Source organism: Euwallacea similis, unplaced genomic scaffold, assembly GCF_039881205.1.
Source record: "Euwallacea similis isolate ESF13 unplaced genomic scaffold, ESF131.1 scaffold_52, whole genome shotgun sequence".
Taxonomy (NCBI): domain Eukaryota; kingdom Metazoa; phylum Arthropoda; class Insecta; order Coleoptera; family Curculionidae; genus Euwallacea; species Euwallacea similis.
In genome coordinates this window covers 7399-79487 of record NW_027098677.1, presented here as the reverse complement: position 1 = coordinate 79487, position 72089 = coordinate 7399, and the positions used below count along the sequence as shown (strand labels likewise).

Below are 72089 nucleotides of genomic sequence, written 5' to 3'. Positions count from 1 at the left end.
ATTCATTTTGAGCTATTAGAATGTTTCGTGCTTCTATATTACCTACTTCCGAACAAATTTTTGTGTTGATCTGGGTAACTAAGGCCTTGAGTTTACATATATAGTCCTGCGTGGTCTCGTTTCGTTTTGATAAGAATATCAGTTGTTGTTGAAGATTTGCCCTTGTTATAGGGTCGCTAAATTTTTGTTTGAGGGCAATTTTAATATCATTCCAATTCTGTAAATCTGGACGAGACAGAAGAAAATCTTTGGCTTGTCCTAAGATTTTTGATTTTATTGCTAATAGAACGTATTCTTGTTGAGACGGATCATTGTTATAATATCTGGTATAAAATGTATCTATTTGCCCGATGAATGATTCTAATTTGGCGGGAGTTCCGTCAAAGGTTTTCAATAAAGTGACCGTGGACCTCAAGGCGTCAGCCATATTTTTACTATCTTGATTACAAGGATTTACTAAACTAGTGCTAAGAGTAGGAGTTACGTTACTATAAAGTTGGTCAATGTGATATTCAATAGAACTATTACTTGCTTCTGAAGTAGTTCTCAGACGCGGATAAGTAATATCACTTAGAATCTGTTTTTTGAATTTTTTCATAAATTAACTTATTATGACTGGTACAATTCGTACAATATGTGTAGAATTAAAGTTGATGACTTACAAGATTTCTTGTCAGTCCGTATTAGTTTCTGCTTGCAGGAAAAATGCTGTTTGCTTATCTGGATTGTAGTGGTCCTAGTGATTGCTTCGTTGTTGGAATGTCCAAAAAGCGATGCTAACCAGGAGTCACCGGGTCCGTGTAATGTTGATCCTTTCTTAACTGTAGAAACAGATGGTGCTGGTGTTTGGAGATCTCGAAAATGTAACGCCTCTTTATTGGGTCGTAAACACTCGAACACTCGTTTTTTTCCGAATTTTTCACTTTTTACCGTTGCACCCGAAAGGATCCTACCGAATGCGCCAGTTAAGTTTTCATTCAAAGAAAACTTCTTTTTAAAAATTATTTATTTCAAAAATTATAATTAAATTTGTACTCGATGTACAAGCAACTAGACTAACGGATGATTATAACAAATAATAATAATCTATGCTAAACACCTGGCTTTATATAATAAAAAGATGCTGAAGGTGCTGAATTCTGGAGTGTGTCATGATTTTTGTTTATGCACGTGGTACATGTTTATGGGTTCCTATGGGAAATGACCATATAATTATATGCGAGAATTTTCTTTCGATTTCGATGGTTTATTTGGAAATTAAAATCATTTTATGGTAGGAAAAATATCTTAGAAATTCGCCATTGAATATTTTTTGTCTAATTCTTTTAAATATCCATTTAAAACGGTAAGTATAGTTAATTAGATTTGTTGTCCGAATATTTTTGTGATCCACCGTATGTTACCTCGTTCATTGGTCCTCGAGGAGCACGGTTGCCAAAAAATTAATAGAACACCTTATTATATGATAAAAATCGTATTTTTTCTGTTAGATGACTTGAAATACAGAGTCTCATAAGTAGACATAAAAAGAGAAATAATTTGGGCGTAAAGGTACGAAACATAAAGCTGATCAATGGAAAAACCCGTATCTAATCCTTGACAGTTTGGTGAATGAAAATTAAATAGTGAATTGAAAAAAAAAAGATGTCAGACTTAAAGGACCGGACCAAAAAGGGATATATCTCAGGAGTAGCAATTATCATGTAGAATATGGCTTCTTTTTAATTATTTATCATAATATTTTTTTATTAATTATTTATATTATCTATAATATATATGTTATATCATAAAAACCCCTTAACCTTGTACACCATGCATCACCGGACCGAGACCTTCTCTAAAAGTTATTTCGCTGAGTACTCAACAACACTGGCGCTTGCAACCTTCCTACAGAAACAAAGCAGCACGTAGTAAACAATTGAGGAACCATATAAACAGATCGAATCGCAATGGAAACATTCATTAGTATAATAATTATTGTTAATCAATTACCTAACATAAGTTTTCACTTTGTGACTCGTCATTCTCATCTACACTGTCAAATAATCAAGAAATAAAGTTAGGTTTCTACATTACAAAGTGAATACCCAGAAGGGCTGTTATAACAAGTGGCGCAGTCGGTAGGATTCCTAAAAACGTTGTTAGAACACGAGTACTCTAACTAGCAGCGGTGGATCCCTATCCTTTGACGGACAGAACCTAAAGAAGACCCCCTGAAGACGCCTCTCTCGACCGGCAACAATTCTACGGAAGGAACACCTGGTGAAACCCCTGGTAGTATCCAGCCATCGAGACAAGACGCTAAAAATGTGGATCTTATTGTAAGTCATAGCGAATCGTCACGTTAATTTTCACTTTATTTTTGAAACTCCAATATTCAGTACGAACTGTTCGATTATCCAATCCCTATAAAAATGACCCAAGAAAAAACTGAAGCAAAAATAGCCGAAATTGAACCCTATTCCTTGAACGAAATCTTCTCAGTTATCCCCGAATTTGAAGGAGACCAAATATTCCTACACACTTTCCTAAATGCTTGCGATTATGCTCTTACTATGGCAGTAGGCGATCAAAAACAGTTATTAGTAATTCACATAAAAAACAAATTGCGAGGTAGAGCCGCACAATTGATAAGCTCAAGAAATCCAAATTCCTATCAGGAAATCAAACAATTACTAACAGCTCACTTCGGAGACACTCGCGACTTATCATCGTTAATACAGGATTTACAAAAAACCAAACAGTTACCTAGCGAAAATCCGTTAACCTTTTTAAATAGAGTCCAAGTTTTACTTGCTAAGATGTATGCCAGCATCAATAAATCCCCTCTATCCATCGTAGAAAAACAAGCTCAAATAATACTAATAGAAACAATGGCCCTAAACACATTATTGATTGGTCTTGATCCTCGAATTGGTCAAATAATTCGAGCTTCGAACCCACGATCAATTTTGGAAGCTCAGGTCAGAATTAGACGCGAACTACAATTATCTTATTACGAAAATCAGAGACCCTTCAAACAAACACAACAACCACATTTATCCAGGAAACCCAACTCACAACCATCAAAATGTAACTATTGCGGACGTCTGGGACATACGATCAACGAATGTCGCAGCCACCCAAATCACACCATATCCACAAATAATAACTTCCCCAATCATTCCCGACCAAATAACTTCCAAAAATCGAACTTCCATCGACAATCTTCCTTTTCTAGACCCAATGGACAAAATCTACCATCTCACACTAATCATCCCAACTCCAACCAATATCCTAGACCCAATGGACAAAGCTTTCAGAATTCAAATTTTAATCGACCTTCAGTAGTTCAAAGAAATCCAAATTTTTCTAACGGACACAGAGCCCATTTTGTACAATACAATGACCCTTCTTATTCAAATAATTCCTATTCAACACCAAAATGCAATGAAACACTACAAAACTTCACGAATTATGACAATGCGAATTCTAACCAACAGGATTTTACCGTGTACCCCGACCAAAATCATCCACCTATAATGTCCAACAAGAATGTCCCAAAAAACCTATCAATCCAAGACCCAACTTTGAACAACCCGAACACTTTTTCAGACCAGAATTTCCTGTAAACCCATTTTTTTCAATTCCTTCAAAAAATCTTTATTATATAAAAGATGCATCCAACACATTCAGACTACTAATAGATACAGGCGCAGGAATATCAATATTCAAAAATAATACTGTAAGAAATTTCAAGCAGCGATTCCCCGAAAAGACAACTATTCAAGGAATAACTGACCAAAAAATCATCATTAACGAATCAACTCTAATCCCTTTTAACCCAAAAGACCCTATGAAAGTATTTATTCATGACCTTAACATCGAATTTGATGGCATTCTCGGACTAGATTTTCTAGATCATTACCAATGTACTATAGATTTAAATAACAGACAATTAATAACAAACTTTAAAACCATACCATTGTTTAAAGCCGACGAAGGTTGTTTAGACAAACATGACGAGTATTGTGTAGACAAACACGATGAGTTTAATAATAATGAAGTCAATATTGATGCCAGGACGGAACAAATATGTAAACTTAAATGTGAATTAAGAAATACAAACGCGATTTTATCAAGACAAGAAATTGAAAAGGTCCATATCCCTAATGCCCTAGTATACGTAAATGATAATGGTGAATTTCTAACTTCAGTACTTAATGCGAACGCAATCCCCAAAACGGTAAATTTTTCCAATGTTCAAATCGAGCATTTTGATCTGCACGCAATATTAAAATATGATACTACTAATGAATACGAAAATGTAGCGCAATCGCCCAGGAAAGATACTTCTAGAATTCAAATAATTAAATCTCAACTTCGCACAGAACATTTAAACGACGAAGAAAAAGAAATGATCACAAATCTTTGTCTCGAACACGAGGATATTTTCTTCCTTGAAGGTGACTCTTTGACCTTCACTAGTAAAATCAAACATGAAATAAAGACAGGTCAAACTAAACCAATTTTTACGAAATCATACAGATACCCACAAGTTCACAAAGAAGAAGTCAAATCCCAAGTAAATAAGATGCTCAAAGAAAACATTATAAGACCATCCACGTCCCCTTGGTCTTCCCCGGTATGGGTCGTCCCTAAAAAACTAGATTCTACTAACAAACAAAAATGGAGAGTAGTAATAGACTATAGAAAATTAAATGAATACACTGTCGATGATAGATACCCCTTGCCTAACATCTCTGACATATTAGACCAGCTAGGAAAATGCCAGTATTTTACCACCCTCGATTTGGCATCTGGATTCCACCAGATCGAAATTGAACCCCTAGATATACCTAAAACTGCATTTTCCGTTGACCACGGTCACTACGAATTCATTCGAATGCCCTTTGGCCTTAAAAACGCCCCGTCCACATTCCAAAGAGTCATGGACAATATTCTTTGCGGCATATTGAATGAAAGATGTTTAGTCTATATGGACGACATCATCGTCTATTCTGCAACTATTCACGAGCATATTTCCCGACTCACTGATGTCTTTAAAAAACTAAGAGATGCAAATTTAAAAATCCAACCTGATAAGTGCGAATTTCTCAGAAAAGAAGTCGCCTACCTAGGACATCTAATCACCCCTGACGGAGTAAAACCGAACCCCGCAAAAATTGAATGCATCCAAAATTTCCCTCAACCTAAGAATCCAAAAGACATCAAATCATTTTTTGGACTAGCCGGTTATTATCGTCGATTCATCGACAATTTCGCAAAAAAATCTAAACCTCTCACTAGACTCTTACAAAAGGACGTACAATTCGAATTTAATACTGACTGTGAAGAAGCTTTCGAAACACTAAAAAACGCGTTAATTTCAGACCCAATTCTAATATATCCAAATTTCGAAGAACCATTCCTTTTAACTACGGATGCTAGTGCCTTCGCAATCGGAGCCGTACTTTCACAAGGTCCAACTGGAAAAGACTTACCAGTTGCATATGCTTCAAGAACTCTCTGTAGTGCGGAAACGAAGTATTCCACTATTGAAAGAGAACTTTTGGCTATTGTATGGGCAGTCAAACATTTCAGACCTTACTTATTCGGTAGACAATTTACTTTAATAACGGATCATCGTCCGCTTACTTGGCTTTTTTCTATTAAAGACCCAGGTAGTAGGTTAGCTAGATGGCGCCTCAAACTTGAGGAGTATAATTATAGAATAATTCATAAATCCGGTAAAGCTAACAAAAACGCAGATGCGTTATCTAGAATAAAAATTAATCATTTTAAAGATTGCTCGAACTTTCATACTAAAATGCTTGCATCCAACGAAACCGATGAGTCAAGCGCAACCCATGAGGTACTAGGTCAACAAATTGATGACGAAGCTTTAACAAACGAATATAATAAATTCACTGACCTCTATGCGTCTACATCCTTAATTGACTATTCAAAAATTAAAACTTCTAATGATCAGCTTTTGAACAAAAATCATAAAGACATAATAAGTTTCCTTTGGCAAAATAAGTTAGAAAATTTACATCACACCATTTTAGACGATATATTGGAAGAAGGTGTAGAATTCTCCCTAACCAAAATAAACGTCTTTCTTAGTAAATCCATAAAAAACCGGAAATATTTTATCATACCTCTTCCATTCGATCCAGAAACGGTCGTCCAGCACTTGTTTTATATCCTGTACAAAGGACGAGAAACTCTCGATCTTTCAAAAATGTATTACGTAGAAAACAAACTCGATCTGCCAATCCTAGAACTATTTTCTTTTATTTTTGCCGACCTAGATATAAAGTTATGCATCTGTCAAAACGCAGTAACTACCCCTAGCCAAAATGAAATACCCCTAATTCTCGAACAATATCACCTTGGTAAAACCCATCTCCACCGTGGAGTAAACGAAACAATTCGTCGAATTAGAGAACGATACTATTGGTCAGGTCTATCGAAAGACGTAGACAAATTCATAAAATCGTGCGAAATCTGTCAGAAGAATAAGGTGTGCCGGAAAAAATTAAGTCAACCCCTAGTAATTACAGAAACTTCCAAAACACCGTTTGAACGAATAAATATCGATATTTTTGAGTATCCCCCGAGAAATTATGCCCTAACTATAAGAGACGAACTTACAAAATTCACTCAGGCATACTCCTTAAAAGACAAATCCGCAAAATCTGTAGTAAATTCGTTACTATTAGGTTGTTCGGAAAGTAATTTCGTTTTTTCCCGACAGAGGATTTAATGGTATTTTTTTGCACTTAACCTCACACTTAAGCCATATAATTTTTATATGCTTTGAGAGCTCATATAACAAGGCTTGTGTGTGAAACATTTCAATTAATTCTACGCAGTAGTTTTTGGTTGGTGCCCTTTTAAATATGGAGAGCGATAAGCAGCATTTTCGACATATCCTACTGTTTTACTACAGAAAGGGTAAAAATGCTGTTCAAGCCAGAAAGAAATTGACCGATGTGTATGGAGAAGGTGTGTTGACAGTACGCCAGTGTCAGAACTGGTTCTCTAAATTTCGATCTGGCAATTTTGATGTCGAAGATGCACCACGTTCGGGAAGGCCGGTTGAAGCTGATAAAGACGCCATAAAGGCATTAGTTGATGCGAACCGTCGAATAACAACACGTGAGATCGGATTGAAGTTAAATTTATCGAATTCAACAGTTTATGACCACTTGAAAGGCCTGGGATTATCCTCGAAGCTCGATATATGGGTTCCCCATGTTCTCACAGAGAGAAATCTGTGTCGCCGCATTGACGTCTGCGATTCGCTTCTCAAACGTGACAAAAATGATCCGTTTTTGAAGCGCATCATTACTGGGGACGAAAAATGGGTTGTATACAACAACGTCAAACGCAAGAGGTCATGGAGCAAAAAAGATGAATCGACTCAAACCATTTCCAAAGCCGATATTCACCAAAAAAAGGTGATGCTGTCTGTTTGGTGGGATTTTAAAGGAATCGTTTTTTTTGAGCTTTTACCGGATAACACAACGATTAATTCGGAAGTCTACTGCCAGCAGCTGGACAAACTGAAGGATGCACTTCAACAGAAAAGACCCGAACTAATCAACAGAAAAGGTGTAGTGTTTCACCAAGACAACGCGAGACCTCACACAAGTTTGGTCACTCGCCAAAAGCTTTTACAGCTTGAATGGGACACAATGCCACACCCACCATATTCTCCAGACCTGGCACCATCGGATTATTATTTGTTCCGGTCACTCCAAAATTTTTTAGACGGTAAAACTTTCATCTCAAATGATGAGGTCAAAAACCACCTCGATCAGTTTTTTGCCAGCAAAGACAAAAAATTTTATGAGCGTGGAATTATGCTACTACCAGAAAGATGGCAAAAGGTGTTGGACCAGACCATAGAGGACACTCTTATAAAAAACGATAAGGTTTTAAACCACCTCTTGGAAATGATAAATAAAACTAGTCCTAGAATGATGGCATTTAAATCAATGATTCAAACTCACGTAAGCCTCCTCGGACAAATATCCCGGGCAGCACATAGCAAATACAACGAAATACTAGCTGACTCAAAAAATTACTCTCGTAGAAGAAAACGCGGAATTTTCAACGGTCTGGGCACTGTTTGGAAAGCCATATCCGGAAATCTAGACTCCACAGACGGAGAGTATTTTGATGATTGTATCGAGAAACTCAACCAAGATGAAAACCATTTAGAAAATTTATTAAAGAATCAGATATCCATTATGACCTCGGTAATACGAGATTTCAATGATACTGTTTATCAAATCCAACTCGAAGGAGTAACCCTTAATGAAAACATAGAAGAAATTCGAAAGTCTGTAATGGATATTTCTGATGATTTCAAATGGTATTCGTCGCAATTGGCAATTTTTAATTTGTGTGAATTGCTAATGGAAAGTTACACCTTTCTCGAAAATTCGCTTGATAACATAGAAATTTCAATAAGCTTCGCGCGTCTAAACCTCCTCCACAGCTCGATAATCACACCATATGACTTGCTTGACTCCTTAAAACATATTTCGCAATCCTTACAAAAAAACATCCTTCCACTCCCAATCTTCGCATCTAACATTGCCCAATATTTGGACATAATTGAACTCCAGGCCTATCAGTCAGATCGAAGAATTATCTTCGTCCTGAATATTCCCCTAACCGACTCTGACAAATATATTGTCTATCGGGCTTACCCCATCCCAATAACGGACAATCGAACAGGGTTTCATCATATTTTATCGGTAACTCATAAATATGTGGCGCGAAATGACGATTCCCTATTGTACGTTACTATCAAAGACCTAAACTCCTGCAAGAACCTGGATCTGAAGACGAAAATTTGTTACAACATCCTGCCATACCCCATTGATAATGAAGCCGTATGCGAAGCTCAACTATTAAAACCCCAGCTACACCTCCCGAAGACTTGTCAGGCTTCGATAATACTTGCCCAGGACTATAACATACAGCCACTTAAGTGGAACCGTTGGTTGATAACCGTCGCCAGCCACGTATCCATTACGATCAAATGCGAAGCCCAGGATCCCGTCACACTTACCATTTCTGTCAACTCGATACTCGAACTTCAACCCCTATGCAGAGCTGATATAAGAAAAACGAGAATTCAGACCCAAAACCTTATCGAAGTTAGCAATAATACAAACTACGGTACTCACCCTGTAGAAATACACTACGATTGTTGCAACCATCTACCCCTACAAGTGCATGTCCCCAATCTAAAGCCTCTGAAGTTGGACAAGATTGACACTGACGATCTTAACATAGCCAACCACAAACTCGACGAGTACGCAGAGGAACTCGACAAATTAATAAGAGAACCATACATCAGTACGCGTATGAGCTGGATGACAATAGTCACTATCATCACAGTAGTAGTACTCGTTATCCTATACGCTTGCTGCAAATACGCGGCGATAGCTCGGAAAAGGAAAAATGGAACTACCAGTAGTAACGACTCTCCCGGACCACTCGAAGACCCTCCTGGAACCCCGCTTCTCAAGCAATGCAAGAGGACTGTCCCAAAGCGACGACCAGGTCCTCATCCAGGAGAGCAAATCGAAGAAGCAGTAGAGCTAAACCCAATCGGATATCTTCCATGAAAGTTGTTCCCACGTAACAACTTTCTTCTGAAAAGGGGAGTTGTTATATCATAAAAACCCCTTAACCTTGTACACCATGCATCACCGGACCGAGACCTTCTCTAAAAGTTATTTCGCTGAGTACTCAACAACACTGGCGCTTGCAACCTTCCTACAGAAACAAAGCAGCACGTAGTAAACAATTGAGGAACCATATAAACAGATCGAATCGCAATGGAAACATTCATTAGTATAATAATTATTGTTAATCAATTACCTAACATAAGTTTTCACTTTGTGACTCGTCGTTCTCATCTACACTGTCAAATAATCAAGAAATAAAGTTAGGTTTCTACATTACAAAGTGAATACCCAGAAGGGCTGTTATAACATATATATTATCTCTTTTTTAATTTCTTTCTCACAGATTTATTTCCTAATTTTATAAGTCTTTTGAATTAAACTAAGATCACTGATCCTTTTATTCTGATCACAGGTAAACGATATGGTGATGGCGAATATCTGCCCTTCAGTAACTTTTTTCCAAGGAAAACAAATTTTATAAGAAAATATACGTGGTTAAGTACCTTTTCAACAAAATGAGGATTTTCCGGCTCGGAAGTGAACATTGACACTCGCCCTTTCCGCAGCTCCACAGTTACATTTGCCATACACAGCCTGAGGACTGTCCAAGTAAATATTCCCTCCGGGATATCTTTACTGTAGTCGTTGAGGTAAAGTAGCGATATGTAGCGAAAAGATTCATATGTATGCTGAGAAAAATTGACATTTCACATGCTTTTATTATATAGTCTTCCTAATTAACCAGTACCTTATCTACATGAACGTACCAATATTCATCATAAATGCTCATATCAGCTTTTGCTGTGAGCCTTGAGAAAAACATCGTACATGCCAGGAAAAGTTTAGTCGCATGCAATCCAAACGATTCTGCAATGACTTTTTGGACTTTTTCCCTAAAATGTTCAAGTATGAAATATGTGGGTAGCTTCAATTAGAAGGTCTTTACCGGACGGATCTGTAAATTTTCAAATCAGTGGAGGTGATAAAGTTCGTTTTCATGCTTTTGTAAAAATTAATGAAGTTTTCCCCATGAGATAATGCCCCAGAATGTAGATCCATAATTGTTGTTCCTTCATTGGAACCACCCAAAGATATACCTATTAATTTGTAAATGTGACATTATGATTTGCAAATTTTTTAAAGACGATGTCATATTCTAAATATCAAGATGGCGTCTAAGTAAACCGTCGCCATCTTACGACAACTTTAAGCAAAATTGTATTGAAGATAATCCATGTGGAGCTGCATGTGGAGCTGGATTCTAATATTATACCTTTTTTTGCTAACCACAGTAAAATATCTGTCTCATATTCTGTGATTATTCAATCACTAACAAAGCGACCACATTTCCTTGGAATGCAGCCAGTGTACTGTTTTACTTCATCCATCTAGGATTTGTCACACTCAACGTGATGTCCTCGCCCATCATATGTGTAATCAAATGTTTTTTAGTTTATTCTGTGATAATAATAAATAATGAAAATATACCTAAAATTGTCTCTTTCCCACCTTTTGAGTAGTACCATACATAAATTAAGGCCCCAATGATTATGATGATTCTACTAAATATTCTTTGCCCGCTAAACTTTGGTAAGAGGCCATATTTACTGTAGGAATGTGTTAAGAAAAAGGTAATAGGAGGTAATGCATAGGTGATAAGGAGTAATTGAAACTTACTAAGGGACACCTTTTCTCTTCAACTCGTCTTGTGCAGTTTCTTTGGAATGAAGCTTCGACGTCTCCTTAGCTCTTTCCTGCCTTTTGCACACCTTCAATTCAGTGCTCATTGTCCTTTATGTATGTTAGGGAAAAGTGGAAAAATAACTCCCTTTTTTAAAAATATTTAATCTCTATAAAACTGTGTTTATGGAGTAAGAGAATGCCTGCTGTTTACACGACGCCACCAAAGCAAGTGCCCTTGTTCTCTTTTTCAAAATTCCCTTTTTTTTTATCTAAAACGCCAAAAGTGCCCGACATCGTCTGTTCTCTGTCTCCCTGACAGCTCACAAATTTTAGCATTCCAAAATGAAGGTGTAGCCTCAGCTCATAAATTAGATAAGTTCGACATGCCTACAATAACAAATTACACAAAACAGAACATTATCATTAATATCTAATTCTGAGAAAAGGGGCCATTGTCCTTGTCGCCGAGTACGGTGTCGAAATATGAAGAGAATGCTCACACGTATAATACTTTAGCTATAACTATAGAGCTTTTGGGCTTTCAAGAGGGACCAAGAAAATCAATATGTTTGACTGAGGGGAAATGATCAAAATTCGATTAAATGGGGACTTCATTACGATAATGGATAGAGGTGTTATATTTAATTGAGAAACAATTTTAATTTAAACTTTAGCTGAAAGCAAAATTATCAATAAACTTCAAGGTTATGAAAAGGGTACAGCAAGATAAGCATGGCGAATCGGCCTATAGAAGGGATTTCAATTTTTTTGTGTAAAATACATGTATTTGCTTATAAAAACAATATTCCCTTTGATTTAGAGTCGATTGTTCAAAGTGACCTTGAAATATGTCAAAAAGATCGCCTAAATACTTGTCGGGGTAACTTTAGAAATATTCTCCATTTTTTTGTATTTGGTATATCGCTTTTTTTATTAACAGGGAAAAGAAAGATAGAAGAAACAAACAAACCAGTTCACTATTCCACGACCGCTCTTATTCCCATCAATTTATTAACTGCCTGTTTTTTGTCCCTGTTGTCTTAACTTTCCCAGTTCTGGTGAATCCCTCAGAACCGTGGGAAAAGTTCCTGCTAGTCCCTATTACAAAGGGACCAATAGTTTAGTGTTACCCAAATAATTAGCACACATGGTCATTTAAGCGCGTCGTGGCAATAGTGACTTCGTTGGACAGTGCTTTGTCTTCAGGTGGCCCTGTCAGTCTGCCCTTCATTTTATTGTCTATCCTAATACTACTTTTACAAATCTTAAAGACTAATAAATCTCCGATATACTTTTATTACTTTAAATTCAAATATCTCAGGAACTAAAAGAGATACAATAATGAATCAAAAACGAGTTTGTAACTGAGATTCTGAAGAATTTTTATGTTTTTTTTTTAATAATTTTTAAAGGGTCGCAATATTTTCAAAAACTTAAAAAAAACTTTTAAGTGCTATTTTTTTATTTTGGTTTTTGAGTGACATTCACAAATTTAATATATGTTATAATATGGTCCAAATTCCATTTCCTGTAAAAATTTCAAATTTTCAAAATTGTCGCAACACATGCAAATAAATAAAAAATGAAAAACGTGTCACCAATTATTTATTCTTTTTAATGTTATGAATATAAAATATAAACTAATAATAACTTATACAAATACAAATAAAAAAACGAATAAAAATACAAATAATAAATAATAAATTATAATTAATAACTAATACAAGATATTATTTTATTCTACAATTTAATCAACTATGGACAATTAGCCTTCATCACTACCTTCATTAATAACCACCGGAGTCTTAGTTTTTTAAAAAATTGAAGATAAAATTGCGGTTGGTCTGAAAATACAAGATAGATATCGTCCATAAGACAAATAGTAAATAATAGCCGGCACATGGGAACAACATCCTACAGTACGGTTGCCATTAGGACAATCACAGCAATAACGTCTTATACTTTCATAGTATGTTCCATCTGGTACATAATCAATGTAAATACGATACATTTTTCTATTTATGTGTTATGATTTAACTTCTGCTTTTAATATGTTAGGTGTTTCTTTTACGTAGCTTGTTGATAAATTATCATTATCTATCAACTTGGTCAAATAAGAAACAACTACAGTAAATTGAAATGAGCCAGTAAAAAACACTTTTAACTGGTTTTCACTTAAACGAGGAAAATCAAGAAGGTCATTTGTATTGAGCTGTTTAAGTTTAGGTTCTCTACGATTCCATTTTTCTACTGAATCTTTTTGACTCAATGTATTAGGCATGTTTAATCTGTTATCTATAGTATATTGCACTATAATGTCATTCAATTCACCGTCTGAACCTAATCTTTTATTATACAGTGAGTGACATTAATATTTGAACAACACAAAATATGTTTTTCAAAGGCCTATATCTTGATAATTATTTGATACATTGTATGATTTTAATTATTAAATTAGAAAGATAATATATAAGTCTAAATCCTCAAAATGTGAGCAAAATCAATTCTTTGAATTCGAATTTATTGAAAATTATGTAAAATTGCAGTAAAATGATACGTTACATTAATCTGTGAACACGCTCACAAGGCTAGAGCTCACAAGTAAGCCATTCAATTCTACGTGTCATAACTTGTTTCTGCTGATACAACTAGAAAGATTTAGTCGGGAATCATTAAAATTTTTATCAAAATTCAGAAAGGTTTTAATACAAGTTCAGTGATGTCGCGTAAAGGCCAACATACCTCCCTTGCGGTACGTAAACTTGTAATTTCTAAATACAATGAAGGTTTATCGGGTGGTCAAATATCAAAATTATTAAATGTTAGACGAACAACCGTTTATGCAATCATACGTCGCTTCAAAACGGAAAATCGCATCAAATCAATTCCTCAGAAAGGTCAACCGAAAAAATTGACTGAAGTCGATAAACGTTGGATGAAAAGGGAAATAGAAGAAAATCCGAAAATAAATGCACCCAAATTAACTACAGAGTTATCACAAAGAAAAGGAGTGACAATTTCAACCGCAACTATTCGTAGAGCGATAAAAGAGATGGGGTACTTTTCGCGTACTGCTCGAAGGAAATCCTACATTAGTGCAGTGAATAAAGAAAAGCGGCTAAACTTTGCAATAAAACATCAGTTTGAGTCGGAAACTTTCTGGCATGATGTGATTTTTACTGATGAGTCGAAGTTTAACCTGTTTGGAAGTGATGGGAAAGTAAAAGTATGGCGCAAACCCAATACAGCCCTAGACAGTAAAAACTTGACTGCATCAGTAAAACATGGTGGTGGTAACATTAAGGTTTGGGGATGTTTCGCCGCAACTGGCGTAGGAACATTGCACTTTATTACAGGGAATATGGATGCTGCAATGTACATTGATATTTTGAAAAAGAATCTACGACCCAGTGCAGAAAAATCGGGGATCCTGGACAGATTTCGATTCTACCAGGATAATGATCCCAAGCATAAAGCCTACCGTACGCCAGAATGGCTCTTATACAACTGCCCAAAAGTTATCGAGACATCGCCCCAGTCCCCAAACCTTAATCCCATTGAGCACTTGTGGGATTATTTGGACAAAAAAGTTCGTGAGAGGCCGGTTTCAAACTTGAAAGAACTGCAAGAGCATCTAAAAAAGGAATGGGAAAAAATATCGCTTAGTTACTTAGAACAATTGGTTTCATCTATGCCACGAAGATTAAGAGCAGTTATAGACGCCAAAGGTGGTCACACCAAATATTAAATTAAGAATTATTAAGTAACCAAAAGGATATTTACCATAATTTCGGAAGTGTTCAAAGATTAATGTAACATGTTATGTTTGTATGTTTTGAGTTTTTGCTAAACAAGACTGTTTTTAAGTTATTTATTCTTGGTTTTTGTGTTATATTTATGTTGATAAGATTCTTAGTTTTAATTAAAAAATAATACATCTATAATAAATCTTCTTTTTCTCTTCTTTCTCGGTGTATTTCTGCTACAAACGTAAGTGTTCAAAGATTAATGTCACTCACTGTATTTATTATTTTGAAAATCAACAATTATGCATAATCTTTCCATTTTAGGCAAAAGTGCACTGTGAACTTGATGATGTAGAAGTTTATATTGTTAACAAATAATACTATGCACAGCTTCGATTACCTATCTGACTTTAATGATTTTACGTGACATATTAGCTTCTTCCGTTGTTAGTTGAGTTCAGTTACCTTTCATTGCTATAAACACCTTTTCGAGTTAAATTCTCTATGACATCCAGAAATCCACGATCAGCAATAAATATATTATCTGGTAACAGAATGGAATTTATACCTGCTGGATCTTCTAAAACCAGTTTCATTATTGAAGCATCGTTTTCAGTAGCATAGAATGATCCAGCGAAATTCACTATTAAACCGTTTGTTGCGTAGTGTACAGTTATATGTCCATTTACCCCCAGAAATATTGCATTACTTATGTGATATGCACAATGTACGTGACGATAGACAGAACATGAAACCAAGAATAGAATCAGCATTATTTTATTATGTTGAGTCTGAGAGCTTAACAAATATAAAGCTTTAATGGATACAAATGCTACAATACAAAAATACACTAAATACTAAACAACACTACATTGCACTAGAACTCTTTCACTGTTTTTCACTATGTTTTGTCTCGATGTACGCTACTGAATAATACTCCCTCTGTGCCGCGTCACGACGACCTTTTATATCTCTCGGCAGTCCTTCTAGAAAGGTACGTTCCAGACTTCGCCGGAGAACGCTAGAAGGTCTAGACGGTGGTAGAGAAAGAGACCGTCCGAGTGGCGAGTGTACCGTGAACGAGAGAGCGCGAGATCAACGCTCAGTAATAGTCCCAACATATTATAAAAGCTAGGAGTACATAAATGTAGTTAGTTAATAAGTTCACTTTGATATAGATGCTTAAACTTTGTAATCGTTCTCAAAATATATTTTTTTAAAACTAAAAATCTCAAGTTCGAGAGGAAACTGTACCCATCGAATGCTATTAGTAATGCAATGTTCTTAGAATAAGCTAAATCAGTTATTAATATTTTTCCATCCAGATATATTTATCTTTTCAACGAAAAGGGACCATTAATATAAGCAAACTCAACCTTTAGCTCAATAATAAAGCAATTAAGACAAACCCAAGGTTAGCTTGGAAAAATTCAACAATAATTAAGATATTAACACAAAACAACTCTCCTAGTTGGTAACTTTAGATATAAATATAGGCTAAGTCAGTTATAGGACACTTCCAATATAGAATTAAGACCTTCAAAACGCTGATTATAGTAGTACCAAAACCAAAGGACGTTTTCATTATTTTTCCTGTATCGAGGTACATTACATTGTAATACGTGATTCTTTGCAAAAAATTGCGGATTTTTTTCTTTTCTTTTTTTTTTCATTATTTTTCGATATAAGCATTTGCAAGCTTTCGGGACAGTGGAGTGAATTGAGGTGCTGGGGAGGATAGTATAAATCAAAAACAGTTGCAGAATAAGTAAATCATGTAATGAAACTAATCTAATTTAACCGTAACCAAATTCGCCAAACCTTAAACTAACCCAACCAAATCATTCTTTCACAAATGAAAACAATAAAAAATAAAAAAATAATTTTTAATCATCATTCAATATTCAATAATTATTTATACTTATGGCACATGTTCCTTAAGTTTATTATAGTCTATTTCAAAACGTGTGGCAGAACAGAACACCAATAAACACGAATTTATGCTATTTGGTTGAGTTAGTTTGTATCAAGTGTGTATCACTTGTTGTTGCACGTTCTCGGAGTGAACAGCTATCGAGTGAGTAATGTACATTTAATAAAGTAATACACATTTACTACATGACAGTAACTTCACGGTATTACAGTTTCCTTACGAAATCAAGAATGGAATTTTTGGTCATGCTACGAGTACCAAATTTCATTTGGCACCGAACCACTGAACTCTCTTAACCTGATACGAATGTTTATTATGCAGAAAAAAAACAGGTAAAAGAAAAAATCACAATGGATTGTACGTATAAGTTTAATCTGTTTTTATACTACTAAGTGTAAAATATTTTATTTTCAGTCAAGAACGTGGTATATATGTGGAAGGTTTATCAATATTTTAAGTTAATAATGGCAAACAGTTACCCGTGCACAGTAACATTTTCATACGACAGAAATATTTTCCATGGTAATTTATCGTTTTTTGGAGCAGAAAGAGAATGGCGAACAGAAATTCGTAGTCATTCCTTAGTGAACACTATATTCCTACATGAAATATCAGGGAGTACCCCAGAGGGGTCAACAATACGTTTTACCTTGTTCAAAGAGAGGTTTTTATTAATTCAGTTTCCAAACGAAGAAATATAAAGAATAGTACACCATGAATATGAAATTTTTGAAAGGTAACCAGCGAAAGTTTTGCAGTTTGTTGTATACTAATTATTTAAGTTTGTTTCAGAGAAGAGTATAGTGTGACACCACCATCCAGCAATGAAAGTGATTAGTAGAAGTATAGTAGCCAATGTACTATCGGCCACAAAAGTGGTCGACCATGCTAAGGTTCAAAATCGCTTGACGCGTATTCCGAGCGAAGGTACCTTATCAGTTCACAAAAAATGACCCACAGACCCAACAGACACGTTGTGTTGAGCGAATAAATTTAGAATTTTACATCGAATACCAAGTTTGTTAGAATATTTTCAGGACGATAATTTCAAATAAATCAATTTGGCTAATAATTTCCTACCTTTCACTTAACAATCAAGTGATTTCTATGTTGCAAAAGTTCTTTAGACAAAAGATGACATAAACAGCGTTTTTCGTATTGCGTACGTTAAAAGGGAAAATTTCAAGACACATTTTTTTCGGAAATATAGTACGATCGAGAGAAAATAAACTTAAAATTTATATAAATAACAAAATTAAAAATAAACAATTCTAATAGCGGGTTACTCCCCCATTGGCGTCGATGACGTCTTGTAGCCTCCGGCCCATTGAACCTACAAGGTTTTGATACAAGGGTGAACCTCTAACCGCATTCCAGATTTGATTGCAATGTGCCATCAAATCTTCGGTAGTACATTCATTATTATTATACCCCCTTTGAACCATTAGGCCCCATAAATTTTCTATAGAATTTAGGTCTGGTGAATATGCAGGCCAGGGAAGATTATTTATGTCTGAATGCTCGTGATACCGGTCCCTCACGATGTTTGCGCGATATACCCTACAGTTGTCATCAACATAATTGATGACAGGCATTTCTGACACAGGATACAAAGTACGAACAGAAAGAAACATAACTTCGTTGAGCATCCGAACATACTCAATAGAATTCGCCCTTGTTTCAAAACTTACCAGTTCGCCGGGACCATCAGCAGAAATCCACCCATAGAAGTTAACCCGTATTCGGCCGGACCTTCTGTTCGATACAATATAGCGTTCATCGTACTGAGTATTATGAGGTCTCCATAAATATAGCCTACCGTTTTCGCTTGACAAAAAAGTTTTTTCGTCAGCAAAAATAGCATTTGTCCAATCAAAATTTAAATACTCTTGGGCAAATGCTAAGCGGGCCTGTTTATGTTTGTTGAAACTATGATGCGACACTGCTTGTAGTTTGAATGTTTTGTTTCTGCTTGCCTTTTGTTCATGTTGCAAGAATCTAGCGATTTTCTGGGTTCTTTCTAAGGGCCGTATGCGAACTCATCTGGCAATCCGTAATTTATGATGTCAGACTGGAGTAGTCCTTGGTGAAAGTTCTTTCTTGTTGCTTGAACATGTGTTTTGTCTAATTTCTAAGAACCTTAGTTAGCAGGTCAATTGTATTGGCCTGACTTTTAGTAAGTTAGTTCATTTTTTTCACTCGTACCATAAAGATCAACTCAATAAAATTCTCACTACTCTGTAGAAGTGTATGTTTCTCGTTCACTACGGAGACTCAAAATACCTCAACAATGTTGCTCTGTCAGGGTAAGTTTCGTTGCTGGTCGTCGATTATGAAGAGTTCTTTGGATGATCTCCATACTTACATCCCAACGTACAGCGTACTGAGATGTTCATCGAAAACCACATTTCCGAAAATCGGCGATCCTGTTCCTGCCACTGGTCGGCCGATAACTTGGGGGTCTACCAGGCCTGGGTCGCTGGTCTACGTGACTCTCGACCCCATGACGGGTGATCCAGCGACGGACGGTCTTCCTCTGAAACGAGATTAAAACTGCATGGGCACAAAAAATTTTAAAAACCTCTGAAATTTGAGTTTCTTAACAGCAATTCTTCCTATACATGTATGTAGGTTTTTCTATAGTTGTCTAGGGTTTTTTTATTTTAAAAAATAAGGTTTATTAAATAATAACGGATTCAAACGTAGGATAACAGTTCTGATGAGCCACTCGAAAAGAAAGAGAACCCTCTCGATTCGGGGCGCTCTTAAATACTCAACTAAAGGGAATTAAAACAGTGTCGTACCCTGGCTAGACAGCAATTACTGACTTACGACACCACCTGAGTCGTTACCATGGTACTGATAACGCTTTGTCGGTACATTTTCCGAAATGCCGACAAAGCGCGGCCGCGCGTCTCATCCACGCCGACAAAGGGCGGCTATCCTTTCCCACGAGTACCGACACAGGGTGGCTAGACGTTAGTCATAAAACAGCCGAATTGCATGAAGATAATGCTAGCGAAACCCTCTTAATTCACGAAAATACTCCTAACCAGGTTGCGACATACATAGGCGTCCTATAGGGGCAACATCAGCCCCTTCACAATTCTTTCATCTTAAATTAAGACCTAACCTAATTACAAGTATTAGAGTACTATCACTATTTACAATTCAACGACTTCCGATTGTGCCTCGACTTAAGAATCCTACATGTAGGTTTTTCTAACGTTGTCTAGGGTTTAAATAATAGGATTTATTGATATTAACCTAATACACTTTGAATTCTGCTTGCAGATAATAGTTCTGATGAGCCACTCGAAAGAAAGAGGATTCTCTAGATTCGGGGCGCTCTTAAATACTAAAACGAAGGGCAATTAAACAGTGTCGTACCCTGACTGGAAAGCAATTACCGACTTATGACATCACCTGCGACGTTACCGTGGTACTGATAACACTTGGTCGGTACATTTTCATAGATACCGACAAAGCACGGCTATCCTTTTCCACAATTACCGACAAAGGGTGGTTAGATGTTAATCATAAAATATCAGAATTGCATGGAGATAACGAGTGCGAAACCCTCTTAATTGACGAAAATACTTCTAATTAGGTTGCGACATACATAGGCGTCCTATAGGGGCACATCAGCCTCCTCACCTTCTCTTTCATGTTAAACTAACAAGCCTAACTTAATTAACAATATTAGCATTATCACTATATACAACTCAAAGATTTCCTGATCGTGCCTCCATTTTATCGTAAAAATAGAGAAGTTTTTACATACATATATACAAAAGGGTTAGATCTATTTGACCTAAGAATCCCACATACATATAACACAGCCGATGTCTCATAGATTTTTCGCTCAACTCGAGATGAAATTCTTGCCAGAAGTAACAATATAAACAAAAAATCGTCCCCAAACTTAAGCCAGTGATAAAGTTACCTTAACTGAAAAAAAAAACAATGTGATTACGTACCGTAATATTCAACTCACGACTAATTTCGGTAACATTGCATCATCGTTTGTACAAAAGCACTATATTATTTTTAATGTTATTGCTCAGATTTGGAGGCATTGCAGTTGAACGATGAACTGAGAAAATACCAAAAAATAAAATTGTCTCATTGAATTAGGCCAGCAATACATGTTCGTGTGCAAAATACTGATGAATATACACAAAAAGAAGGATCCAACAAAAAGTAATTTAGGTAAAGTGTGACAAAAAAAGTTATCCGACCTATAGTACCGCAAGCGATTTTGATTTGAAACTGGTCGACCACTTTTGTGGTCGATAGTACATTTAACAATTACTGATTATAATAAAATAATTTACTGAATTAAATAATTATTACTGACTTTGCTTAAAATTTTTTCTGATGGTTCGGTTAAGATGAAAGGATTAGTGTTGTGGGTTTTAGGTGGATTATTGGTGCTAGGTAAGTACTAGGAGATTTAGTTAGTTAAATTAAACTCTTAAAAGTAGCAAGCATGATTCGATGATGTTGCTGTGTTTTTGAATTGAGATTTTCATAATTTTGAGATGCCAAAACAGAATTTATTTTAACAAATGCGGTTAAGACATTAATGCTTAACAATTCACTATGTTTTGTAGGTATGACTACCTTATTTTACGGTGTGTCAGTAATTCTAAAGCATTTACAATTTTTTGCTTCTAATATATCGATAGATGTTGTTGGCACCATTTCATAGATCACATACTTCTTAAAAGCTTTCTTACCCTTTATTTTATATCGAAAACCCGATTAAGAATTGTGGTTTTCTTTAGTACCAAAAAGGAATCATGAAGAAGTGGAAGAAGAAGCAATGAAAAAGGCGAGACTTGTAAATGGAAACGCTCAGGTCATCACTAAACCATTTCCTGAAGCTGAGAAAGTTGAAGAAACTTCTAATGCATCACAGTTACTAGATGAACAAAATATCACAAAAACAAATTTATCACAGCAAGTTGAAGAGAAATATGAAATTTCTCTTTCAGTATTTGAACAACACATCCCTTATACAAGCTCCATCCAGGCTTCAGGTGGCCTACATAAAAAATTAGTAGTTTATGTGATACATATTAATCCAATTTCAAAATCATTCGTTCTAATCTAACATTTTCGATAACATACAATCATTTGGAGGAATATAAATATCACTTAAATTTACAGAATCTTGCTGTCTCACAAAAATTTCACAATAGGGTTGCACTTTATTTGCCTATTACTTCATTATAAGGGATTACTATGAACAAGGATCAAGTGAACATCACGGTTACTATGGAGATGTTTTTATTTATTGACGTGACGTTAACAAGTTTATCAATTGTGAAAAAGTTAGTTGTTAGTTAAATTTTTAACAAAAATGGGCAAGGGAAAGACAATTGATGAAAAAATTCAATCAATCATTAACAATTTACACAATTCAAGAAAATCAAACAGTCAAATCGGTTTTTTGATTGGTTTATTTAGATAGTCTTGGAAATATTGTAAGATTGTATGTATCAAAAAGTTCAGCTGCTTAAAAGCCCCAATATGTGAAACAATCCAAAATAACAGATGCTAATAGAAGAACTTTAGTAAGGATTGTGAGGAATAATAGGCGCGCAAATTATGGGGAATTGAGCCTACTCTGGAGTGAGTAAAAGTCTTAATAGGGTACATAATATTTTAACCTGTTTTTAATTTTTAATATACAGAACAACTCACTTAATATGAGAACCCCACAGGCCGGAAAATTTACTCCCTATAATTGATAGCTCATTGTATCAGGTTCATTGTATTTCCAATTTACATATATGTATGTATGTATGTAGGTACATATGTATATTGAATAGAGCACATTTTGAACGATTTTTCTTGGTTGCAATAAAATGATAGACCACACTTAACTTTTAATAAAATATTAAGGAAAAAAATAGTTAAAAGTTTTTACTCAAGACTTTTAGCAGGCATGATATCAATAAGTCACAATTACAATATTCCTCTGTGTGAACACTTCAAATATAAATTGAAAAATGAAACTGAAAACTAAATGCAATTGTAGGGTTTGCCAAATTCTTAAAAACCAACAATGTAAGTTTAATGTCAGTGAATTTTTTTTTGCTTACCAAACTTATTCGTTATCTAAACTGTACTTAGTTATAAACAAATACATGTATTTATATGGAACTTTTGAGGGGGCTTCATAAATTGGATGTATTATAACTAGTTCTTATAATTAAGTGTATGTATCCCTTATTGTTTTGAGATTGACCCACCTCTGTATTAAATTAGAATAAATCATATGTTGTAAAAGATAAAGAGTCTGTTTATCATCTTGGCTGGAACATAAAATGCAGAAAACGATTCACCTATCAGTTCGTTCTAATATAAGTGTGAAGAGAATGATTGAGGGTTGTGAGCGTGGGAAGAATGTGGAATGGTATGTGTTAATTATCTTAAAAATGAACAGATGCACTCTGGGGTAATCCTGATGCATTTTTAGTATGGTGGGATATATTCGACTCCGAGAAAGGACTGAATAAAGTTGTTAAGGGAGACGTGCGTGAGTTTGATTTTCGCCAAGGGAAAACCTTTACTAACAGACGTTATAACCGTGATCTAGTATTAAACGAGTTCTATTGTAGTTACTTTTACTTTACAAGCACCTGTGTAAATAGTCGAAATGAAAACTTAATATGTGTCATTGATGTTTAGTTGTAGTTTTGTTTGCTAAATATAGTGGCTAGATACTCTTAATAATTTTTTTTAATGCAACCTGTGTTTTGCAGTTTATATTGTGTTATATAATGAATGATTGTATTTTTTTAAAGTGAAGAAACCACAACCGATTTATCGGGATCCCTAAATGCAGAATCGACGTCCAATGCCAGTTAAAAATATTCGGAAATCTAATTCCGAAGCAGTTCGATTAAACCAAAATTATAGGTGCGTATGTAGTGGTTACAATTAAGTCAATCGGGGTTATCCCGTTGTTTATAACAAACCTCAACAGATCTATTTAAATTTGTTTATGTAGTTATTATTAGAATTAATCCACTTATGACCGTCAACTTAAATGAAGTTCATGAATCCCTAAAACCTAAACTAATAACGTTAAATTTGAAGCTGATGAGAACAACATGAATTCTGTTTGACTTATCATTGATCTTAGTTATTTGTACTCGATCTATTGTTGTTAAACAAGAATTCCCAGGAAAAGAAAATATTTAAATCTCAGACTGAATTTATATATAAACTTTTATGTTGTTGTTCCATGCTTTCCTTAATTTTGATTTCCATTTTTGGTTTCTATTAAAAAAAAAAAGGAGATAACCTCGAAAAGACCTTCTAAATGACAGTTTTTCGGAGAAAAAATTATGTCAAAAGAAGTGCTCCTTTACCCCAAACAAACTTTATTTGAAAATTTTTTAAATTAAATTTTTGGTTTTCAAGAAAACTGCATGTGCATGATAAATTGAACACCCTGTATATAATATATATATATAAATCTGTTTAAAGAATAACGAAAACATACAATATTTTAATTGACTTCTAAAAAAAGTTGTAATACCTCTAAAACTAAAAAAATAACATAAATTAATACAAAAATAGAATATAGGCTACATAAAAATAACAAAAAAATAGAAAAATCTAAGGTCATTTGGTTTTTGTTAGACAACTCTTCAAATACTGGTCCCACAGTCTTTACATAATTTTGCCCCATGCAAAACAGTTTACGGCAAAAAAACACACAATTTGTTTTTCTATCTTTACTTCTTTCACAAACCACATCTAACTCGTTTAGTCAATATAGCTGCATTTTTTGGATTTCTGTGTTGTCGATTCCTAAAATATCTTTAATTTTGGAACGAACTGATCTTCGCAGTGTGGAAATTTGTAATTGTTGTTTTAGATATGGTTCTATAAAAGTTATTCCAAGATCTTTTAGAAATACCCTCCTATTATGATTTTTTGTTCTTTCTATGCTGGATTAGACAGTGAAAAAAGAACCATTCTATTTATGTCACTGCCATCCAGCATGTTAAACCACATTCTTAGGGGCCAATGTCTAGTTTTCCGATTAGTTGTATAGGAATGGCAAAATTAATCAAAACTATCAGTGTCCCCCTTTGTTTCATTATAAGTATGAATGATTATTGGTTTTCCTGTGGTGTTATTTACTCTATTGTCACGGTGTATTGTTGGCAAAAGAATTACGTTTTTATTTTTTTTTTGGAGTGTAGGAAACTAGCGTTATATTTTTATCAAAGACAAATAACGTAGTCTCCACTTCTTTTTTTCGTAAAAATTCTGCCGGAATTTTTTTTTTTTTGTAAAATCTCCACAAGTGTTAACTGATAAGTCTTTAATAAATCTTCGGTAAGAGGTATTGATGTGAACCAATTGTCAACAGTGATATTATGTTTGGTATTGTAGATTGGTTCTAAAAGCTTTCCAGCATAGTAAGCAGGAACAGATTCTTATTTTCACAAGTTACTTTTCCAATATAGGAAATGGCATTAACCATATAAAAGGTTTTAGAATCGTTTAACATCATCATCTTTATACCATATTTATCTAGTTTACTTGACAAATAAATACGAAATTTGCAGTTACCACAAAAATTTACTAAGTGTTCGTCTATCGTACAGTATTCATAAAGTGTATAATACTGCTTACAATTATTGATAATATGTCCCATATTTCTCTAATTGGAACAAAGGCATCTAAACTTTTTCGTTGCTCTCTATCATTTTTGTCATCAAATCGCAAACATTTGGATAGAAGAAACTGAAACCTTATTGTTGTACGATAAATACCATTTCCAAATATTGGTGACAAGTCATCTAGATTACCATTAGATGTTCGTAAAACACCCGATATATACAGCAGTCTAATGAATGTTTCAAATTCCACTCTAGATATTGGTCGAATGTAACTCTGACATACAACATTAGCAGATTGTCGAACAATTTCTTCATTTATATGACGTATAATTATTTCTATAATAGTAACTAAATAACAAACTCCATGCTTCCTTTACAGATCTTATATTTCACGCTGCCCCTTTAGGACCCGGTAAATGAAGTACTAAATTCTCATGTCTTACACGGCCTCGCCTGAAAGATACAACTGTTTCCCATCTGTCACCATTTTTTCCCTACAAATTAGCAGGATTTCTTATTCTTTCTAGAACACTGCTAAGGGACATCTCATCATGGCTATTCTCGTTGACACTTTCTTCAGTACCACTAGCACATTGCTGTTCCAAACTATCTTGTTCTTGGTCGAAACTTTCCTCAAAAAAGTCTACCTGGATGTCAGAACTATTTTAATGGATATTGAAGTCCTCATCGTCTCACAGTCGTAGGGCTTCCTCTTGTAATTGTTCATCTTTATACTTTAATGTTGCCATTGTAAACACACGATAAAAATATAGGGCGTCTTTATTGACACAAAAATCTTAACCGAAAGAATGATAATCATATTTTAGGTGGCAGGAATTGCTCCGACAATAACCATTACTATCGGTTTCTCCCTTTCTATTACAATCATAGCTGATGCACGAATTGTTCACAACGAACCAAATAATGCCATAACAGAATATTAATTAAACCTTATTTATATAAGATAATAATTATTAGAAGTACAAGTTAAGTACAAAAATATTGTAATGGAACTCGCGAAACAAAACTCGGGAACACTTCGGTAAATTTTTATTCCGCTAGTTATGATACACACAACCCTTAATCGTTTACAAAACTAAAGATCTCGGGATTAAACTGACATTTCAATAGAGAGAACCAAGAGTAAAAATGAGGGAAGTGACAAAAATCCGGGAGCGTCGAGTTATATTATTATAATGATTATGGTCAAAATAGTTATGGTCCTTTTACAAGCTTCGGGGTATCTTAAGTACCAAATCTGGGGGTCAGTACCCATAGGCGTACTTCGGTTTTAGGCAATTGACAAGACAATCCACAGATGGTAACTTTCTAAATCCTTAACCCGTAACGTTAAGATAATAGTAAGAAAAGATGATTTACGGGGGTGTTGCAACTGTGGTGCGATTTTAGCAAAATGTGGATATTTTAAACTTTTGTCCTGACGAGGAAAAGGAGTGAAAATTTTTATGAAGGGTAACCCTTATTGGAAGATAATGGGTTCCCAACATATGGCCATCCTAGACATACCATTAAATTGGTGGAAATTCATAGGCATAGCCTAAGGGTACATTACACTGGCCAAAAACTAATTGATATAAATCGCAGTGTCACAAGGAGTATTGTTGTGATGCAACACCCACATGTTTTTAATGGTTGGTCTCACACGCATGACTCTTTTTCCAAGTTTCTCGAGAACTTTGTCGGTAAAAATGTTGATTACCCATTTGACTTTGAGGCACAAATTCTTTGTGAATGATTCCTTGGCTATCGAAAAAGTATATCAGCATGCATTAGATTTTTGACTTGTTCATTCTTACTTTTTTTGGCCTTGGAGAGGTTGAAGTGTGCCACTCCATGCTCTGGCGTTTGGTTTCCAGGTCATACGCAAACACCCAAGACTCATCATTTATAATAACAGGTTCTAGAAAATGGGGGTCGTTTTAGTTGTTCCCAAAAAGTTAATGCACTTTTTCTTTCTGATGTCTATTTACTCTTGTAAAAAATTTTTCGGAACAAGTTTTGCACAGATTTTTCTCATCTTCAATTCATTGATTCAAATTTGATGAACAGTTTTGTGAGACAAGTTTAACTCTTCATCGATTATTTGGACTGCCAAACGACGATCTGAATGCACGAGTACGTGGATTCTGCCATAATTTTCATTGGTTCTTGAAGATGACGGCCTTTCATTGCGAGGTTCGTCTTCAATTGATTCTCTTCCTTTTAAAAATGCGTTAAACCATTTAAAAACCTGGGCTCTCAATAAAACACTGTCTTAATAAATTTGACGCAGTTTTTCAAATGTTTCTGTTACACTTTGCCTAAATCTGAAGCAGAAGTTGATAGCACAACGTTGTTCGAAATTGATGTCATTCATTTTTAGAACGCACTAAAAAAAACTTTCTCATAAAAATTTTTTTTCGGACAGCGCATCAACTCTAGTGAGTTCAAACTTGTATTGGACCAGTATCAGATGTTTACCTGTCAACCCTCTACGTGTCGCGTTTCCAGTGTTACCAGATCGAACACTGGAAAGTTAGTCTTTGTTCAGACCTTAGTAATAAACTCATATATTAAGATTTTTTTTATTGATTAATTTGTCACCATCAAGTCTATGATTTAGTCTGGCGGTGATAAGAGAACCTTTAAGTGTGAGCATTTTGTGTCCGACCCTACGTTTTGAATTTATCTTTTATTTAGTCTAGGTAATCACACAACTCTTATATTCCAGCGTGGGTATGAATAATTTAATTTATGTTTCTATGTGGAATGTAGGTTGGAACTTAGATGAACTTTGAGAAGGCAGTTAGGTTTGAGACACCACGCGAATGGTCTCGAACTCATCCGCTAACTCAAATTTATTCATTTGTTAATAGTAACTCTTTCTTTAATATTAAGCAGAAGAACACAATAAATATCAAGTAAAAAGTGAGAGTTATTGTATCTCGAAAGCAGTTTCTCTGAGACTGTAAACATCAGAGTGGTCCTTTAAGAAAATCCAATCAACCATCGACTTCACACTAGAGGAATAAAGTTTGATCTTCGAGTCGCGGAATACAACTGTTTTGTGAATTTCGAATCAAACAAGCTTCCTCCATTGGACCCAATCAGCCCCCTCCCCAGATTCCTCAAGTTCGTCATCAGTGGAGTCACATTTCGGGTGTTTTCTTTTTTTGTTATTTGCACTCCTCCAAAATGTATTTTACAGATATTTTATGTGACCACATACTGGATTACTCACTCGCTAGTGGAACTAGAATCCTCAATGGAATTCTTGGATTGTGTTGGTGGTTTTCCATAAAGAAACTTGGATACTTTGCGATCCAATTTCGACCCGAATATTTGGTTTTTGCACACCTTAGAGGCGTTCACTCTCATGTTTTGCCATTCTGAATTCCTTCTCATTGCCAAAACATCTGTTTGCTCTAATGTCAGGAAACCTTAGTAAAGAAAATCAAATCCGAATACCAAACTGACCTGCAGTGGTTCGCAACACTACCCCAATTGATTCGAACTTGACTGTTGGCGAATTTAGCCTCACCATGGCCTTTCACTGCTTTAAATAAAATTTTCTTTTCTTCTAGGGACCATTGTATGCGACTTTTTAAAAATAAAAACAGAAATTGTTGTCATTTGATAAAAGGCAATTAGGAATACTCATTTCTTGATGGTTAATGGTAAGACTGATTAGGTGAGCTGTGTGGTTTTGGACGCATTATTGCAGTCACAACTTTTGACTAAAAGGAATTGATTGGAATAAATGTTGTATATTACCTCAAGAAATCAAGATCTGATTAGATAGATTTTACACTTACTGATAAGCCAGAACAATTATTCAAAGATGCTGATGAACCAAAACAGGTGACACACAGGTGTGAGGGTAATTGGGCTGAAGGAACTGAATTTAACCTTAATTTCTTCTTATTGGTCTTGTTTTTGAAAATATCTTCTCCCTACAATCCATTAGACTATAACTAATATGTCATTAGAATGTAACTAATTAGTTTCAATTATAAGGAATGATTGTAATGTGTTAATGTGTTGGGTATTTACCTTTAAGCTCATCAGAAAGTCCCAAGAAGGAGAAAAAAATTAGATAATCTTACTTCACCAAATACCACTTTATTATACAAATACCACAGCCCTAGTACTCTAATTTTAGTAGTTACTTTAGTGCTTAAATGCCTTCTAGTGAACAAAAATCACAGAAAAGATTATATCATTACTTACCTTGAAATGGTCTTCACAAACTTTAAAATCTTTCTTGTGATGGGTGCATACTGCACTGAGCCATTTTGCCCGTGCATGGGGTTCTGCTGGAAAATCAAAATACTCTTTTAAGCATCTCCCACCCTCAGTGGAAGTGTTGCCACAATTAGACACGCAGCATATTTTGTTGAACCAGTAATATTTCATTGTTCAAATTATTGAAACACGATTTTACTGTATGAACCAAATACAAATCAAAGAATAGTAAATGTGTATTGGATAAGTAGCTCTATTGTCATATTGCAAAATTTAGAAGATTGGAAAAAATAATTTGACGTTAAAGTTAAGAGGACATCAATAATCGGCCCCTCACAGTATTTTTTGCAAGCAAAATTTTGCCACAACGTCTCTGAATGCATTGTAGGTTAAGGTCTGGGTGGAAACCTACAATTATTTTATCAAATAATTTTGATTTATCGTATCTTCAAGGCTCTACGGTATTTTCCCTTAGATCTTTGGGACACACATAAATTGATGCAAACCCTTTTTTATAACTGATGATATTTAACTGATTTACCCCAGTTGCGGTTATTGAGCATATGTATATCGCTAAGTACGTCTAAGTGCATACTAAACCGAAATATTTATTTCTTACTTCCAAAGAGCAAACTGAAGAATTAAAGACTGGAACTTCAAAATTAATCACTTTGAAAATTCGTGAATTAAGTCAATGAAAATGACTTATAGTTTGTAATTTGGTTCTTTGCACGTCCACCGAATTAGTTAGCACGTACGTATGACTAATGTGTAGGGGGAACGTAATATTCAAAAAAACAAAGACAGACAAAAATATGTGTGTCGTCTATTAACTAGACTAACGGGTGAAAACTAATAATGGCATTACGTACGGGTTGAATAAAGATGGTGTATGAGCGCATGTCTTCGCGTTGCTCAATTGTATTGATCGGTACGCGATCAGCGGCGTCACAAAATTTTACACATATACAGGTATTATCAGATCAAGTTTGAATATAGAGATTGTGCATGAGAACAGAACTGTTTTTAGTACATTTTTCTCGTGGATGTGAAGACATCAGCAGCTCTTAATTTGAATTTGAATACACATAATATACATTAATTTATTTCAATTCAATGACATAAAATTTTTGGGACGCCACTGGTCACATTTTATGGTGACCATCAATTGATTTAATACATACGCTTGAAATTTGTGACGTGCGTGCAAAGAACCAAACTACAAACTATATTTTGATTTTCTATATTGTTGTTTATCACTCATTAGTTAATTACAGTAAAAATATTAATACTCTTGTTCGTTAACGCTCTTTTAATTGTTGTTAAAAGATTTGAAGAGGAATAAATAATAATTTACAGGGGAAAGGTTTGTGGTGCATTATACACTCGAGAGTAGTTCACACCGAGAACCTGCACCGACAAGTGACACTCACAGGAGTGACAGTTGACGAGTAGCAGGGGCGGAAATAGCGAAAGGGTTGGTTTGCTATAAAAACCCAAAAGGACCCTTAAAAGCTCTCTTACACACTTAGTCTCTCATACTCTTAAGCTCTTATACTTTGACACTCACTCTTAGCTCTCTCGAGATAACGTGCCACAATTATCACCCTCCGTATAATACATACAGACTGTGATAATAAACGTAGCAATAGTTTTGTGTAAATAAAGATAGTCGAGCAGTATCAGCGCGTATTTTGTATCTATGACTAGTATCTTTGCCGGGTTAGAATACTGGTCCCTTCAGCGTGTTCAACTTGTAACGGAAGAATAGATCACCCCGTTAGCACCAACCACACGCCGCGTTACTCCGAATCCCATCGGTAAACGCAAACACCTATAAACCCGACAGGTTCTAGTTACAGTTGACAGATGGTGACGTTGCAGCTTCCAACGTCAGAGTGGCGACAGTTGGCAAACTCAGTACCAAAAGAGCACAAAATTTGGGTCCTATCGAGCAAATTGAACCATTGCGTCCATATTTCCTAAAGGTAAATTCATTATTATTGACTTACTCCTCAGAAGCACTTCAAAGAAACAATTAAATTCTAGAGGAGCACAAAAATGCCTAACACACTTTTGATACTCGAGGTGTAAAATCTATCGATTCCATATTAATGATTGAAGAAAATTGTTGGTTTGATTGGTATGCAACCAATATTACACTCTATTTTATTTTCATGTCGGCTATTCTGTCTGTCCCGTTGTCGAGGTATGGAATCACTAGGCGTTTTCCTTTAGGTGTCAGAAATAGGATTGCCACACAGAACTCGTAAAACAGGAACTTTTGTGTTTTATTACTAAACTTAGAATAAACTTATTTCTACTATGTACAGAGTATGATTGTTACCAGTTGGAGTACATGTGGAGGGTGCGAGGCCCGAAAGAGAAAAAAGACCGTTGGTGGTGTGGCCAACGGTTTTATATGGTTTTGATCGAACTATCCAGAATGTATTCCCGGAAACCGTTATGGAAAATGTTTTCCCGCCGTTGTTTTAGTTCTCTACAGAACCGAGATGTTCTGGCTCGCCGTGCACTGTCACTGTCATTGTAGACGGGTGATACTGCACGCGCTACTGGCTCCGCCACATGTCTGCAATCTGGCACATCTGTCACCATCAGCTGTTCTAAATTTTATATCCTGAAATCGTGAGCTATTTTTTGTAATTTAAACTTGTGCCATACCAAAGAATATTCGAAAAAATCAATTAAAATGGTAAATTCCCAAATTATTTTAATTGTTTAACTACAACAAATAATGTATTGTATTTTCAGTCAGATGTTGTTCAGGAGTTCTTAAAAAACTTGGATGAAAAAGAAGTGTTATAAACTTGTGGCATGAACTGGAGCAAAAAAACTATGAGAATAAACTCCTAAAAAAAGAAGCCAAACTTCTAAAAAAAGAAGCCGAATTCCAGAAAAGAGAAGCAGAATTACTCTTAAAAAACAAAGAGTACCAATATGACACATTAATTATTCAAAATAAACTAGTAAATTAATGTGATTTTGATCTAAATTAATTTAATTAACAGTACATTAAAAAACAAGTTTCATAAAACGGTTTTTAAAGCACGAATTCAAATTTAAAAAACAAGTAACTATGAAACGTATTTTTTATACTATCTCTTGTAATTTGTCCTTTTTGAGTAAAAAATGCTTTACCGTTTTTGTGATAGTCTGATAATTGATAAAACTTTCATTGAAAAATAAAAATTTATTTAGTTGCCTCTTATTTTATTCAAACTCTATCACATAAATTGTTTTGCATCACTGTAAAGCTGTAAAGCTATAAACGCAACCAAATCTGTGATGTCAAATTACAAAAAATAAATTGTCATTGTTATATTTTAAGCCACTGCCAATTGGGAAAATATAAAAAATGAGAATTTTTTAGACATAAGAAGTTTCATTGATTTTTTCGATAGAAAATTTTTAGATGGAACAATTACAGAACAAGCGGCTCTTTTTCTCACGTTTGTCAAAATGAATTCCAAAAAACTCCAAGAATTGAGCTTAGATGTTGATAATTTTAATCACATTTTTACATATCTTTACAGGAAGCTATGTACAGCGGCTCACAATTTTTTTAACATTAAAGGATGCTTAATAATTGAGAAAAACCATTTGCAAAGTATGGAATTACGGGTAATCGGATTGCTGTGGGATATATTTCCGCTGCCAGCGGAGAAATTGTTATTAAAATGATCCCATAATGATTTAGTACTAATTTTTGATTTGAAGAAAAATTAAATTGTATTTTAGTAAAAATTTGAAATAAATTAAATTATAAAGAAGTGTATTTTTAATAAAATCTTCTATTGATGGTTTTCCTGAATTTTTAATAACGTGAACTGGTAAAACTCCATTCGTCGGACCTCATCACCGGGTTTAAAGGCCTGTACGTTTTGGAACGAGTAGAGGTGTATATGGTACTTTTTCAAAATTCGTCTGACAGACGAAGCAGATATTCCCAAATCTATTTCTGCAGATGGTGTTGAGCTTTGTGGTGATGCGTGGAAATAAGCCAATGTATTTATTACATTTTCCTTGTCATTGCTCACCGGTTTTGAGGAAAAAACGTAGTTTATTAGGTCCTCTGTGAACCCCAGAACACCAATTCCAAAATTTTCAGCGGTTAGCGCACAATACCGATTTCCGTGAGATCTTGCAGCTGTCAAAATTTTCAAATTTTCCCCAATAATTCGGAAACGGTAAATTTTAGACATAAGACACTTTATACCATGAGATTATTTAAATTTCATATCTAGTCGGCTGTGAAGTTTGTTGAAAAAAAGAACGTATGTCGATAATTGTTTGTGAATATTTGATTACCTAAGTAACTTCCATCATTTGCTAATTTTTCACGATCAAGCTACGACCTACTTTTTATCTTTCGTTTTTCTTGTGTAAAATCCCACAGCTGGCTAGATATGAAATTTAAATGATCTCACTGTATAAACTGGCGTTGAAATTTAATGATAAATCTGAAAATGACAAAAAAATTAGGGGGTTCCGTTTAAAATAACGAAGTTGGTAGCCACTTCCGATATGACCGGAAGTGCCGCCGTTTTGACAATATTTTACTTGAATTCGAAATAGTTAATTCTAGCCTGAAACCAAATTTCATTGGGCAACAATAGTAGGAAGTCAAAAATTTTCTAATTAACGGGTTACGTGGCTAACCCTGTATTCGAATACTTCTCTACATTATAATTATACAATTCTTCAACTTTAAACTCAATATTAAATTTTTGGTTATTATTCATTTTATTACAATGTGCAATGTAAATTGACGAAACAAACACTGAAACTGAAACAGAAAAATAGAACGCGATCTATTTCCTGAAACATGTTTCAATAAGATTTCAAGCTGTAAAAATATTTCGTGCATATGAGTCCCACTCGTTCTTTAAATGGGCAGATTTCTATTTGTTTTTATCCATTCTATTTTTATGTTTCATGTTTCATGTTTTACATTTCATATTTCTTTGATGTGCGGCCTGCCTAAGACTTCTTGAGAAATTCCGGAGGGTTTTATTTGTAAACCGTACTACCGACATCCGTTGAATATCGTATCAGGATGGTCACACGGGTTTATTGGTCACCTGGATTTACGACACCCTTTTTCGCATACTTTTTTACCGAAATTCGAAATTCCCAAAAAATTTAAACTATTTTCAGATAATACTTAACAATTAATGAGGGAATGGTTGTTAAATCATGTCCCCCATCAATTAAAAACACCTCCTCAATCCCAAGATCTCAATCCCATTGAAAATTTGTGACAACATCTGAACAAGCGAATCAGGAAGCATGACATTCAAAATAAGAATCAACTTTAAGCAATTCTAAAAAAAGGATGGCAAAATATTTCATCAAACATTACCGAGAACCTTATAAAATTCAATGTTCCTCGCTTATAAGCTGTTGTTGATACAAAAGGATTTTCTACAAAAAATATTGAAGCTTACAAAATCCTTTAAAAATACTATTAATAATTCAATGTACGAATATTTTCAGATTCAGATTTCAGATATTTTCTATTTAATTTTGGGATAAATTGTTAATAAATATTTTTTTTGCATATTGCTGCAATAAAGCCCTTCACGATACCCTATTACATTTTTGTCTGTTGTCAAACTTATTCAAGATATCTTGTCAATTATACTAAATTAAGAGGTGTACGAACATTTTTTTAACCTACTGTAGACTCGAATTTGTTACATCCCATATAGCGCAAGGACTGGTAAAAACGTTGCTGGAAAAACTTTCACGCTGATGATTTACAGTCGATAAAAATGAAACTCGTACACCAAGGTTTTTTCATCAAATTTCCAGTTTAAATAAAAACTAACAATAAAAATATACTCATAATGTAACACTACATATTATAATTAAAATTTTTTTTAAATCCACACTTCCCCAAAAAATTAACACACCACCAAAAAGTAACCAAAAGTTTCAAATAATATAATCTTTTTTCAAAACTCTTGTCCGATTTGAACGATTTTTTTTTAATTGACAGGTTGTCTCTTCAAGAACGTTGGTGTATTAACTGTATTCGCATAGAAACCTCTTTTTTATAAATACCGGCTATACCAATTATAGCCTGTTTTTGTCATAAAATTTGCAGCACCTTATAGAGCTTAGCAGTTACATTATCAACTTAGAATTGAAATTACACTTTAGAGTTATGTTTTTGTAACATTTTCTTTTTTGCTTTACTCCATTATTTTTCCTATTACACGAGAAAAACCATTTTATAAATATGACATGATTTTATTCAATATACATATACAGGGTGTCCGGAAATTAGAGGTAAATATTTTAAGTGATGATTGTATGACCAAAAATATGTAGAAAACCTCATATAAACATAGGTAGGCAAATGAACCCTAAGAGAGCTAGACCCTTTTAAAAGGTGAAGCCTGAAGATGGTTTTTTATCGATATATTCATAACAGTTTGAAGTAAAGTTATGAAATTTTGACTGTTAACTCAAATTTTTATGATAAATTAAAAAACTTAAACGAAATTTAAAAATCTTGTTTAGATGTGTGTTAAACAGGACTAAAACAAAACTAATATCCAAAAAGATGTTTTATAATTAATAGGATTTTGAAGGTTGACTTACGATCATGATTTTCGGTAGCTATAGCTGTAGCTATCACTCGGCAGATGCGAATATATAGCTGCCAACAAAGTGCGGCATTGAGGTAACTAAACTGCGGCGCAAATTACAAAGGTAATATAATATTGTATTGTATACAGCTTGTCCATTATTCGAGTCTTAAAGGAATTCATTATTAATTTTAAATGCTCGGAATGGTAGGTAAAGCAGATTCAAATACCAGGTATTTTTTTGGAAACAGCTTCTTTTATGTTAATAGAATTTAAGGGTCGGTTGCAACAATCTCTACTATACGCGATGTGGTAATTACATAATAAAGGCACATGAAGCAATGGCGTTTTTTTATTAAATATAAAACAGCATAGCTGTACACGGAGTTTCCAGCATAAATATTTAGTTATTGATGGAAACCAGTTTAATTGAAATTTAGGTACTAATGTACGCTGATGGAATATGATAGGAATGTTGGCAAATGCTGCAGTAAAACGACAATTTCATTTGCAACAAAAACTAAAACTTTCCCGAGTAATTTATGCATTTTACCTTTACTTCAATTTATGCGCTTGCATAATGTGGGTTTCTTCTCGGAGAAAAGACCCTCACTCAGAGGGCGCCTCCAACTGGCGCCTACCTACCGGACTGTGCATGGAGTAATTGAAAAGGTATGGCATAAAATCAAACAAAGACTACATAACAACTCACAAAAAACTATTCTGTAATTAATAACGAAAATCACCGAAATATGGGAAAATTTTGCTCCGGACTTATGTCGCGAACTAGTTAGATTAATACCTGTCAGAATTCAAGCAGTTCTTAAAGCCAAAGGAGAATTGACATTTTATTAACCTATTTTTTAAAAATCATTTAGAATATTTTGTTATCATCTTTTTTCCACAATTCTTCATTATTTTGTTATTGTTGTTGTAGTATTTCTTTGAATTCGATACTGGCATTGTACGGAATACCTATTTTAACGAACAAATTGTGCTATTAAATTAATTATAGATGTTTCCGTATTAATAGAAAAAGGTTATTATTGTTTTTCAAATAATTTTTATTTTTCCAAATATTTAGTTGTTAGGGCTCGTATTATGTTTGACCTATTGTAATCTACTATACGGCTTGTCGAAGCTGTACAGTCCCACAGCAAATGGCTTTCGCTCTCCAAAATAGGCTTCAGTGCGTATTCATAGTCAGGAATTCTGCCCGATCGAAGGAGCCCCAGCTTACTAGCCAGTTCCTGATGCAATGTGTGCAAATCGTGTCCCTCCTTATACTCCATCTCTGTAAACTCTTGACAGCCTTCGGTGATGTGTTGAATGGTTTCAGGTATGTTACATCTATATCTGCATTCATCGTTCGTCACTGTTGCGTTCCGAATGACCTGATTCAGATAATTCCGTGTTGGCACAACTTGATTTTGTCTTACCGTCAAGTGTCTTTCAATTTCATGGAAGAGTTGAGTCTCGAATTGCCATCAGAGTCCCGAAGTCGGCCAATAAATAAGCAAATTAAATTATAAAATATGTGAATACAAATATCAGAAAGACTTCTTTATCAATAATGAAAACCAGTTCTTGCAATGCGGTTAAACTAATAGTAATTATAGACTAAAGTTATAATACAGTCATGAAATAGTAACTAGACATTTAAATACCAACGTAATTGGTATATAATTATACATATGTAAGTATTAAAATGTATCTAAATAAGAGGACAATACTACAATATATCATCGTCAGATTATTATACAGTATGTCTCAAATAACTGTTGCCACACCAATAAATAAATTTCCCAAGTTCCGAAATTTTTAGAAGGACACGAATCCGATAAGAAATCGTTAAGTGCCTAACCTAAGATACTGAGTCATCTCTTGCGAAGAACATTAGGGTGGATGGATTTATTTAATTTCAAGTAATTTTGCCAAAAAGTTGAAAAAAAAACAATAGATTAATAAAATGTCAATTCTCCTTTGGCTTTAAGAACTGCTTGAATTCTGACAGGTATTAATCTAACTAGTTCGCGACATAAGTCCGGAGCAAAATTTTCCCATATTTCGGTGATTTTCGTTATTAATTACAGAATAGTTTTTTGTGAGTTGTTATGTAGTCTTTGTTTGATTTTATGCCATACCTTTTCAATTACTCCATGCACAGTCCGGTAGGTAGGCGCCAGTTGGAGGCGCCCTCTGAGTGAGGGTCTTTTCTCCGAGAAGAAACCCACATTATGCAAGCGCATAAATTGAAGTAAAGGTAAAATGCATAAATTACTCGGGAAAGTTTTAGTTTTTGTTGCAAATGAAATTGTCGTTTTACTGCAGCATTTGCCAACATTCCTATCATATTCCATCAGCGTACATTAGTACCTAAATTTCAATTAAACTGGTTTCCATCAATAACTAAATATTTATGCTGGAAACTCCGTGTACAGCTATGCTGTTTTATATTTAATAAAAAAACGCCATTGCTTCATGTGCCTTTATTATGTAATTACCACATCGCGTATAGTAGAGATTGTTGCAACCGACCCTTAAATTCTATTAACATAAAAGAAGCTGTTTCCAAAAAAATACCTGGTATTTGAATCTGCTTTACCTACCATTCCGAGCATTTAAAATTAATAATGAATTCCTTTAAGACTCGAATAATGGACAAGCTGTATACAATACAATATTATATTACCTTTGTAATTTGCGCCGCAGTTTAGTTACCTCAATGCCGCACTTTGTTGGCAGCTATATATTCGCATCTGCCGAGTGATAGCTACAGCTATAGCTACCGAAAATCATGATCGTAAGTCAACCTTCAAAATCCTATTAATTATAAAACATCTTTTTGGATATTAGTTCCCTATTTTAAAGACTTTTTCTAGATACACCCCAAATGCGAAAACTTGAGAATAGCCCTAAAAGGGTGCTTTATGTTGGGGATTTTGCCGTCGGAGTTCATGTTTCCAGAAAATAAGAAGATGCGAAGCGCTTATGACGTCTATTCCAACATAATACTTGTTTATTGGGCCGTATTCATAGTCACGGCATACATAGAATTATACTTGATCCTGAACGAAAATCCCATTAAAAAAGATTTGATGTCTTTGAATCTATGTGTTACCTTGTTACACACCGTTATTTTCTGTAGGCGATTGATAATACGAATAAGTCCCAGCTTCACGAAAATGATCAAGACAATTATTGAAGATGAAATGAAGGGAGACCTTATTGATGATGAATTGGTAGAGTTAGCAATGGTTTAGTTTTTATAATATAATATTCCAAAATTCAAGATTCAAAAACTCGATAGAGAGAATATTGAAAACACCAATTGGAAATGTGAAATCTACATTTACCTCTTGACTATCGTGAGTTTGATGTATTTCATGAAAGCTATTATAGTTGGACCCGTTGAAAAAACATATGGTAATTCGACCAAGATTTTAAGAGAATTGCCTTTATCCTCTTGGTTTCCTTTTGATGTACAAGAGCACTATAAGGTCTATTAAGTTACATGCCCTATGAACAAATCAAATATTATCAGTTTTAGATGGCGTATACTTTTCAGTGTATAGGTGGTATAGTGGGAGCTAATTCTGTAATAGTCATCGATAACCTCGTGATCAGTTTAATTCTTTATCCTTGCAGGCAGCTAAAAAAGCTAGACCATTTGCTCAGGAATTTTCAGGATTTTAAACGGAAATATCAAACTTTGAATGCCATTGAGGACGAGAAAACGGCTGCTTTCTTATTTTTTAAATACCTCATTGTCAGACACGAGAATGTTATTCAGTGAGTCACAAACACGTGCTATAACTCACTTTTAGGCTATTTCCACATTTTCAGATATGTTAACATCTATAACAAGAACATGGCCTATCCTATGGTGTTGGATTTTATTCAGGGCTCAATTCAAATTGCCACGTCTTTAACGCGAGTCTCAGGGGTTGGTAACTTTTCTTCTAGTCGAAATATTCTTTAACTTTATCTTTTAATTAGAACGAAATCACATTAGTGTTAATAGCATCTGTAACTATGTTCTCGATAAGCATGTTGCTAAGGCTTTGTTTGTATTATTACTATGCCGATGAACTCTTGATTCTCGTAAGTACCTGTTATCAGGGATTCACAAAAGCCTTCGTTCTTATTCGATTTTAGAATCAGAAATTGACCCATTCAATTTGGGAAAGTAATTGGCCAGACGAGACTCCTAAAATCAAATTCATGATTTTGATTTTTATCATGAGAGTTCAGAAACCTCTTGCCTTTACGATTGGTCCATTTGGTGTGATGTCGATACAGTCCTTTATCTCTGTAAGTTTGCATCTACTGATCTCATTGATGTAACTACAGTCCCCATGAAACTCGCTAATTTTTAGATACTTAAGAGTACATATTCATACGTGATGCTCATTATGACATAATAAATAAGGCAGTAGAGGTAGGTATCTGTTGAGACAGGACAGATCATCTCTAATACATGATAAATACGTTATTTATATGAATTTTCAAATCAAAAATAAATGTATGCGTACCATGCATTAGATGTCACTCAATTGTAATAGTGTTAATAGATGAACTATCAAAGGATAATAAATGAGCACGAAGGTCAGCAGAAGTTGACTTTACTCTAAGCGTCAACAAAATACCTTATACCTCCCTATGTAATTTAAAAATAAGATGAGAAAAACGTAAAATAGATTGTAGCCATGTAAGTAAAATAACTTATTTTACAGGGTGTTTCAAAACTGTTACATACAAATAATAACCAATGGTTATGCGAAAACTCCCCAGTTGTATGCTGGACGTTTAGGCGTTCCACGGCTGTGTTCAGGAATATTCGAGTGCCTTAGATATTGAGGCCTGGAATTATATAGGGTGTTAGTGAAATAACTTTCGTAAATTTAACCAGTGATTAAGAACATCATTTTGAACAGAAAAGTTACTTAAAACAGAGGTGGTAATTACAACCATTTCCCCGGAAAATCAGAAAAACATTTTGTAAGAATTGACAACGTCGCCTCGTATTTATTTTATTTTCACACTTACCTAACCTAAGTAGTTGTATGAAGTGAGTTTGCTTTTTTACACGTTTTTTTCGGGTCTGGTAGATTTTACAGTATATAATTAACAAAATGCACTAACTTCAAGGAATTTAAAAATGATGTGATTCTTATTTTATTATTTTGAAAAGCCATTTACCTTAAAATTATTATTATCATCTTTAATTAGCTTAACATGACACGTTACACATTTTACACCACTCACATCACACTCAAAAATACAAATTTATGATTGTTTTTGGTACATTAAATGTTCTAAATGTTCACCATTTGAGTCCATGCATGCTCTACTCGGGGTACTCCTTGTTGAACTCTTTTGAAAAAGGTTTAAAATTTGTTCTTTGGCTTCAGAACCAACTTCTCTTTGTCGACCTCGTGTCCTTGATATGTAGGAATAACACTCCCTGTATCCAGAAAATTGTGGGAAACTTGTACAAATGTTTGTCGAGCTGGAAGTTTTCTGTTTAGATAACGATTACCGTAAATGCGCCTAACTTTTTCAGAATTTTGTAACGCCTCTCCATAAATGAAAAGCATGTCATGATACTCGCGTACAGAATACATTGTCACTTAGGTACTATTAATAAGTTGGAATAAAATCACTTAAAGCTCGTCCAAATTAACCTTGAGGATAATCTGTTGCGTGTACCGACAGAAGATGCATTCGGCGAGATCGAAATCACACTAAAATATTAAAAGTATGGAAAGACATTTAGTCCATGAAAAATTTGAAAAATAAGGGTGGTTTTTGTCTTGTCCCTTTTCGATGGTCCCTAATGGGCTCCACATATCCGTGGCGCCAGGCGTCTTTACCCAGGATCATATGTCACATAAAATGGGATAAAGTACAAATGACCATAGCATAACATAGATAGTTACATAACTCGTGTACTATTTAGGTACTAAGTCAATCTGTCTACTGCGCATTTCAATGTCTTATCACTTTACCCGCAAAAGGGGTGAATGACCCTCTTAAGGATCATAAAAAACAACCATAACAAAAACAAACTTCTCTTCCTCGGTCACATTCAGTGCGGCGTTGCCGCTTACGTTTTTTTTACCGCTTAAGTCATTAATTAAGTTTTCAATTGTTTTTAGCAATGTTATTGTTGAATAATTTTAAGTTTTTTTTGTTACATGTCAAATAACCTGCATGTGTTAAGTACATTTTTCTACATTTTATTAAAATTTTAAACCTTATTATAGCTTTTCGGTTACAAACTTTAACGTTTTTTTTTTAACTATTAGGTTTTCGACCCCTGGACTCGTTGTAAGAAACTTTTTTGTTCAAAATGATGTTCTTAATCACTGGTTAAATTTACGAAAGTTATTTCACTAACACCTTGTATATTATAAATACATGCGGGAATCAAAACGCGGTCGTTATTGAGTAAGAAGTTATCTTGTACCCGGTGTCTCATTAACAGAAGACGCCGGTTGTATCTCTGAAACTATTGGAGATGAAGCCTTGAAACAAAAAATGTTATAACAAATGTTACCGAGAGGAAATGCTGAAATTTTTTTTTTATTCCTAACTCCACTGCTAGGTGGCGTATTTCATATAGTGGACGTAAATATATTAAATAACTGTAGAAAATGGAATAAAAAGGTGTACTGAAAATGTCACAGTTTTATTCGTGGAAAGTTTTTGCATAATTTTTGTATATGAATTTTTTTTAATACATTTGCAAGTTTTCTGTAGAGGACGCTGCGAATGTTGTCAGGTAAGAATTTGACTATTTCGGGAACGGATCATAGGATTTAAACAAGTAGTAAATCGTTAGAAAAAGCTTTTTTCGCTCTATTAAAAGATGTGTCAGACAATCCATTTCATTTAATGAAAATACCCTTAGAGGGCAATTTATTATTGAGTCTAAAATTTTTGTAAATTTCTTACAAGTATCAAATGGAAAAATATGTGTTTGGCATTTTTGTTAGCGAGAGCATGAAATTTTACTTATATTCTGAAAATTTCATCTCGATATCTCCATTCATTTAGAAAATATGCCGGTTTTTTCCAGAATCTATGGTAATTAACCTTTATGGTATTCGCCATCTGCTGACGAACTTCGGCACTGAAACGATCTTTGAAGTTAACAAAAGAATAAGCTTAGTGTTCTTGTTTAAGTTTCAAATTGATTGTAGATGACGCTGCATTCATTTCAATGAAACATTCGCGTTTATAATCTTTTGTTTGTGGTTTTTGTTATTTATTTTTAATGACGTCCCAAATGTTCGAACTGACTCCCGTCGTTATGAATACACATGCGCAATTGCTCACCGGTTGAGGAAACAGCAGATTTTATCTGATTCTATTTTTGGCACGGAGATGTCACGTATGCAATTTTTTATTCTTTGGATCATGTCTTCCTTTGTTATTGGATTATTGGCATAAACTAGCTGATTTAATCTTTCCCATAAATAAAAGTCTGAAAAGATTAAGTCGGGGAACCTTTAAAAACAAATTAACGTTGATAAAATAAATAATTTGCGTTATTGAATATAGTACTTAAGTGGCTATGGGAATAAACTGCCTCTTCCTATCCACCGGTTGGGAAATGTTACATCCAAAAATTGCCGAATATTATGAGAAAATTGGGCTTGACATCCATCTTGTTGGAAAAACATATTTTGCCGAATTTCCAACAGTATTTTTTCTAATAATAGAGGTAGAGAATTCTGAAGAAAATCTAAATATCTGACTACATTCAATGCTTCATCGAAAATAAAGGGGCCAATAATTTGTCCACCCAAAATACCGCACCATACATTGACACTCCATTTACCTTCTTTCTAGTTCTGCACTTCTTCTAACCAACGATGATTGGTATGAGATCAGTAATGAGTGTTTGGTCCAAATATGACGCGTTTACGTGGTTGTGGTCGATTCACTCTTTTCGATACGATAACCGTGAACTACGAAGATCGTGGACTGGATTGATAGTTTATGAAGGGCACCCTGAGTTCGCAGTTCCAGAGACACTGTTTTTCGCGTAAATAAGAGAAACCAAACCCCTTAACTTCACTAAGGTTTCTTGGTAACATTAACAGTTTTGACTATAGACAATATCGAAAAATACGAGATAATATTAGGTCAAACGAGTATCGCGTCACTTGTAGAGGTCAATGGTTTCGTTAAGTCTTCGAGAGTAATCCCTGATTTAAAGTGGTAACTTGAGAATAGTGCGTGATACGAGCGAGAAGAATCTAGTACTCTCAAGTCCGTGAAGAGATAAAAGAGACCCACTTCCGTTTCGCATCCTCCTTAAGTACTAAGACGGAGGTTCAACACCCATAGACGTACCCCCGATAAAGCCCCATTCACGGCTTCTAGACTACCTTGTCGTGTTAAAGCGTAGCACTTGGAGGCATAGTCGATAGGCTTTTATTGGAGCACAGCCGTTATATTCACTAAGTGGTAATTTGAATTGGAACAAAATTTAAGTCCGCCAAAGATAATTGCTGAAAATCCTACTCATAAACTAACTCCCATCTGCAGAAGATGGGTATTAAGCGCGGGAATTTCCAATCAAAATACCAACTGGCTGGGGTTATCCATGGGCGTAATATAGGTTTGTTAAACTTACTCTAGATATTTAAATTAATAAATAACGTGCTAACCTATTCTAACAATATGACGCATAACAATGAGTATTGTGCAAATGTATTTGACCGTCACTATGAAATATTGCTTCGTCTGTCCATAATATATGGAATAAAAACCTTGGATTTAGTGCTATCATGTTGAGTATCCAATAACAATGATCCAACCGTCGGTCAAAGTCTTGAAAATTTAACATTTGATGGCGAATCATATGATAAAGGTGCAGCCTGAATACAAAATATAAATAAAGAATATACGTAAGTTTCATTATATCATCGATGATATTACTAATAATCTTTTAAAATTCTATGGACAATAGTTCGAGGAACGATAAATTATTCGTATATTGACTTGAGGTTCAAATTCGATATAAGCCAATACATTTATAATATTTTCATCACTTCTGCTTCTGCGATATCGATGATATATGAAAGGATTAATCGTACCGGTGGTTTTCCAACGATACGCCAAGTGTATAAAAGCACGTTTGTTGTAATGGTGTCAATGAGGGTATCGTATCGTATACAGGGTGCCCCAGATAAGGAGGGCCACTATAGGGATCTTCGAAACGGTAAGAGATACAGATTTGGTTAAAAGGGAGAAAAATTGCGTAATCAAGGGCCTAAAAAAATGAAGTTTAGAAATCCCTGAAATATTTTTTGGTTTTTGAATTATTTGGAAAAAATTGGATTTTCCGATTTTACATATTATTTTTTTCTGGCGGTAATATTAAATCTAGACCAAAATTGATGGCACTTCTCTACAGCAACTTTTAATACGCTTTATTGTGGCATTGTCAGTTTTTTAATCCAACGTTTCGTCATTGCGGAACCATAATCAACTTTTTTTTTTGTTTACGAGGAGGGGGAAATCTTTTAAAGACACCCTGCCTGGTCGTCAGCCGGATAGTGTGAGATTTTACTGCAACTGGTGAGCCCACCTACCCACTAAAACCGTCTTCCCTCTTCCGCCCCAGAACCGCTTCTCGGCATTACATCGAGGACTTCTGCTCACCCGGCCTAGGTATGGTCATGATTCCGCACCCCACTCTTTTTCTTTTCGTTCTCCCTGGCAATCTTTGCTCTCAGAATATTTTCAATCAGTCTCTCAAATAACCCTCACTTCTCCCTACTCTCCACCAATTCGTTCCCTATCGTGCTTTGGTTCTGGTCGAGTCCCCCCTCCCTCGCCTCCGCACGATAGTTTTCCCATGCCGGACATCCCCAGAGCGTATCCTCCTGTTTTTCACAAAACCAGCACTCCGTACTCTTCTTAGCTCCGATCCGTCTCAGGAATTTCCCGAACACGCTATGCCCCGTAAACACCTAAGACAGCATGTATCCGCTCTTTGTCCATTCACATTCGTATCACACTCCAATCTTGGGTACGAAGGTCTTCACCCAACCTTTGTACCCCTCCCACTCCCTTTCCCATTCTTTCAGTACCCGCCTTCGCACCTCCCCCCTGCGCTTCCTCCCCATTTCACACATCATATACCTCTCTTTCACTTATTCGCACCGGCGGTATCTTGGGCTAGGGCCAGCATCGCCGCGGTCGGAACCGTCCTATAAGTACTGGCCACCCGGCTGGCGAGCGATTCGCCCTCTCTAGGATGGCGTCGTACTTTTTGTACTTCAGCTCCGCCTGTCAGACGGGAGCCGCATACAGTAGGGCCGACGATGCCGCCATCACCATCAGCCGCCTCCTTTCGTACCCTAATCTATTCACCCACGACAGTATGCCCTCGTGCTTACGGATCACCTGCACCACCTTGTCGGCCGTCCTTCGGGTGTGCTCGCCGAAGCGAACGTTCGTACCGAACCGTACTCCCAAATATTTTACGCACTTCTTCGTTTCATACGTTTCTCCGTCTACTTTCAGACTCATACTTCGCAATTTCCTCCGTCCTTGCAGGAGCACCATCTTCGTCTTGTCCGTCGCCATGCTGAGGCCTTTCGCACGGAACGTATCGATGACCAGTTTCATGGCCTCTCTAGTCCTCGTTTGCAGGATTTTCCTGTTCCCGCCGGTCACCACCAACGCCAAGTCGTTCGCGTATGCCACCGAAGTGACGCCCTTTGGATAACCCACCGTCAGCAACTCGCTGTAGTACAGGTTCCACAACTCTGGTTCTAGGACGGACCCCTGAGGAACCTCACATAACAGCTCACGAGCCTCCCCGTTAAGCAATGTCAAAATTCTATCGTGCAGGTACGACTACACGACGTCAGTTAGGTATTTGCTCGCGTGAGATCTCCTGAGCACCTCTACTATTTGGTGCAAGGGTGCGGAATTGAACGCATTCTTAACATCAATGGTTACCATAACGCACAAGCCCGCGCGCTTGTAATCCGTTCTCCTGATCTTCTCTACGATACTCATCACACTCAGCATGGCGTCCATGGTGCTCTTGCCCTTCATGAACCCATACTGCCTTTCACTAATCATGCCATGCGCTTTCACCTCTTCCATCAGTTTGGTCTTGATCACCTTCTCCGTTACCTTTCCGAGTCCATCGATTAAACAGATAGGCCGGTGCGAGGCCTCCGCATTCGATTCCCGCTTCGATTTCTCCAGCATCACCAATCGGGCCCTCTTTCAGACCTTTGAAAAAACCCCCGAGGTTAAAATGCGTGAAACACAGTCAGCCATACCCTGGGGCACTGCCCCAAGATATAGCTTCAATACCTCGTTCGGTATTTCATCTAGGCCTGGAGCCTTGCGGCTCTTGAGACTCTCAACCGCCTGCCGAATCTCCTCCACTGAGACCCGAACCATGTGTTCGGTCCTCGGTTCCCTTGGCACCCAGCCAATCTTCTCCTTCCTCGGAAAGAGTTCGTCCACCTGCCGTAACATTTCTGATTCCGGCAAGTGGCTCGTCCTGAGATGACCAAGTTTCCCATCCACAATTTTGTAGCCGAGACCTCAGACACCTGTTTCCAGATCATCGCACAACCTCTTCCATGATTTCCTCTTAGCGTTCCGTATGGACACTTTGAGGGCCTTACGCGCTTCCTTGTATTCCCTTTCCGCGCTCAACTCCCTTTCCCTCGCTCGCTCTCTTGTCCAACGCCTTCTCATTCTAATGCACTCTCTCCTTTCCTCCACAATCTTATCATTCCATCAATACGTCGCCTTCTTTCCTCGCCTGTTCCCCTCGTCCCGCTTCCTAAAACAATCGTCGCAGACGCCGCTTATTTCCCGAACTATTTCATCGAGGATTTCGGCGACGCTCAGACCTTCCTGCACCTTCACGTACCTCATTCTCTCCATTACTTTCTGGTTCACTATCCATCCCGCTTTTCCCACACTTCCGTTACCACTGCCACTAGGTACACCTCCTCTCCGTGCTAGCCGGTAGGAAATGTACCTGTGATAGCTTTCACTCTCCATTGCCACTTCCACTTTCCATTCTCTCACCCATCTTGACACACACACACACACACCCGCCATGGTTACATCGATCAGCGACCTGCCGTTTCGATTGCCGGAAGCCCACTCGTCTTCGGTGTTGATGGGGACGAGTTCTGTCGCGTCTAGGAACTCCTCCAGGACCCGGCCGTAGGCATTCGTCACCGCGGAGCCGAACCGCCCACTTTTCGCGTTCAGATCCCCCGCTAAGAAGACCCTTCTGTTGTCTCGCCCCCTGACGTACGCCTACAGCCGACCAAGCCACGCCTTGAATTCGGCCATGCTCTTGTTCGGGGAGAAGTACGCAAAGATGAGAGTGATACCGTCCAGCTCTGCCGCAACGAACCCCATCCCGGTGGATCGACCGCGCTCTCACACCCGGCGCTAACCATATAAATGCGTCATCGATCCTGTTCCGTATGAAACCCTCGTCTACTTTATACGGTTCTTGCCCTAGTCCATGTCAACACCCCGCTCCCTGACCACCTGGAGCATGAGGTTTATGGCGAGACGACCCGTGTCCAGATTGATCTGTAGGCACCGCAGTTCTTTGCCCGACGACGCCATGACCCTTTCAACCTCACTCATTCACACTCTCATTCGTTCCTACTCACCCGCTTCTTCCATCTAGTTCATCCAGGATTGTTCCCGGTCGTTCGTTCTATCAACTTCTCTCCCGTTCTCCGACCAACGACCTAAGGTCGTGGGAAAGCCTTCTACCTTCTCATTTTCCTCCTACTCCTCACTGTCGGGCATCAAGTCTATAGGTTGATCTTCTCCTGAGTCCTTCCTCTCTTCCATCTCCTCAGACCTAGACTTCCCACGCCTCGTTTTTGGCCTGCCGTTCCTGGCCACCCTATTGCCCTTTGCCATGACGGGCTGCTCCCCGGTCCCCTTGGCGAAGGTTTTGCACCCTGGTTCCCCTGCGCTATGTCCACCTACGTTGCATAAGAGGCAGTACCGTTTCTCTCTACAGGCCGCTACCTTGTGCCCCCCCCCTCCCGAATCTGTGGGGCCAGCGTCGGCCACCGGGCCTTTCATCCGGTCGGAACCGACGGCGGGACTGTCACCCGCCTGGAGTACCAGTTTTAGTAATTCATTCATCATGGTCCCATTTTTGTTTTTGGGATAGTTGGGAAAATTGTAGGATACTCCGTAGAGTAGAAGTTGGTAGGGATTTAAGGTAAGTCACGCACTTTGGAAATTAAGTACAATTTCAGCTAAGGTATCCGCGAGCTCGCCAGGCCCGTATTCACAGTGTGAATCCCTGTGCAACCCTTCAGCGCGCACCCCACCAATTGGGAAGTGTTCATGGTGGCTTCATCATGCGATCCCTACAGATCCCCGCTCATCCGATTCATCTTGACGATTACGACATCCCTGCCGCACTCGTAGAGATGCACCAAATGTCTACGGTATGTCAAGCTGGTCCACGGCAGAAGTTTTCGTTCCGGACGTGCAGTTTTTAACCTGCAGCCTTCCCTTATCACTTCCACTAACCAGCGCCCCGCATGGAAGCACTGGCCGTTCCCCTATTCGCCACCTGTGGACGCGCCCGATAGATTGCTTAATCCATGGAAACCATCATCAAGTTAATTTTTTTAAATACGGTCTGAATGTTCTGATATCAGATTCTGAAAGCCGTTTTTATTCTAAATTCAACTATGTATAATACTTTGCAGTTTAATTGCGTTTTAGTCTTTTTTTCTTCGAACCTAAACAAAAAAAAATTATTGCGCACTTGTACATAGTTTTTTAATTTAAAAAAATAAATAATTAGCTATATCAATTAACAGCGTTTATGTTATTTAGGTGTTTAACGATAATCTTTATTAATAATCATTGAATATCTTTCAATGAGATTTCCAGAGAAAGTGATTAATGGCCATTCGAAAACAGCATGGCCAGCACGTTCACCTGATCTAACTCCGCTTGATTTTTTCGTATGGATGTGTGTTAAGAATTATGTTTATTAGCAAAATTTTGCTACAGAACAGGAACTGAGGGAGTTAGTTCCGGAAGCATTTTCCAGTATTACTCAGCAAACGTTGATTAGGGTGTTAGAATCAACAATTCCAAGGTGCTCTTTGTGCTTGGAAAGTAATGGAAATCTTTTACACCATATGCTTTAAAGTTAGTTGTTTTGTTTGTATTTCTTTGTTGTTGTTTTTTTTAATTTTTAGGTTGTCTTTTAATAAAATTTTATTTGTACTTTGTTAATTCTATTAAATTAGTGCATTAATTCAGCCATCAGATTATTATTTATTTTTAAAAATGAAAAAACTATGTACACGTACATAATAAATTTTTTTTGTTTAGAGCCAAAAAAAAACTAAAACGCAATTAAACTGCAAAGTGTCACACATCGTTGAATTCAGAATAAAAAGGACTTTTAGAATCTGATATCAGAACATTCGGACCGCATTTAAAAAAAATGAAGTTGATGATGGTTCCGCAATGACGAAATGTTCGATTAAAAAACTGACAATGCCACATTAAAGCACATTAAAAGTTGCTGTAGAGAAGTGTCATAAGCTTTGGTCTAGGTTTAATATTACCGTCACAAAAAAATAATATGTAAAATCAAAAAATCCAATTTTTCCCAAATATCTCAAAAACCAAAAAATATTTCGGCGATTTCTAAACGCCATTTGTTTAGGCCCTTGATTACGCAACTTTTTTCTCATTGAACTAAATCTGTGTCTCTTACCGCTTCGAAAATCCCCACAGTGGCCCTCCTTATCTTAGACACCCTGTATATTCTTGCAGATATGGTCGCATTTTCCATACATTCGAAATATACTCGCAACATGTTGACAGAGTCTTCGTTTAAAATGTACATTTTGAGAATTAACAATTAACAAAAAGAGCAAACAAAAGACTATACACGCGATTGCTTTCATTCAAATGAATGCAGCGTCATCTACAATCAATTTGAAATTTAGACAAAAACACTAAACTGATTCTTTTGTTAACTTCAAAGATCGTTTCAGTGCCGAAGTTCGTCAGCAGATGGCGAGTACCATAAAGGTTAATTACCATAGATTCTGGGAAAAACCGGCATATTTTCTAAATGAATGGAGATGTCGAGTTGAAATTTTCAGAATATAAGTAAAATTTCATGCTCTTGCTAACAAAAATGCCAAACACATATCTTTTCATTTAATATTTACAAGAAATTTATAAAAATTTAAGACTTAATAATAAATTGCCCTCTAAGGGCATTTTCATTAACTAAAATGAGTTGTCTGGCACATTGTTGAATAGAGCAAAAAAAGCTCTTTCTAATGAATCACCACTTGTTTAAATCCTATAATCCGTTCCCGAGATATTTAAGTTTTTATCTGACAACATTCGCAGAGCCTTCTACAGAAGATTTGCAAATGTATTAAAAAAAATTCATATACAAAAATTATGCAGAAACTTTCCACGAGTAAAACTGTTACATTTTCAATACACCTTTTTATTCCATTTTCTTCAGTTGTTTGATATATTTACGCCCACTATATGAAATACACCACCTAGCGGTGGAGTTAGGAATTAAAAAAAAATTCAGCATTTTCTCTGGGTCACTTTTGTTATATCATTTTTTGTTTCAAGGCTTCATCTCCAATAGTTTTAAAGATAAAGTTGGCGTCCTCTGTTAACGAGACACCCGGTACACATCTGTAAATACTCTTCTTAAGAATAAACTGTGCTTCCTGTGGCCTTCCTCTATTGCAACCCCCTTATTCGGACACAAGAAAAACGTGTGTCCGGAAATCAAGGACTTGATTTCTTGGCTATTTATAAGAAAAAAGTTCCAATAAACATGAGTTCATAAACACATCGTTTTCAAGATACAGGCTGTTAAAAATAAAGTATTCTCGGTCTCCCGAGGATTACATCCCTCGATTTTTATTTGTGGAGAATGGTGAGAAACAAGGCCAAAAAATCGAGATGAATTTTGCGTCAGAATAAGGCAAGCTTGTCAAGATACAAGCATCCTGGAACTTAGACGAGTCGCTAAATAAAATCGTAAAAAAATTAAAAAATGCATTCGAATAGATGGAGGACTAGTTAAAAGAGATCACATTTGAAAGTTAATTGTTTACATTATCAAAATTATTGTTATAATTTTTCCCTAAATTTAATCAATTACCAAAAATTGTTTTTCCATAAGAACAAAATAATTATTCCTTTATAAGTACTATTTATTTTACTGAAATATTTTATTATAAAATTGTCAACGTATAAAATTATCACTTTCCATGGTGCTCTCATTATTAAATTAAAAAATAAACTTGTAATAATTTTGTAAATGACCAAAACGATGAAAAAATTAAAAAAGCGAATTTTGTCATGAAAAGGTATATGGGATTAAAATAATATTCTGAACGATTTTTTTTAATAATTTTTTTCATATATTTAAGACGGAGCAAAATATCAAGAATTAATCCTGTTTCTAAATTTGTAGTAAGCTGAGTTTACAATTCAGATGCTACATGAGTATCTTAAAAAATGTGACTCACCAAGCTGTAAGACTGTGAAAAAATTCAAATCTGTATTCCTTCAAATAGCAAAAATATATGGGTGTCTTTATCTTGAATGCGACACACTGTAGAAAAACAAAAGGTAAGCAATTTTTATAGATTTTGATTTTTTTAATGACAGTTCGGAACTTTTCAAAAGTTAATCTACTTTTAAGTGAACCTTCTGTTAATACAGAAGTTGATTTTTTACTATGGAAATTGAGTTGTTGCCTAGAAGAAATATCAAATCAAAAAGTTTAACTTAAAGATGAAAGAAATTATGTTTTACAAAGTTTGCCAAAATATGCCGACATGCCGAATAAACTTCAATGCGGTACAATAAATAAAGTTAAGAAAACATTTGATGTTACGCGTGTAACCATTTTAAAAATATGGCAAAAAGCAAAATAGCAATATTTTGACGGTAAAATCTCCGCAAACCTTTCATAATATAAAAAGAGTTGTGATCGAAAATTTTTCGGAAAACATGAAAAAAATCGAAACTATTTGAATCAGAGAAACACTTTTCTTAGTTTAATATCCGCAATAAAAGTAATAAGATCAACTTTATTCCCATGATTTAAAGAGCATAAAGATTTCAAACGTATATCATACGCAGTCAAACCTTTCTTGATTGATCGAAATAAAATTGCCCACTTAGAACATTCCATTTAGATGGTTAAACCCAATGGATATTTTAAAGACTTTTTTTACTATGTTCATATAGACGAAAAATGGTTTTATATCCAAGAAAAACGTTATTATTACGTCAACGTGGATGAAAAATTACCTGAAAGAACTTGTAAAAGTAAGCGATTCATAACAAAAGTAATGTTTATAATTGCAGTATCAAGATGTCGATACGATGTCTGTACAAAAAATATTTTGACGGTAAATTGGGAATTTAGCCGTGAGTTTTCACTAAAGGAACAAAACGAAATAGTAAAAAAGCAGTCTCTTTACTAAAAATATTGAAAACGTTAATACTGCAAAATGCAAAAAAAATGGTTTTGAAAAATTTTAAAGCATTGAAGACTTGATTGCGTGCAAATGGCATTCGATGGATTAAAAAAAGATAAACTGAAAAATATTTTTTTAACTTTACATAGTTGTATGAAATAAATTATGACGGTTGGAGGTGGAAACAATTATTCAATTCCACACATGAGCAAAGCCAACTTCGCCGTAAAGTAAAACTTCCTGTATTATTACACTGCGCTAATAACGATTTAGCAAATACCCAAAATATTTCCATTAATGTTTTTAATTAGGTTAGTTAAAACTGCCCTGAAAGTTTTGGCTGATTTTTGTGGTTTTTGATGCGTTGAATCCAAATCTGTCAATTGTATTACTCTATCACGTACAGATTTTTCGTTACTTAGAGTTAGCAGACTCTACAGAGTTAAAAATACTAAGTTTGTTTAAAAAAAAGGTGACTTTATTTTTATTGGAAAATACTTATTTATTCATAAATATCTATTTTGTCCCCTTCAAAGTAATTCCCTTGAAATATATACAGGATGTTTGGTTGATGTGGGACTTAATTTTAAGAGGTGATAATAGAGCTTATTTGTAACGGTTCTGACCCATAATGTCTTATCCTTAAATCTGTGGTTTTCGAGTTATTCGCAATTTAGTGATATTGTGGTGGGATCCGACATGACCGTAAAAATATGGTATGTTAAAGATTTTCTCTTATTTATTTTGCGACAAAACCATTTTTGGCTATTTTCCAAGATTCTAGCGCACCACCTAAAACAATAGTTTTCATAATACTTCTTTAAATAGAAATTCTGCAGAAATTCAAGGTTTTGGAACAGCAAAATCGGTTAAACCACTTTCAAATTCATACATGAATTTTGCAAAATATTCTCCCCAAAACCCAAAAGTAAATTAATAGAAAAACTCCATTTTGTTCTTTATAATCTGTGATCCAATTTTTTTTATACAAAACCATTTTTTTAGTATGTTTTATTAAAAAACAATCTGAACCCCACAGTTTGTTTCATGTATTTTTTACTGCTTCGCCTACGTCATAATTTAGACTGTGTGAATTGCGCTTTTGAAGCTGAAGGGGGAAAAAAAGTAGAATTGCTTTTATTTTCCTTAAACTTAAAGGCTCATATGTAAACATATTTAATTATATTTTCACTTTTTTGAACAATAAACACTATTTAAAACAGCACTTTATGAACAACAAAGAACAACAAACATATGTACGTAACTAACATTTTAAAAACTTTACAATGAATTCTCAAATTGAAGTCCCCCGTTCTGGATGCAGGCTGTCAATCGCCTCCTAAGTCCTGTTACCGTAATATTGTTTGAAAAACTATTTTTTATCATTTCTGCTGCTTCATTAATTCTCTGCAACAACTCTGCACGAGAATCTATCCTTCTTTTATAAACAAGACCTTTCATATGATCCCAAACGTAATAATCGAGAGGGGTCAAATCCGGACTCCTTGCGGGCCATGGTATCGGGCCACCTCTGCCAATCCAACGATCTGCGAACACTTCATTTAAATGATGACGGACTTGCAGCTGAAAATGCACCGGGCATCCATCATGTTGGAAGATCATATTTTGTCGATTCATAAGAGAAACATCTTCCAGCAACAAAAACAAATCATTCCATAGAAAATTCAAATACCCATCTCCATTCAAATTGTCAGGTAAGACAAAAGGACCAACCACAAACTTTTCAATCGCGCCCATCCATACATTTACACTAAATTTATGCTGGAAAGATGTTTCTCTGATTTTACGAGGATTCACATGGGCATAATAGTGCATATTATGAAAATTAAATATGCCTTCATTTGTGAATCTTGACTCATCAATCCATAAAATTTTATTTAGAACACCATGATCCTCCTGGTATAAATCGTTTATGAATAGACAAAACTCTAATCTTCTTATTTCATCGCCAGGGACAAGATGTTGGGCAGGAATGTGGTGATAAGCATGGATTTTCTCATCCTTGAACGATTTCCACACTTTCCACTGACTGATGTTTAAAATTCCTGAGATTTGTCGAACACTTATTATAGGGTCTTCTTCCACCACATTTAAAACTTGTTCCTGGATTGCTGTTTCGTATCGCATGTTGCCGATTTGATTTCCAGCAGGTTTTGTGGAACAAGTTTCGCACGCATAGTCGCGAGAATGTTTGGCGAAAAACCTTTACAGTCGGTAATCTCAGATTTGGATACCGCCTGGAATATTGTCTTCTAACTTTGACAGCATTGCCATTACAAAACCCATAGATAAAAACAATATTTCCGTATTCAGCATTAGTAAACGACATATTTTGGAATTTGAGCGAAAAATATGCGTTGCAAAATGAAAATTATAATTTATTTTGACAAACGTCATAAAAGCGCAATTCACACAATACAAATCATGACGTCGACAAAGAAGCTAAATCTACGTAAAAAAATCCATGTTTTCCATATTGTTTTTTCATAAAACGTATTCAAAAAACAGTTTTTTGTAAAAATGTTGTGTCTCAAATTATAAAGGACTAAATAAAGAAATTTTTAAGTTAATTTACTTTTCAGTTATGGAGGAGAATTTTCATAGATTTGCGATCAAAGTCGGAAGTGGTTTAGCACTTTTAGCGGTTTTAAAACTTTGAGCTGTTGTAGAATTTTTTTTCTGCAAGTATTTTAAACACCGTTGGTTCTAATTCTGCGTTAGGGTTCTGAAAAACAAATACAAATAATTGTATTTCAAAGGTTGGACCAAAATTCTCAAAAAATCCACGGTTGTACGACTGCGTCGGGTCTCACCAGAATATGACTAAATTGCGAATAACTCGAAAACTACAGACTTTCGGATAAGGCATTAAGAGTCAGAAACGTTATAAATAGGTTCTACTATCACCCCTTAAAATTAAGTCCCACATCAACAAAACACCCTATATAATAGACTTGTGTCAGTGTTTTTTACAATTCTCGAAGTACTGCTGATATGTACTTTTTGGTATGGCTTTGAGCTGTTTCAGCGTTGCGGTCTTTATTTCCTCAACCGTGGTAAACCTCTGTCCTTTCATGGGTCTCTTCAGTTTTGGAAGAAGGAAAAAATCGTAGGGAGCCAAGTCCGGTGCATACAGTGGCTAAGGTATGATTACGATATTGTTTTTGGTCAAAAATTCACGAACAAGCAACGATGTGTGAGCAGGTGCATTATTATGTTGCAAAACCCATGAATTGTTTTTTCACAAATCCGCGCGTTTTCTTTGTATTGTTTCACGAAAACAGCGCAAAACTTCAAGGTAATATTTCTTATTGACCGTACGACCTTTTGGCAATAACTCATGATGCACCACATCATTGTAATCGAAGAAAACAGTAAGCAAAATCTTCAAATTTGATGGAACTTTTCGTGCTTCTTTCGGTCTTCGTCCATTTAGCCGCTTCTATTGGGATGATTGGGTTTTGGTTTCGACATCATAACCATATACCCATGTTTTGTCACTAGTTATCACCCTTTTCAACAAATTTAGATCGTCGTTAACATCATTCAGCAACTCCTGAGCGATACTCATGCGACGGTTCTTTTGGTAAAAATTTGCAATTTTGGAACAAACTTCGCTACCACACGTTTCATGCCCAAAACATTCGAAAAAATTGCAAGGCATGAGCCTATCGACATGCCAACATTCTCAGCAACTTCGCTAATAGTGATTTGACGGCGTTCCATAATAATTTCACTCAATGCTTGAACGTTTTCGTCAGTCGTTGAGGTGCTGGTTCGTTCAGGGTAGGCATCGTCATTAACATTTTCTCGGCCTGAAGATATGCGATATTCGGGCCACGAAGGCTCGAGTTATGGTAGTTCAATAATTAGGAAAGTGCAGAAGAATAAGTAACAAACTGATGATGAATCTCATGAAATTCACAATATGTCAACAAAAGGTTTGGGGCATGTATAAAGCTCGGCGAGTGGATTAACATGAGTTATTCTTCAAGGTATTTGAGCCTCGTCTGCCCGAGTTAACGCAGTTCAAGTATTTGAAAAGTGCAGAAGAATGGGTACCAAAGTGAAATATTTCAAAACTTCACAATATAGCCGTGGCTAAAATACTTTAAAGAACAACTCACTTTAATCGTCTCTCCGAATACTATGAACTGCCGTAAACCTCATGTTGACATATTATGAAATTTTCGAGATACATCATCACTTTTGGTGTCTATTCCTTTGCACTTTCAAAATTCTTGAACTTTTTTTTTAAGAGGTTTGGGGGAAATGCATTTACGCACACCATACCGTTATTGATACGATTTTATTTCGTCTGGTAATGTGGGACTCCATTTGTGAGGCAACTGTTGGATACCCACTAAAACCCCCTCTCCTATCTTCACCCTGGATCTTCCCCGGAACCACCACCAAGCATTACTTCGGGAGAGGGTGAAATTTACACAACTCCTTCCTTTAAACTTCTTACGCTGACATAACCGCTTTTTCCTTTCTCCTTTTTTCCAACGCCTTAATTCTCATTATTTCCTCCAACAAACTGTCAACTGCCTTTCAGCATTTTTCGTTTCTTATAAAAATTTCCGCTACATTTTTTAAAATTTATTTATGGTACCTCACATTCTTTTGCTGCTCTTTTTCTTTCCGTTTCAAATTTTATGCACACAAAAATTATATGTTCTGGGTCATCCAATTTCTCACAGAACCAACATCGATCATCCTTTGCCTTTCCGATTTTCCGCAAATACGACGCAAAGATTCCGTGTCCACCAATTGCCTGCGTAATATAAAAGTTGACATTTCCAATCTCTCTTGTAACTTATTTTTTAACATTTCGAATAAAATGCTTTGCATAATTCTCATACTGATTTTACTTTGTCTGCCACTTTTCAAATAATTCATTCCGGACCTGTCCCCTGTCCTCAGTATTCCTATTATACAACTAAGTTCTTTCCCCTATTAACAGGTCGATCGGTGGCATTTCCGCGATGACCTGTAATGTCTCCAACGAGATACTTCTGTATGCCGACGTCGACGCCGACGCCAATGGCCATCCTGGGAGGCTCCCTGCGAGTGGGGCTTGTTAGGTGCAAGTTGGAACGGCACCCAAAAATAGAACGGTGCGCGAAATGCTGGGCCTACGATCACGCGGCGCCCAACTGCAACGGTTCTGATCGCAGGAAATGTTGCTTCCGGTGCGGGAAACCGGACCACTGGGGTAAAAACTGCCCCAAAAAAGAAGAGAATTGTGTTTGTGTCTTCTGTAAAGAAAAGGGGCACTGTCCGGGAAGCAAAATATGCTCGAAATTCCGCGACGCCCTCAACTGCGTGAGGTCGGCTAAAAGATTCGAACAAGAGCGCCAGGACCTCTTGCGACAACGCGAAGCGGTCGAGGAGCAAAACGCGACGATCACGGAAAATCGTCAATAAGTGGTTTTAATTTCTATACTACTTAAATTCTCGCACAAAACAAAAAAAGCGTTTTTTCCTACCCCTTTTAAGCAAACAACTTAATTTAATTACAGTTCCGTTAATCAAACAAGTAATTTCCATTAATGAAAATAAAATTCAAAACAAAAATCCTACAGATTAATGCCGATCGTTCGATTAAAGCACACGACATGGCCTTCCTGGAAGCAGCTAAGTGAAATGTCGATTTAATTGTGGTCAGCGAGCCAAATAAAAAATTAATTCAAAACAATCCAAAATGGATTGGCGATAACTTAGGAAACGTAACTATTTTGGCGAGAACCAATATTGTGAGGTTCTCAAAAGTGATTCGTGGGGACGGTTTTATTGTACTATTCGGAGAAGAATATACAATTATTGCCGGTTACATTTCGCCTAACTGCACAATGGAGCGGTTCGATCAATACCTGACCGATTTGCAACAAGCGGCTGCCGGCCGACACGGTGAATTAGTCCTATTAGGTGATTTCAATGCCAAATCTCCGGACTGGGGTGCGATGGTGGAAGACGCTAGGGGCGGGGCGTTGTCCCAGTTGGCGGGGGCTCTAGAAATGGTGCCCCTCAACATGAGAGAACCCACGTTCGTTAGAAGGGAGCAACAATCGTGCATCGACGTCACGTTTGTTAGCAAAGGCCTAGTTAACCATATTACGGATTGGCAAGTGTTAGAAAATGAGCCGTGTTCGCCGCATAAGCACATTTGCTTTGAAATTGGCAGCACATCGGTGCGGAAAACTCAACTACTCAGTTGCGTAAAGCTGGAAAAGCAGAAGTTCATTGAAGCATTCGGAAATATCCTAGTACGTCACCCAGAGGTGAATAGCGGAAAGGAAATTTCGAAACTCATGAAAGAAGCTTTTCGAGCGGCGTGCGATGGAAATCGCAACGAAGCGACGGACAGTCCGAATCCATACTGGTGGACAGAGCAAATCGAGCAGATGAGAAAAAACTGCATTAAAGCCAGACGACGTGCACTTCGTGCTCGCGGAAATTTGAACATTGCGGATACCGACACGGAGGCGTTATGGCAAAGGTACAAGGACGCGAGAAAGTCCCTCCATAAGGAGATAAGTTCGCGAAAAAAGACAAGCTGGATCGAGTTGTGCACGAAACTCGACGACGATATCTGGGGTGACAGTTACAAAATCGTCATGAGGCAACTCAAACCGGGGAATCCTTTCGAGTTGACTGCAAAAAGAAAATTAGACATCGTGGAGCACCTTTTCCCGAGGGGCCTCGGCTACATACCGGCGAAGATTGTTAGGACTTGCGACGTATTGTTTTATCACGGATTATGGTTGGGTTATTTATTAGTTTAAATGTTTAAAGTGCGTAAGAAACTGATGTTACGCCCATGGACAACCCCAGCCATTGGGTAATACTGTTGGAATTCCCAGCGCTTAACACCCATTTTCGATTTAGGGAAGTTATTTTATGATTGGGATTTCCAGCACTATTCTTTGTCGGGCTAACATTGCGAATCTAAGTTAAAGGTACCGCCAAACGAATACAATGGCTGGGCTCCAATAAAACCCAGCGATCGTGCCTCTAAGTGCTACGCTTTAACGCGACAAGGTAGCCTAGAAGCCGCTAATGGGGCCTTATCGGGGGTACGTCTATGGGTGTTACACCTCCGTACCAATACTTAAGGAGGGTGCGAAACGGAAGAAGCTCTCTTTTCTCGCCACTTCATCACGGACTCGTACGCGTTAAACTCTCGTCAACATTCTTTAAAGAACGCATTGTATAAATAACGCATTTCTCGATATTGTATAGTTGTTAATGTTATCAATAAACCTTTGTTAAGTTAAAAAGGTTTAGTTTCTTTTATACGCGAAAACAGTGTCTCTGAGACTGCGATCTCAGGGTGGTCTTTCATAATCGATCAATCCAGTCCACGATCTACGTAGTTCACGGTTATCGTATCGAAAGGGGTGAATCGGCCCAACCACGTACACGCGCCAAATTTGGACCAAACAAAGATAATGCCAGTTGTTTTTACCCCCTTCTCGCAAGAAGAAGTAAGAATTGCTGTTTGCAGGTTAAAGAACGCAAAAACAACCAATATGGAAAATAAGCAGAAGGAAAATTTTCTCCGGGCGGGTCCGGTAAACCGGGAATCCCGCACCTCATCGACAGAAGAGGTCTGCCCCGTAGGATACGGAAGGGGCAATTCTGCAACAGCGAGAAAGACAGTAAGCCAAGATATTGAGACAGTGGACGATTCAGGTAATTTTAAAAGAAGAAACTCCATCAGAAGAACCCCACCACATAGAAGCAGAAGTCAAGGACAGGAAGGGACCTTTCATGCTCCAAGACAAGATATATTAGAATGGGATAACAGCTTTGATATTGAAACGATGGCTGAGAAAGGGGGAGATACACCGGATTCTATGCCAAAAAAAAAGAGAAAATGGGAACTAAATACAAAAACCAACACAACAGAGACAACACAAACGAAACAAATGGAAGAAACCCTGGGAAATATGGAAACATGCATGGAACAACTGAATAACTTTATTAAGGAGAATAAAAACTAAATATACTAAAACAACGCCTAATTAGCGAAGAAAAAAATGCAGGGCTAGAAGAAGATGAACAGTTAATAAGTATTGAAGGAGATAATAAATATGAAAATTACAAGGAAATAGTTAACAAAAGATGGAGTGATATAATTTATAAAAATACAAAAATTAAAGTAGGCAACCCCCTGCAAACAAAAGATAACGTGACGAAAGTAGTACTGGTGGACCCGGAAGATAAAAAAATGGATAAAAGTATACAATGGATCTTTAGAGAACGATTCCCTGAACTTATAGACGCAACTGGAAACTTGGAAGTATTGGAACAAAAAACAACTATTAGGTCACAAAAAGGCAAAGGACCAAATGTTAAAAAATTAATTAAAATCGAATATGACGGGACAGAAAAAGAATTGTATGGTAGAATAGAAGACATTAGAGAAGAAACTCGAGGAGAAGCATGGATAGCGATGCACTCAATAAATACAATCAATATAGAAAGACTAAGAAAAATGATAGAACTGATATTTATTGGAACAGAAACGAACATAGTTATATACACAAACAGAGATGAAATGGTTACAAAAGAAATAAATAAAGAAAAAAAGAGCTACGCCCTGGTCGTCGAACAAGCGGGATCTGGATACAGTGAGATGCTAAAAACAGTTAAAGGCTGAGTAATGGGATCTGATGCCAGCAAAAAAATTAATACTATAAGAAGTACAAGAGAAGGGAAGTTATTAATAACTACAGACAAAGACCTAAAAACATTAAATGAGTTAAAAAAAAATAAACCAAAATATCACAGGAGCAAAGGTTAAAGCTATAGGAGAAACACGAAAAAGAAAGACAGTATATATCAGGGGCATAGATGCCCTATCTAGAATAGGAGATATCACGAAAGCTCTCGGCGAAAATATTGAAAAAATGGAAGAAATTTATGTTAGTAACATGCGACCGACGATGAACAACACTCAGACTGTAACGGTATCAGGCTCAAAAAGTAGCATAGATAAAATTAAAGGGAAAATAAGAATAGGTTTATCATGGTGTAACATTGAAACAAAGATAGATGTCAACCGTTGCTACCGTTGTTGGGGCTACGAGCACAATGCTAGACAGTGTAAGGGGCTTGTGCTACAAATGCGGAAAAGGTGGTCATACATCGAAGGAATGTGAAAACGCAGAATTCTGTGTGATGTGTGAGGCAACGGGGCACTATACGGGAGGCATGCGATGCAAAGAATTTAGAAGAATCTTATCCAGAAGTAAGAAGGAAATAACTAAAACCGTAAACGGGGGGAACGTAAGGCAACAGACAATAGAAGAGGGACGGGAAGACAAACAAATACAAGAAAGGGAGGAAATAATAGAACAATCTGTGATATAGGAATTTATGACAAATCTAATAAATATAAGAACTATTATAGAAGTGAATGAAACTCCGCAAAATCTACAATGGGGACAACTGATATAAAAATAGCACAAATAAATCTGGGGAGAGATAAGAGAGCAACGGACTTAATGTTCATAACCATTAAAGAAAAAAACATAGATATAATCCTTATTAGTGAGCCAAACAAAAATATAGCTAAGACATACAATTGGTTATCCGACAGCAAGGGAGATACTGCAATTCTAATTATAAATAAAAACATAAAAATAAATAAAGTTGGAATATGTAAGGGCGCTTGCTGGCTGGAATTAGAAAACAACGTAATTTATAATTGTTATATTTCAGCTAACATTAATACACAACAGTACGAAAATTATTTACACGACATTGGGCAATCTATGAAAACACATAAAAAACCTGTCTTATTGGAAGGGGATTTCAATGCGAAATCCCCTTTATGGAATGAACGTAGAGAAGATGCAAATGGAAGGAACGTGGCCGAATGGATGGCACAATACAGTCTAGTAGCAGTAAATAGTCATAACAAACCCACTTTTGTTAGAAATGAATCTACCTCTATTATAGACATTACCCTAGCAACTGACAAAATAATAAATCAAATAGGGGACTGGCAAGTACTGGAAGAGGAAAGTCTCAGCTTTCATAAATATATTACATATAGAATACATAGTGGACAACTAAAGCAACAAACACATGTAAGGATCAACGGATGGAGGATGGAAAACTTGAACATGGAAACATTTAATATTAACTTTAAAAAAATGGTGACAAGAGAAAAACAAAACATAAAAGCAGAAAATATCACAGATCTCATTATTAAAACATGCAACACGGTACTGACTAGGCGGAAAAATACAAAAGGACATAATAAAAAGGCAATTTACTGGTAGAACGATACAATATCACAGCTGAGAAAAGACTGTCTACGGAAAAATAGAGAAAGAACTAGAATAAACAAGAAAGACAACATATCTGAAGAAGAAAAGATACAGGCAAGACAACTATACAAAGAGGCCAGAAAAAACCTAAGGAAGACTATTGGAAGGGCGAAGGCACAGGCATGGGACAGCCTATTGAAGAATTTGGATGATGATATATGGAGTCATGCGTATAAGATTGTACGTGGAAAAATAAAAATAAACCAGCCAAGACTAACGAAAGAAAAAGAGATCGAAATCTACAGAGAACTATTTCCCATAGGGGATGTAACTGAGTGGGAGAAGGAAGCAAAAACAAAGGTGACACAATTCTCGGAACAAGAATTAATGGACGCAACTAGTAAACTTAAAACAAAGAAGGCACCGGGCCCTGACTATATACAGGCAGAAATTATCAAACTTTTGATAATGTCAAATAAAGAAGTATTTCTGAGAATTTATAACGAAATATTGAGCACAGGAAAATTACCGAAAGACTGGAAAGTGAGTAAGCTTATTTTGATTAGGAAACCGAAAAAAAATGCAAACGATGAAGATACCTACAGACCTATTTTCTTGGTCAACAACCTGAGAAGGTCATGGAAAACTTAATTTTGACTCGCATAAATGCAGAATTGAACGAAAAATCGGCATTAAATGGGAACCAGTTTGGGTTTCGAAAAGGCCTCTCAACTCTGGATGCAATTAAAAAAGTTATATATGGTGCACAAAAAGAAAGAAAAAAAGCATGCCAGCATAGAAGGTACTGTTTATTAATTACGTTGGACGTACAGAATGCCTTCAACTCGGCGGGGTGGAGGGAAATAGTATCTGCAATGAAAAGAAAAAACATCAGTCAATATCTAATAGCATTTGTACAAGATTACCTACACCAAAGAATGATCCAACTGGGCGATGGAAGCTTGATGCCAGTAACATGGGGAGTCCCACAGGGTTCGGTAATAGGACCCTTATTGTGGAATATATTTTATGATGAAATTCTTCAATTGGGGACTGTAGAAGGCACGGAAATTATTGCCTACGCAAATGATATAGCTGTAAATGTCAGTGCCAGGAACATACAGGATCTAAAATTAAAAACGGATAAAATTATAGCAAACATTATGAAATGGACAAAAAATAACAAACTAAACATACATCCCGAGAAAACAGAGGCAGTTTTGACGAGCACGAGGAGAAACTTAAAAGAATTCGAATTTACAATAAATGATGTGAAAATTAAAACTAAAGAATATATTAAATACCTTGGCATTTACATAGGAAAGAATTTGAGCTGGAAGTACCACATACAGGAAGTCGCAAAGAAGGCAGAACGAGTGACCAATAACTTATCAAAAATATTACCAAATACGAAAGGACCTAAAACACATAAAAGAAAACTACTGGCAACAGTTATAGAATCAATAATTTTGTATGGAGCGCCGGTCTGGAGTGAAGCACTGAAGCAAAAAAGAAACAAAACTACGCTGCAAAGAGCGCATAGAAAAATACTATTACGCGTATACTGTGCATACAGGACTGTGTCTTATGAAGCGCTATGCGTGATCGCAAAGATACTCCCCATAGAATTACAGGTAGAATTAAGAACAAAATTATATAATGAAGAAAACACGAACAGACATGATGAAACAAACAAATTACATGAAAAATGGCAAAAAAACTGGAACAAACTATCGGACAAAGCACAGAAAACAAAAATGATAATACCTAAGATAGAAAAATGGACAAAGTGTAAATTTGGCGAAACCAATTATTATTTAACACAGTATCTAACAGGTCATGGATGCTTTGGAGAATATTTGGACCGATTTAAAATTATGAACGAGGATAAATGCAGGTACTGTAACACAATAGATATGGCTGAACACACTATACTTAACTGTGACAGATGGAGTATACATAGAAGAGAGACAGAAACAATTTTAGAAGAGAACCTGACAATAAGAAATATTATAGAACAAATGACAGAAAGCGAGGAGAAAAACAAAATTATAATGAAGCAAATAGCGAATATAATAAAACAAAAAGAATCAGAGCAACGGGAATAAGGAGACAGATATGGGACAGAAGTAATGTCGAAAGATGATTCCTGTCTCATATCGGAAGAAAACAGAGGGATTTTTTAGTGGGTATTGTGCTGAGTCCCACACTCCCCGAGTCGAGGTGAACAACAAGGACCCGGGGGGTTAGTGCGTAAATGCATTTTTTGCCCTCTATAAAAAAAAAAAAAAAAAGGTTAAAGAACGCAGCAGCCCCCGGACCCGACGGTTTTAGGGCGGAAGCGGTCAAGTATACCTTCGAAGCATACCCGGACGTATGGCTTCAAGTACTAAATCAGATGCTGGAAAACCAGGAATTTCCGGATTCCTGGAAAGTAGCGAAGCTAATCTTGCTCCTTAAACCGAACAGGGATAGCGAACAGCTGGGATCGTACAGGCCTATTTGTCTAATCGATGCTGCAGCCAAGCTGTACGAACACCTCATCAAGAGCCGTCTTGAGGAGGAACTGGCAGCAAAACATCCGCTGTCCGAAGTACAGTTTGGTTTCAGAAAAGGAAAGTCCGCGATGCACGCCATGAAGCGAGTCATCGAAGTGGTCCGCGACACCAAAAATCGGTGTCGTGGAGAACGGTGGAGTGCGTTGATCACGCTAGACGTGAAAAACGCATTCAACAGCGCTTCATGGACGTGCATAATAAATGAATTGGCGAGAAGAAAGATCTCGAATTACTTAATAATCGTAATAAAAGATTACTTCACAAACAGAGTAGTAAAAATAGACAAAGAGATTAAGTTCAACATGGCGATGGGCATACCGCAAGGGTCGGTACTCGGCCCTCTCCTGTGGAACCTAATGTACGACCCCATCTTGGAAGCGGGCAAATCCGAAAATGCGACGCCCATTGGCTATGCGGACGACATCGCTCTTGTCGTCTGCGGCTCCGATAGGGCGGAACTAATCGACGAAGCGAATGGTGCAATATACCATTGCGTACAATGGCTTACGGACCATTCGCTCAAGATAGCCCCGGAAAAAACCGAAGCGGTCATTCTAAGCGAGAAAAGGTATAGGAGGGATTTATTTTTCCAAGCCTGCGGCGTCCGAATCGAGCCCAAAAAATCCATAAGATATTGGGCGTCGAATTTGGCGAAAACTTGTACCACGCGCATCACGTGAAAGAAATCTGCAATAAGAGTCTAAAGAAATTAGGCCTAATGCAAAGGATTATGTCGACGATGGATGGTCCATCCACTCAAAAAAGACAGCTGCTTTACGGAGTAGTGCAGTCGACGCTCCTCTACGCCGCCCCGATTTGGGGGTGAATGGGGAGGATCAAAAAGTACGCACACATGATGCTGAGTGTACAAAGAAAAGCGCTCCTGAGGGTCATCTGTGCGTATCGTACTGTATCCTACGAAGCAGTGCAAGTCCTGGCGGGCATTCCCCCTCTCGACCTATTACTGGAAGAAAGGATGCAACTCAGCACTCTTCCAAGGGTCACAGGGGAGGATAGGAAAGCCGTCAGAAAAGAAACCATTCGGAAATGGCAGGAACGCTGGACGAACCTGGAAGAAAAGGGTCAGTGGACTAAGAAATTAATCCCTGATCTCGACATCTGGGTCTCGTGTAAACACAGACGCTTGAATTATTACCTAACTGAGCGGGCACGGAAGTTTTAGAGCTTTCACGCACCGCATAGGAAAAACGGAGCCGGAATGCGGTACCTGCGGAGTCGAGGACACCGCAGAACACTGCATTTTTCGATGTTCCGTTTTCAATACTCTCAGACACGAGTTGCGAACGTGCGTGAACGCACTAACTCCGAAGAATTTAATCGAGGCAATGCTCGAATCGAAAGAAAAATGGAATAAATGCAGCCACGCCATTTCCGAAACGGTCAAAGAAAAAGAGAGGATGGAACGCGCCTCCCGTGTAGCTTAGTCCTTTGATGGTAATCGGAAAAGCATAAATCTAAAGGATAAAGAAGGAAAATATCTTCCGCCCTCTTTCAAGAATAAAACAATAGATTGAAAAATAGATTTATTACAAAATTTCACCGTAAAAACATATGCAACCAAATTGATCAGATACAAGGGTTTCATTTGCGAATTCTTTTGACATTAATCCAGGCATCGTACAATTGTGGTTGACGATAAAAAACAAAAAAATTCTGGCTCTGATGGACGGAAGAACTTGCAAAAAATAAGAGGGGACAGTAAAATGAAATCGCTTTTTTCGTTTTCTCTCCGTCGAAAAAAAAAATGTTTTCCAAGCTATCGCGTCGGGAAAAAAAAAATCGTAAAACACCGAAACCTCCGCCATCATCGACGTTTTATCCCTCGGGAAAGTTCCGGGTCGGCGTAGGGTACGTGGAAATTACGAGGTTTTTTAGTGGGTAGGCGCAGTAGGCGAATCCCACACTGTCCAGCCGTCGAAACAACAGACTGGATGTCTTTTGAAGTTTTTCCTCGATAAAAAAAAAAAAAGACAGATTTGGCCGAAATTCGTCAAAATCGGACGATTTGAGCAAGGTCTGTGACGAAACGATGGCTCCTGACCGATTTCGCCCGTTTCTGCCTATTTTATCATGTTGGCACGTTTTCATCAATTTGGTTCAATTTGAATCCAGTTTTACCAGGTTTGGCCGAAATTCGTCAAAATCGGACGATTTGAGCAGTTTCCATGATGAAACGATGGTTTCTGACGGATTTTGCTAGTTTCTGCCTATTTTATCATTTTGGCACGTTTTCATCAATTTGGTTCAATTTGAATCCAGTTTTACCAGGTTTGTCCGAAATTCGTCAAAATCGGACGATTTGAGCAAATTCCGGAATGAAACGATGGCTCCCGACCGATTTCGCTCGTTTCTGCCTATTTTATCATTTTGGAACGTTTTCATCAATTTGGTTCAATTTGAAGTCGAAATAGACAGATTTGGCCGAAATTCGTCAAAATCGGACGATTTGAGCAAATTCAGCGATGAAACGATGGCTCTTGACCGATTTCGAGCGTTTCTGCCTATTTTATCACTTTGGCACGTTTTCATCAATGTGGTTCAATTTGAATCCAGTTTTACCAGATTTGTCCGAAATTCGTCACAATCGGACGATTTGAGCAAATTCCGGAGTGAAATGATGGCTCCTGACCGATTTCGCTCGTTTCTGCCTATTTTATCATTTTGGCACGTTTTCATCAATGTGGTCCAATTTGAAGCCGAAATGGACAGATTTGGCCGAAATTGCTCAAAATCGGACGATTTGAGCAAATTCCGGAGTGAAACGATGGCTCCTGACCGATTTCTCTCGTTTCTGCCTATTTTATCATTTTGGCACGTTTTCATCAATTTGGTTCAATTTGAAGCCGAAATAGACAGATTTGGTCGAAATTCCTCAAAATCGGATGATTTGAGCAAATTCCGGAGTGAAATGATGGCTCCTGACCGATTTCGCTCGTTTCTGCCTATTTTATCATTTTGGCACATTTTCATCAATTTGGTTCAATTTGAATCCAGTTTTACCAGATTTGTCCGAAATTCGTCAAAATCGGACGATTTGAGCAAATTAAGGAGTGAAATGATGGCTCCTGACCGATTTCGCTCGTTTTTGCCTATTTTATCATTTTGGCACGTTTTCATCAATTTGGTTCAATTTGAATCCAGTTTTACCAGATTTGGCCGAACTTCGTCAAAATCGGACGATTTGAGCAAATTCCGGAGTGAAACGATGGCTCCTGACCTATTTCGCTCGTTTCTGCCTATTTTATCATTTTGGAACGTTTTCATCAATTTGGTTCAATTTGAAGCCGAAATAGACAGATTTGGCCGAAATTCGTCAAAATCGGACGATTTGTGCAAATTCAGCGATGAAACGATGGCTCCTGACCGATTTCGAGCGTTTCTGCCTATTTTATCATTTTGGCACGTTTTCATCAATTTGGTTCAATTTGAAGCCGAAATAGACAGATTTGGCCGCAATTAGTCAAAATCGGACGATTTGAGCAAATTCAGCGATGAAACGATGGCTCCTGACCGATTTCGAGCGTTTCTGCCTATTTTATCATTTTGGCACGTTTTCATCAATTTGGTTCAATTTGAATCCAGTTTTACCAGATTTGTCCGAAATTCGTCAAAATCGGACGATTTGAGCAAATTCAGCGATGAAACGATGGTTCCTGAACGATTTCGCTCGTTTCTGCCTATTTTATCATTTTGGCACGTTTTCATCAATGTGGTCCAATTTGAAGCCGAAATGGACAGATTTGGCCGAAATTGCTCAAAATCGGACGATTTGAGCAAATTCCGGAGTGAAACGATGGCTCCTGACCGATTTCTCTCGTTTCTGCCTATTTTATCATTTTGGCACGTTTTCATCAATTTGGTTCAATTTGAAGCCGAAATAGACAGATTTGGTCGAAATTCCTCAAAATCGGATGATTTGAGCAAATTCCGGAGTGAAATGATGGCTCCTGACCGATTTCGCTCGTTTCTGCCTATTTTATCATTTTGGCACATTTTCATCAATTTGGTTCAATTTGAATCCAGTTTTACCAGATTTGTCCGAAATTCGTCAAAATCGGACGATTTGAGCAAATTCCGGAGTGAAATGATGGCTCCTGACCGATTTCGCTCGTTTTTGCCTATTTTATCATTTTGGCACGTTTTCATCAATTTGGTTCAATTTGAATCCAGTTTTACCAGATTTGGCCGAACTTCGTCAAAATCGGACGATTTGAGCAAATTCCGGAGTGAAACGATGGCTCCTGACCTATTTCGCTCGTTTCTGCCTATTTTATCATTTTGGAACGTTTTCATCAATTTGGTTCAATTTGAAGCCGAAATAGACAGATTTGGCCGAAATTCGTCAAAATCGGACGATTTGTGCAAATTCAGCGATGAAACGATGGCTCCTGACCGATTTCGAGCGTTTCTGCCTATTTTATCATTTTGGCACGTTTTCATCAATTTGGTTCAATTTGAAGCCGAAATAGACAGATTTGGCCGCAATTAGTCAAAATCGGACGATTTGAGCAAATTCAGCGATGAAACGATGGCTCCTGACCGATTTCGAGCGTTTCTGCCTATTTTATCATTTTGGCACGTTTTCATCAATTTGGTTCAATTTGAATCCAGTTTTACCAGATTTGTCCGAAATTCGTCAAAATCGGACGATTTGAGCAAATTCAGCGATGAAACGATGGTTCCTGAACGATTTCGCTCGTTTCTGCCTATTTTATCATTTTGGAACGTTTTCATCAATGTGGTTCAATTTGAAGCCGAAATGGACAGATTTGGCCGAAATTGTTCAAAATCGGACGATTTGAGCAAATTCCGGAATGAAACGATGGCTCTTGACCGATTTCGCTCGTTTCTGCCTATTTTATCATTTTGGCACGTTTTCATCAATGTGGTCCAATTTGAAGCCGAAATGGACAGATTTGGCCGAAATTGCTCAAAATCGGACGATTTGAGCAAATTCCGGAATGAAACGATGGCTCTTGACCGATTTCGCTCGTTTCTGCCTATTTTATCATTTTGGCACGTTTTCATCAATTTGGTTCAATTTGAATCCAGTTTTACCAGATTTGTCCGAAATTCGT

At 36.5% G+C, this 72089-nt stretch overlaps 4 protein-coding genes and 2 pseudogenes across 4 annotated transcripts; 3 read left to right on the top strand and 3 right to left on the bottom strand.

Moving 5' to 3' along the window:
- Positions 1 to 10043: 10043 nt before the first annotated feature.
- Positions 10044 to 11485, bottom strand: LOC136418968 (2-oxoglutarate and iron-dependent oxygenase domain-containing protein 3-like; annotated as a pseudogene).
- A 17466-nt stretch (positions 11486 to 28951) lies between these two features.
- Positions 28952 to 30243, bottom strand: LOC136418967 (uncharacterized; annotated as a pseudogene).
- A 9130-nt stretch (positions 30244 to 39373) lies between these two features.
- On the top strand, positions 39374 to 41210 carry LOC136418966 (odorant receptor 30a-like). Its single transcript, XM_066405170.1, has 8 exons — positions 39374 to 39379; positions 39459 to 39818; positions 39870 to 40076; positions 40145 to 40368; positions 40423 to 40522; positions 40576 to 40680; positions 40735 to 40890; positions 41151 to 41210. Exons 1-8 carry the CDS (start codon positions 39374 to 39376, stop codon positions 41208 to 41210), a joined length of 1218 nt encoding a protein of 405 aa, XP_066261267.1.
- A 7156-nt stretch (positions 41211 to 48366) lies between these two features.
- On the bottom strand, positions 48367 to 49005 carry LOC136418965 (uncharacterized). Its single transcript, XM_066405168.1, has 2 exons — positions 48912 to 49005; positions 48367 to 48860 (listed from the first exon to the last, which is right to left on the bottom strand). The coding sequence occupies exons 1-2, from the start codon at positions 49003 to 49005 to the stop codon at positions 48367 to 48369; spliced, it is 588 nt and encodes a 195-aa protein (XP_066261265.1).
- A 10996-nt stretch (positions 49006 to 60001) lies between these two features.
- On the top strand, positions 60002 to 60934 carry LOC136418964 (uncharacterized). The gene has a single exon (XM_066405167.1). The coding sequence runs from the start codon at positions 60002 to 60004 to the stop codon at positions 60932 to 60934; it is 933 nt and encodes a 310-aa protein (XP_066261264.1).
- A 6882-nt stretch (positions 60935 to 67816) lies between these two features.
- On the top strand, positions 67817 to 68435 carry LOC136418974 (uncharacterized). The gene is made up of 2 exons (XM_066405176.1): positions 67817 to 68072; positions 68194 to 68435. The coding sequence occupies exons 1-2, from the start codon at positions 67817 to 67819 to the stop codon at positions 68433 to 68435; spliced, it is 498 nt and encodes a 165-aa protein (XP_066261273.1).
- The last annotated feature ends 3654 nt before the right edge of the window (positions 68436 to 72089 follow it).

Bases quoted from the DNA above. Each gene is read 5' to 3' on its own strand.
- LOC136418966 (XM_066405170.1), top strand. The intron at 40,077-40,144 runs GTCTATTAAGTT...TATACTTTTCAG, and splicing joins ATGTACAAGAGCACTATAAG to TGTATAGGTGGTATAGTGGG. The intron at 40,681-40,734 runs GTAAGTACCTGT...ATTCGATTTTAG, and splicing joins CCGATGAACTCTTGATTCTC to AATCAGAAATTGACCCATTC.
- LOC136418965 (XM_066405168.1), bottom strand. From the start codon at position 49,005: ATGGGGTTCGTTGCGGCAGAGCTGGACGGTATCACTCTCATCTTTGCG. The intron at 48,861-48,911 runs GTCGGCTGTAGG...GGGTCTTCTTAG, and splicing joins CGAATTCAAGGCGTGGCTTG to CGGGGGATCTGAACGCGAAA.
- LOC136418964 (XM_066405167.1), top strand. From the start codon at position 60,002: ATGGAGCGGTTCGATCAATACCTGACCGATTTGCAACAAGCGGCTGCC.
- LOC136418974 (XM_066405176.1), top strand. From the start codon at position 67,817: ATGGGGAGGATCAAAAAGTACGCACACATGATGCTGAGTGTACAAAGA. The intron at 68,073-68,193 runs GTCAGTGGACTA...CGCACCGCATAG, and splicing joins GACGAACCTGGAAGAAAAGG to GAAAAACGGAGCCGGAATGC.